The sequence below is a fragment of the Triticum urartu genome, chromosome 4 (genome assembly GCF_003073215.2).
Source record: "Triticum urartu cultivar G1812 chromosome 4, Tu2.1, whole genome shotgun sequence".
Classification (NCBI taxonomy): domain Eukaryota; kingdom Viridiplantae; phylum Streptophyta; class Magnoliopsida; order Poales; family Poaceae; genus Triticum; species Triticum urartu.
The window spans coordinates 511,141,795-511,212,778 of NC_053025.1; the positions used below are offsets into that span (position 1 = coordinate 511,141,795).

General features: G+C 44.8%; 5 protein-coding genes across 10 annotated transcripts; 1 reads left to right on the forward strand and 4 right to left on the reverse strand.

Annotated features, from left to right (window-relative positions):
- Positions 1-24,405: 24,405 nt before the first annotated feature.
- On the reverse strand, positions 24,406-41,425 carry LOC125552350 (rho GTPase-activating protein REN1-like). 6 transcript variants are annotated; one of them, XM_048715862.1, is made up of 26 exons: positions 41,284-41,420; positions 40,567-40,713; positions 38,311-38,388; positions 36,727-36,852; positions 36,464-36,500; positions 35,490-35,566; positions 33,611-33,678; positions 33,450-33,528; positions 33,051-33,195; positions 32,255-32,362; positions 32,012-32,089; positions 31,745-31,800; positions 31,585-31,654; positions 31,312-31,396; positions 30,876-31,119; positions 30,556-30,768; positions 29,407-29,571; positions 29,283-29,323; positions 27,737-27,797; positions 27,573-27,656; positions 26,290-26,406; positions 26,054-26,214; positions 25,822-25,912; positions 25,346-25,403; positions 25,096-25,178; positions 24,406-24,935 (listed from the first exon to the last, which is right to left on the reverse strand). In XM_048715862.1, the coding sequence occupies exons 3-26, from the start codon at positions 38,344-38,346 to the stop codon at positions 24,783-24,785; spliced, it is 2,436 nt and encodes an 811-aa protein (XP_048571819.1). In that variant the 5' UTR covers positions 38,347-38,388; positions 40,567-40,713; positions 41,284-41,420; the 3' UTR covers positions 24,406-24,782. The 6 variants fall into 6 exon arrangements, with proteins under 6 accessions (XP_048571819.1, XP_048571815.1, XP_048571816.1 ...); XM_048715858.1 differs by having other exon boundaries at positions 38,311-38,422; XM_048715859.1 differs by lacking the exon at positions 40,567-40,713 and having other exon boundaries at positions 38,311-38,422; positions 41,284-41,425.
- A 3,083-nt stretch (positions 41,426-44,508) lies between these two features.
- On the reverse strand, positions 44,509-47,826 carry LOC125552351. Its single transcript, XM_048715864.1, has 5 exons — positions 47,578-47,826; positions 47,003-47,076; positions 46,708-46,787; positions 45,189-45,340; positions 44,509-44,933 (listed from the first exon to the last, which is right to left on the reverse strand). The coding sequence occupies exons 1-5, from the start codon at positions 47,780-47,782 to the stop codon at positions 44,863-44,865; spliced, it is 582 nt and encodes a 193-aa protein (XP_048571821.1). The 5' UTR covers positions 47,783-47,826; the 3' UTR covers positions 44,509-44,862.
- A 162-nt stretch (positions 47,827-47,988) lies between these two features.
- LOC125552353 (LYR motif-containing protein 4) lies at positions 47,989-48,546 on the forward strand. The gene has a single exon (XM_048715866.1). It carries the CDS (start codon positions 48,071-48,073, stop codon positions 48,344-48,346), a length of 276 nt encoding a protein of 91 aa, XP_048571823.1. The 5' UTR covers positions 47,989-48,070; the 3' UTR covers positions 48,347-48,546.
- Positions 48,427-52,727, reverse strand: LOC125552352. Its single transcript, XM_048715865.1, has 4 exons — positions 52,367-52,727; positions 52,184-52,287; positions 51,925-52,090; positions 48,427-51,807 (listed from the first exon to the last, which is right to left on the reverse strand). Exons 1-4 carry the CDS (start codon positions 52,538-52,540, stop codon positions 51,403-51,405), a joined length of 849 nt encoding a protein of 282 aa, XP_048571822.1. The 5' UTR covers positions 52,541-52,727; the 3' UTR covers positions 48,427-51,402.
- Positions 52,728-54,573: 1,846 nt separating this feature from the next.
- On the reverse strand, positions 54,574-55,910 carry LOC125554021 (IST1 homolog). The gene is made up of 4 exons (XM_048717649.1): positions 55,590-55,910; positions 55,381-55,484; positions 55,092-55,257; positions 54,574-54,994 (listed from the first exon to the last, which is right to left on the reverse strand). The coding sequence occupies exons 1-4, from the start codon at positions 55,761-55,763 to the stop codon at positions 54,884-54,886; spliced, it is 555 nt and encodes a 184-aa protein (XP_048573606.1). The 5' UTR covers positions 55,764-55,910; the 3' UTR covers positions 54,574-54,883.
- Between the last annotated feature and the right edge of the window lie 15,074 nt (positions 55,911-70,984).

Sequence of the window (70,984 nt, forward strand, 5' to 3'; positions counted from 1 at the left end):
GTTTGGTAGCACATAAAGTGTTCCTCCGGCAAACGGGAGTTGCATAATCTCATAGTCATAGGAACATGTACAAGTCATGAAGAAAGCAATAGCAACATACTAAACGATCGGGTGCTAAGCTAATGGAATGGGTCATGTCAATCACATCATTCTCCTAATGCTGTGATCCCGTTAATCAAATGACAACACATGTCTATGGTTAGGAAACATAACCATCTTCGATTAACGAGCTAGTCAAGTAGAGGCATACTAGTGACGTTTAGTTTGTCTATGTATTCACACAAGTATTATGTTTCCGGTTAATACAATTCTAGCATGAATAATAAACATTTATCATGATATAAGGAAATAAAATAATAACTTTATTATTGCCTCTAGGGCATATTTCCTTCAATTAATGCTCGGATCCGCATTGTACAAAACTTTGTTGACCGACCATCGGCTTCAACCTCCTCGGCCAGTAGCCGAGGAGTGTTTGTCCTACTTTATAAAGCATTTATGAGGGCAAAGATTTACGACAAACAAGGCAAACTGGCCATATGGTTTTATAAACAAAGGTACGCCGAGAGATATGTTATATTACTGTTTAACATAAGAAATGTTTTCCAAAGAAAATAGTCCCACTATCGGTTCCTTTCTTTGGGTTGTCATGCTAAGCATGATCATGAAAGCTCAGCTCTAATGTAAGAGCAAAATATCGAGGATTTAGTTTGGGAGGCCAGTTAATAGCCCCCGGTAGTGTTTGGCGACAGTCAAGGTCAAGCCGTAAACACTTCGGCCATTGTAATGAATGGCCCTTCATTTAACACAGTCATCGGATCGCTGACCAGTTTACGCTTATTGTGACAGTCAGTTTTTGGCTTTCTCCACTGAGGTGCTTAACCATGTGAGCTGGAAGCACAATCGCAGTGGTTCTCCCTTTGCACACCTAGCCGAACAAAGCGGAACATAGGAAGCAAGTGCAGGAGTCGGGCAACCCAACTATTGACTGAAGACACAATTCGAAACCGATGCATATATAGCAATATCCGAGAATGTTTTTGCCGAATCTCTAAAGGTGTCTGGCGTTGCACTGCGAGACTTCTGCTGAAAACACACAAATAGTTTAAAAGTGCCATAAGCTTGGAAAACCAAAAAATGTCAGTAACAACTTGATGCCCGAACAAGATCAAGTGTTCGGTGCCAATCCGAAAATTGGCCTTAGAAAAAAAGTGCTTCTGTCGTGCTTTAACATGACACATCCTATCTCAAGACTTCAAGCGGGTCAGCCTACGGCTTCAACCTCCTATCCCGAGGGCGGAGTACTTCTCATTAGGTCAGTTTAGCAAACTAAACTCTAGCGGCTTTGAGAGAGAAATTAGGCTCCCCGGCTAGTGACCACACGCTCGTGTCGAAAAAAGGAGTGATAGATAATAATAGTAATAAAAACTTTGCAATGACTAAGAAGAAGAACACTTATTATTAAACGACTCATATAAATTTATGAGCCCCCAAGTGACTTGGGTAAAACAATTTTATGTATAATGATTGTATGTACCGAAGTATTAATATCATATCTTTGTTCACCCGAACTTTAAACGCGTCTTAACCGACCGTCGGCTTCTCCCTCTTCGGTCAAGGACCGAAAAGTGTTATGTACTCCACCTGTCGAGAATATCGACAGTGTTTATGATAACCAGGCAACCGGGCCATAAGGCTGTAACAGACAAAGCGCGTTCAGGGAACTTGTGCTATATTACAGACGAAGTGTAAGAAGCATCTTCGAAGAAAATAGTACCCCCACCGATACCTTTCTTCGGTGATCATTATTACTATGAGACTTGTGCAATAGATTTTTTGTACTCATGAGTTCCGTTGTGTGCCGACCATGATTGAAAACAATAAGAGCGCTAGCTTTCGGCTTCACCCAGTCTGAGGTCAGAGCTCGGAGGACCCGGTCATGACAATCGCAGAGGTGCTCCCTTTACTCCCTAGCCGAACAATCGGGAACGTAGGGGTAAGCACAGGAGCCAGGCAACCCAGCTTGCAAATCGCTTAAGTCAATATGGTGCATATTGTGACGTAATACACGAACAAGGAACGAAGCCGTACAAGTATAATCATATGCAAGAGGAAAAGCTTCATCAAGGGAGCCCCCAAGTAAACGGGGTATTTGAATTTGTGCGTCACAAACAAAGTTTGGACAAGGAAATTTTTTACAAGCAACTTTTTTCCAAAAAAAGTATAATGCTTGGTCGAACCAAACACAAGTTCAAAATTTAAAACTTTGAGCATGAAGGCAACTTAGCTGGTTAATGTGTTCGGTATTGATGACGCGGTCCGAGCTTGATGCGGGACAAGGTTCCATCCCCCAAGCCGGTTCCGAGCTGGCGGAGCAAAGGGCTCGGCACTCCGAAGTGGTGACACAGCACGGTCTGTGCAGGCCGGCAGAGTGATGCCGAAGTCCCCGGCATGGGGTAGTAAAGTGTTGACAAAGCCCCCCGTCCAGCCGAGGTGACGTGGTATGTCAGTACGCCGAGTTGACGATACTGCCCAACCCGGATCATTTTCCTATGCACAAAAAATAGTGCAAATTGGAGATAATAGTAATAATAATAATTAAAAAATCGTTGCATAATAAATAATTTATGCAAAGTGAGTAATAAAAGAAATGTGGCCTGGCGCCGAAGTCAATGTTGATGCAGGGCGTCAGCGTGATGCGGTAAAGGCGTGGCAAAGCCTGAATTCACGGGTCGGTCCGAGTTCCGGATGCGGCATTCGCCGGACCATGTATGGAAACTGACCGAACCACCATGCGACCGTTGTTAATGCGGCCACCATTTGATAGACCTGCGTACATATGATGGACAAAGCAGAGTAATAATTCCTTGGGAAAAATGAACCCAAACAAGCAAAAAATACTAGGATTAATAGCACCTAGTTTATTTGTTGTAGCAATCCGAAGAAAGGTGATTCCCAAAATTGGGACTCGATCCGCACACCCATTGCCTGATGGGCGATAAAGCGACGGCATGGTGATGCTGGCAAAGGTTGGCTCGCCGAGCCAAAGCCCTCGGTCCAGCTAACGTGACGGAGCTGGTCAGATATTGACGCCGAACTCTTCGGAGTAGGTTGATGAAGAGATGGTGAAGCCCTCGGTCCAGCCGAGATGTCGAAGCCTCGATGTCAGCCGATGAGTTGAAGTAGGTCGGCGTGATGGACACCGGCTTGAAGAAGCAATAGTGCGGCCCTGCCGATGCAGGTCGTGACGTGGTCGATGCCAGCTTGATGAAGTGACCGTGCGGCGATGCCGATATGCCCGCTCCGTGTAATCCGTGGGGCGGTGATGTTGGTGATGATTTATCCTTCGCGATGCCGGACTCTTGTTCGGCTTGCCGAGATGATGATCCGAAGAAGTTGAGCTTGACTCAACAAAGTGACGACGTGTCTAGCGCAGGTCGGCAGCCTTGGAGCAATATTGCCGGACTGGTTTGACACCAGCATGATGATGAAGATGACCTCAGAGGCTTAAAAATTTACGGGCATGTGTTTAAAAACAACGCACAATACCCTAGAAGAGAATTCCTCTAAAAAGTTTGTCCAATATCACGTTCGTACACAAAGATGAATTCGAGTCAGATCCGTATTCGCGCAGAGAACGGATACAAAAATTGATCCACTTATCGGAAGGTTCCCGGAGTTTAAACCGTCGGATCAAGCTGAAATTTGGAGGGGTGGTAGATATGGGAATTCTGTAGTAGATGAATGGTTGGGTCTTCCAAAGGACCTCCGATCTGGGTTCTGGAGACCACGCCCTAAACTCGTCCAGATTCCCGTCCAGATTTGACAGGGCTCCGGTATATCGTAGATTGTCGGAGATTCCTCCATCGGAACTCGACGAAATTTTGCATGGTTGTTGTAGACGTAATTCCGCACTATTCCACCGAAGCAATCGTCAAACCGACGCTCGAGGAGGTGGTGACGGTGAATACAAGTTCGCTGTCCATGAAAACAGCACGGCCGCCCGAGGGCAATGTTGACGTTGAGCCCTCGAGCTCCATGGACGACTCCTCTATGATCATGATAGAGATCGGAGTTGATGTTGAAGAAGGCCCCCGTCCGAACATGACGATCGGAGATGGAGCACGGTCCTCGGTCGAGCCAAGGTGACCAGTCGAGCCGGCGACGAAGATGCCGGCATCGCAGTTGACCTGCGGGCGAGCCATTGATCCTTTGCCGATCACACAGCGGAACTATCAATGAAAGCACCAATGTCGGTGTCAAAACCGGCGGATCTTGGGTAGGGGTCCTGAACTGTGCGTCTAGGATCAATGGTAACAGGAGGCAGGGGACACGATGTTTACCCAGGTTCGGGCCCTCTTGATGGAGGTAATACCCTACGTCCTGCTTGATTGATATTGATGATATGAGTATTACAAGAGTTGATCTACCACGAGATCGTAGAGGCTAAAACCCTAGAAGCTAGCCTATGGTATGATTGTTGTATATATCTCTATCGACTAGCCTGGCCTCGGTTTATATAATGCACCAGAGGCCTAGGATAACAAGAGTCCTAGCCGAATACGTCGGTGGGGAGGAGTCCTTGTCTTGATCACCAAGTCTTGTGGAATCTTCCATGTATGCGGCAACTGTACGAACTGGCCCATGAGTATACGGCCACGGGGGTCCTCGGCCCAATCTAACAGATCGGGAGACGACGTGGTGAGTACCCCCTAGTCTAGGACACCGTCACCCTCGGTTCCCCCTTCGAATCCATGTTCGTAGCCTAGCTTCCGTCGTTGTCGTAGCTCGTCGCTGCCATCCTTGTCGCCACCGTGCGCACAACTACCGCAACTCACACCTGAGCACCTCATCGTGCCCAGCATCACCGTAGGAACCCGTAGCGATCATCTGTTGGTCCTGTCGTGCCCTCCATCGCCATTCAACCATCGTGGCCAGTGCTCTGTTCCGCGTCCGCACGCGCACAATCACTCATGGCCCTGCTCGCATTACTCCTCGTACCGCGGCTCGTCGCGCGCGACCACGCACGCGCTCGTCTGCCCACATACGCCGCGCCTCGCCCGTCCGCCCCGCTCGCCCTTCTGCCCGATGCTGCTCTGCTTCGCTGCTCCCTCCCTGTCTCGCTCGCCGCGTCTCCTCGTGTCGCCACCTACCTGCTGCTAGAGCGCGCGCCCGCGCCGTTCCGTTGCCCCCCGCGCCACCGCGCCTCCCCCGCCGCCTACCGCTGCTTGCCTGCCGGCGTTCTCCGCCGCCGTCACCCCCAACCGCCCCGCCTCCATCGCCAAGCCGCCGCAGCCGCCCCTGCTTCGCCTCCGTCGCTCCGCGACCGGCTCCCCCGGGGCTCAGCCTCTGCCCCGTGGTGCCGCGCCCCGCACCTGGCCATGCTTGCAGCCGCCTGGCTCACCGCCGTCCTGCGCCCCGCTGGCGACCGCCCCCGCCCCGCGGCCATCCCCTGCGCCCAGGCGGGCTTCGCCCCGCATGCGTCCGCTACACCGCCGCCCGTTTTGGCCCCCTGGGCCACTAACCCAAGAGCCCCACGCCCCTTTTCTAAAAAAAATAAAATAAATGACTAATAATATAAAAAATAATTAATTAGTTAGTTAATTAATTAACTTAATTAAAATGGTTTAACTAAACTAATTACTTAGTTAGCCTAACTATTCTGTAATTAGTTAGATGTCTCAATGACATGAGGGCCCCACCACCTGTTGCCCAGTCAAACCTTGACTGGTCAACTGGGTCCCCCTTGGCCCACCTGTCATCCCCTGGGTACACTTCTGTGTACCCTGTGCTGGGTGTGCATAGAATTTTTCCAATTAATTTTGAATTAATAATAATTTTAGAATATTTCTAAAACTTTAGAAAATCATATAAAATAAACCGTAACTCGGATTAAAATAATTTATACATGAAAGTTGCTCAAAACGACGAGACGAACCCAGATACGCAGCCCGTTCGTCCTCCACGCATCCCTAGCATAGCGAACACGCAACTTTCCCCCTCCGGTTCGCCTGTCCGAAAACGCGAAACACCGGGGATATTTTCCCGGATGTTTCCCCCCTTCACCGGTACCACCTCATACCGCGTTAGGGCACCCCTAGCACTGATACTTGTCATGTCATGCATCGCTATGCATCTGTTTGCTTAATATTTATTGTTACTTCCCCCTCTACTCTCGCTAGACACCGAGACCGACGTCGCTGCTACCCAGTACGACTACGATGTTGACGACCCCTCTCTCTTGCCAGAGCAACCAGGCAAGCCCCCCCCCCCTTGATCACCAGATATCGCCTACTCTTCTCTATAATGCTTGCATTAGAGTAGTGTAGCATGTTACTGCTTTCCGTAAATCCTATTCTGATGCATAGCCTGACATTGTTGCTACAACTGTTGATACCTTACCTGCAATCCTAAATGCTTAGTATAGGATGCTAGTTTACCATCAGTGGCCCTACACTCTTGTCTGTCTGCCATTCTATACTATCGAGCCGTGATCACTCGGGAGGTGGTCATGGGTATATACTTATATACATAATATATGATACTTCTGGTGACTAAAGACAGGTCGGCTCGTAGGAGTACCCGCGAGTGATTCACGGATTGGGTCCGAAAGGACGTTTGTCCCGACGGCCCTCTCAGTGGATCTTTGTGGCGGAGCGACAGGGTAGGTTGAGACCACCTAGGAGAGAGGTGGGCCTGGCCCTGGTCGGCGTCCGTGGTTATTTCAAAATAACACGCTTAACGAGATCTTAGTATTTGATCTGAGTCTGGCTACTGGCCTATACACACTAACCAACTACGCGGGAACAGTTATGGGCACTCGACGTCGTGGTATCAGCCAAAGCCTTTGTGATGTCAGCGACTGAGCAGCGCGTGCCGGATTGGACTGGAACGCCTGCTAGGCTAGGTCTGCTTCCGGCCGCCCTCGCAACGTGCAGGTGTGCAATGGGCGATGGGCCCAAACCCCTGCGCCATAGGATTTAGACGGGCGTGCTGACCTCTCTATTATGCCTAGGTAGGGCTGCGACGTGTTGATCTTCTGAGGCCGGGCATGACCCAGAAAAGTGTGTCCGGACAAAGGGGATCGAGCGTGTTGGGAAATGTGGTGCACCCTTGCAGGGAAGTTAATCTATTCGAATAGCCGTGATCTTCGGTAACAGGACGACTTGGAGTTGTACCTTGACCTTATGACAACTAGAACCAAATACTTAATAAAACACACCCTTGCAAGTGCCAGATACAACGCGGTGATCGCTCTCTAACAGGGCGACGAGGAGAGGATCAACGGGTAAGATTATGCTACACGATGCTACTTGGTGAACTTACCATCTACTCTCTTCTTATGCTGCAAGATCGAGGTGGCCAGAAGCGTAGTCTTTGATATGACTAGCTATCCCCCTCTTATTCCGGCATTTTTCAGTTCAGTCCACATATGATACCCCTTTTCCCTTTGATACCAATGCATACATATGTAGTGTAGATCCTTGCTTGCGAGTACTTTGGATGAGTACTCACGGTTGCTTTGCTCCCCCTTTTCCCCCTTTCTATACTCGATTGCTGCGACCAGACGATGGAGTCCAGGAGCCAGACGACACTGTCGATGATGACTACTACTACTCAGGAGGTGCCTACTACTACGTGCAGCCCGCTGACGACGGCCAGGAGTAGTTTAGGAGGATCCCGGGCAGGAGGCATGTGCCTCTTTCGATCTGTATCCTGGTTTGTGCTAGCCTTCTTAAGGCAAACTTGTTTAACTTATGTCTGTGCTCAGATATTGTTGCTTCCGCTGACTCGACTATGATCGAGCTCTTGTATTCGAGCCCTCGAGGCCCCTAGCTTGTAATACGATGCTTGTATGCCTTATTTTATTTGTAGAGTTGTGTTGTGATATCTTCCCGTGAGTCTCTGATCTTGATTATACATGTTTGCGTGTATGATAATTGTACGGTCGAATCGGGGGCGTCACAAGTTGGTATCAGAGCCGACTGCCTGTAGGAATCCCCCTTCCACACTCCTTGGCCGAAGTCGAGTCTAGACATTACAAAACTTTTTACTAACATGGTTGTGTGCCTTACGGGCCCACGTCGCCATTTGGGTGGTATTAGGATCTTCTATTCCTTGACCTATATTCTGGGACTCTGACATCTCTTCTATTCGGGTTAAACAATTTTACTAACTCCAACTCTAGGTTCTCGTAAATACTTTCTCCCGGAGAGCCCCTCGGTCCAAACGATCGCTTGTTTCACCAGAAGATTCCGAAGACACCCTACGATGATCCCTTGAGACTATGTGCCATCGCTTTTACAATTCCCTACCACTGATGTATCCTTATGGATAACTACCTACATTTGTCGTTCATACATTCATCCCAAGTTGATCTTGTTAATACAAGATACACCGAAATTCTCTCTATTGTTCCAAGAATACTTTGTGCCTACTGCCTTGCAGTTCTTTGCCACCTGAATACCCCTACGGATAATTCTCGCTCTTATCGAGTATCTATTCAACTCCAATTGTTCATGTGTTTCACTAAGGCCTTCGACATAATATTCGATCTTCCGAATTCCTTAGCAGCTTATTGCTCTTGAAACTCTTGCTTGCTTGCATCATGGTTAACCCCATAAGTATAGTAATCTTATTGGCATCCTTTGTCACTATCATTTTGAGTCCACTGATTCAATAAGTGGCGAATGCTTGCAGTCCTCAATCAGATCTAAGAATTCATCCTTCCGACCCAGACGTCATTTTAAACATGAGCTCGATCTCGATCAATCAAATTGCCATCGATTGTACCCCTAAGCCTACTCAACTTATCCATCCTTGATCAGAGCGTTGCTTCTGATCCCTTGATTTGGAAATCATAATTCTTTTGCATTTGAGCTTTGAATTAGTCAGTTGTTTCTATAATCAGATCTTCTTGCATTCTTCTTCCTCTAGTTGAGTATCGATGCTCACATCAGATCCCTTGAGGACCATCGGTTCCTTTGTTGGATTTTATCCGATAGTGTCCTTCATATTGAATAACCTCGTGAGCCTTTCCATGGGTATATAATGCCTTTGGTAAATTGTATCCTCTGCTTTGTGAACCATGCTCTACTTTCAAGCTTGTATTATTTACTCCGAAGTTTGTGGTATATGTTCCTAAGATGCCCTGATGGGTTGAACCTACAACTTCCCTAATCCGTGTGAACCCGAAAGATTTCATGGGTCATACGTATCTGGTATTGCACCAGGTAAAAACTTTCAACAACTAATGTCATTTTCGAAATACGAGAGGTGAATGAAAGGTTATGCGTTGAACAAGTGGGAGTCGACCTTGAACTTAGTGTTCACGCCCATGGACCCGATGTGGAACTTATCATGGAAGCTTCTTAAAAAACTTTTAATTAGTTGGATAATTCTTCCGGTGTCTTTGAATTGGATCCCTTGCAACTATGGTTTCGGCCATGTTTATATTCCTTGATTCCTTTTCTCGGACAAGTTAAAGTACTTGTCTTTTGCAGATCAATACACTTGTCAACCCTCTATTTTGCTCTACCTCCGAGTATTACCCTCTAGTATCTTGCTAATATCATCGAACCATGTTGCTTATTATGAGCCTTCATCGAGTATTATTCCTCACCGATTCCAATGTTTCCTGGTTCCGAGTTGTTAGTCACTCGAGGACACCGATAACTAAATCGGGTCCGCACCACGATTAAACAACTCTTAGTAATCTCCTTTACTCACGAGTTTGTACTCGAGCATGTCAATCCTAGCCTGATCGGCTATCACCTTGTGCTAAATTTTAAACTGTGCCACCTGGTCCTTATTCCCAAAGCACAGCTTCCGATGATGAGCTAAGCTTACGTCAATCTTCCTTGTCACATCATCTCGCCATGCACAGCAAGCTTGATTTCGAGTTTGTGTCATACCCGTGGTTCCAATAACCTTGCGCTTCATCATTCCTTTGGCTTGATGTCATCGCCAATCGATTAAATCTTCATGAAATCTCTCGACACATGTGTCGTGATCATCATCAGCATTCTGAGGCCTTCCAAGATATCTACTGAATTCTTGATGAGAAATACCATCCTTTGCCCTCGATGATTTGTGTTATCATCGACCACTTTATTGCCTTCCGTTCAACACAAACTCGTCCGTGTTTTGTGTTATACTTTGAGTTCCTTGCTATCCAGCTTATGTTATGTTCTACTTGGAGTATTACCATCCCTTATGTCAAGAATGTTGGTAGAATTTCACCACCTCTTAAGAATTCTTGATACAGGTGATACTTCTTGCCATATCCGTTCATCCCTTGGTCCCCATGTTGTTTCTAACCGGAAACCCGACAATTGAACTATGATGCGCCACTTCAAAAGTTCTAGCAACCCTATTGCTTTGAAGTTAATGGTCGATATTTCATTCTTAGACCATTGGTTATCAAATCACCATTCTAACATTGATCATGCTACCTCTACCCATATTTCAGGCGCAACTTTCAACCAATGTTTAATTGTGTGTGTTTTCATCAAGCATACATCATTATATCATTTGATCTGACTAATGTTATCTCCTTGTTCAAAAAATTGTTGAAATCCATCTTGTCAAAAATCTCGATGAATTAACGTTGAGTCCTTCAGTCACCTCCCCATCCTCTCCTTGGTTTAATGATGAACTCTTGTTTCAGAACTCGCTTCCATAGTTCATTTCCCGATAATCATGCAATGCCATCTCATAAATTTGTGTTGCACCTTCTTCTCAAGCATCCAGAGTCTGAGGTATCCTGACACCAATCAGATCTGAATCTAGGTCAGATATGATGGTTGGAACATATTTCCAGGAGTTATAACTTCTTTACATGACCGGCTAAGGTGATGTCATGCCTAGCACACCTGACCGGAGGACCTATTGTTATAGTTTCCTTTTTCGCAAGGCTAGTTGTTCTTCCATGAGGAAATTGTAAGACCTATTCTACAAGTTGTTCCTGATGGATCCTTTGTGTATCCAAAGTCTGATCTTTACCCGGTGACCATGTCAATGCTATCTCGAAGCATGTCTCTGGTACTCCGATTATCAACAAGAACATTTGAAGCCCAATGCTAAACGTTTCTTACTCAATTATCCAAACACTGTTGTATGGGTAATGTCATGAAATTTCTCTCCCCTTTCCTGAAGGGTTTTCTACTTTATATCCTGCCAGGGATATCATGCCTTGCTTGTCCTTGGGAAGGGTATACCCCTGGTATATGTGTCAAACACATTTTCCTTTACATTGTTCTGTTTGATCTGATGATCACATTTTCCTTTCCGTTGATTTGTTTAACCTTCCTTGTAATCCATATGATCTAAGAAGTAATATTCTTCTGCTAATGTAAACACCTTGGTGTACTACCATGTCGGTAAGACCCTGTTGCATTTGTTGATGACATTCCGGTAACCACCGATGGGTGAGAACCTTGCCTACTGGTCCGCCTCATTCAAATGAGCAGGAAAATGGTTCTCTTCGTCCCTCGCCCTTGGTACTGATGCTGTTGCTGACATAACCGACAGACTATCCTCTGACATGCCTTGCCTAAATGATCGTGCAAGATGTCACCGACCTTCCTACTTTTAACCACATGGTGGGCCCATAACCCATAGTTCCACAGGATCCAAACCTGACTCTCCTGTACACCTTGTTTACAAAGTTATCCCTTACCCTTGGTTTCGTGTGTAATTCATGAGCCACCTTCCTAGTGATCTATTCCGGTATCAGATGCAATACTTAAACTTGATGCTTTGAACCCCTTTCACACTCTTTTTCAAGCATCGAACGATTGTCTATCCGCTTGGAACTCCTTATTGTACCTTCTTACCTTACTCTTGATTTGTACAACTCGAGAGATACTCATCTGTTCATTCACGGGAAAACCCCAGACGATTACCCCTTAAGCATTATGTCATGGCTGAGCTACCCCTTACCTATTCGTAAGCACGAAGGAACCCCCGAAGAAAGGATGACGACTTCACCATGATGACCTGAAGCAAAGAAATGAAGACGTCAATGTAATGGATCTACCTCTTCGAGGAGAGCAACCAAGGCCGAGAAGATCCGTTAGAATTTCGTAACCAGACCTTTCGCCCTTACTCCACATCTTAAATCTCGGGACGAGATTTCTTGTAGTGGAGGAGAATTGTGACGTCCCGATACTTAAGCTACAGTAACCCTCAACTAATGATGCCACGTTACCATGATTACTATCGTTAATCTCGTGTTGATTCAAATCCAATTCAAATTCAAATTTAAAATAAAGTCAAATTATTATTTCTTCAAAAGGTAAAACAAAATTGTTCGGTGGGTTGCAAATATTCACTAACAATTTTTCATGAAAGAATTAACATGTTTCAAAATATAAAATTTCCCCTGGATGTTAAACAGTGGACCAACAGCCATTTAACCAACCATTTCAATTTATAAAAATGTTTAGACGATTCCAATTGTTGTGAGACCTTTTGTACATCACCAAAATATGGCAATGGAATTACGTGCCAAGTTTCAGCCCTGGAAAAATTCATCTAGTACACAAACTAAATGTACAATAGCTAACAAAATACAAAAAAATAAAAGAAAATAGAAATAGGAAAATAGATTGTGCACTTAGGGGCCATATGCCACAGTGCAGCCCAGCCCACCAGTCGGGTCATCCCTTTCCTCTGTTCACCGCGCACCTCGTGGACGCAGGGTGCACATCCACGGCGCCGATTGCCACGGGGCAGCCATCCGGAGCCTCCCCCATGCCTACAAGGCTCCCCCTCGCTCCCCTGGATGCCCTAGCGCCCTCACTCCCCCCCCTCTCGCCTCAGATCCGCTGCTCGACGCACACCCGACGCCATCGTCGCCGTGGACTAGTTCCTCGTCGTGACCACCGTCGTCCTCGCCGGCTGAGATTGCGCCAAGAGCTCCGCCTGCTTCTTCTTCTTCGACTTTGACCACCAGCGCTAGCCGGGCTACGCTACATCATCGGATCTCCGTCCTCTTCTTCCTCGGACCCGCTAGCGTTCATCCTTGATTCCGGCGCCGTCGAGCCCTCCCCGAGCCCGCTAAGCACCTCTGCAAACTCACGGTGAGCCCCTTGTCAAAACACCTCGGTCCCCCCCCTTCGAATCCATGTCCGTAGCCTAGCTTCCGCCGTTGCCGTAGCTCGTCGCCGTCGTCCTTGTCGCCACCGCGCGCACAACTACAGCAACTCACACCTGAGCACCTCATCGTGCTCAGCATCACCGTAGGAACCCGTAGCGATCATCTGTTGGTCATGTCGTGCCCTCCATCGCCATTCCACCATCGTGGCCAGTGATCTGTTCCGCGTCCGCACGTGCACAATCACTCATGGCCCTGCTCGCGTTGCTCCTCGTACCGCGGCTCGTCGCGCGCGACCACGCACGCGCTCGTCCGCCCACATACGCCGCGCCTCGCCCGTCTGCCCCGCTCGCCCTTCTGCCTGATGCTGCTCTGCTTCGCTGCTCCCTCCCTGTCTCGCTCGCCGCGTCTCCTCGCGTCGCCGCCTCCCTGCTGCTAGAGCGCGCGCCCGCGCCGTTCCATTGCCCCCCGCGCCATCACGCCTCCCCCGCCGCCTACCGCTGCTCGCCTGCCGGCGTTCTCCGCCGCCGTCACCCCCAACCGCCATGCCTCCATCGCCGAGCCGCCGCAGCCGCCCCTGCTCCGCCTCCGCCGCTCCGCGACCGGCTCCCCTGGGGCTCGGCCTCTGCCCCGCGGTGCCGCGCCCCGCACCTGGCCATGCCCGCAGCCGCCTGGCTCGCCGTCGTCCTGCGCCCCACCGGCGACCGCCCTCGCCCCACGGCCATCCCCTGCGCCCGGGCGGACTTCGCCCTGCACGCGCCTGCTACACCGCCGCCCGTTTTGGCCCCCTGGGCCACTGACCCAGGGGCCCCACGCCCCCTTTTCTAAAAAATAAAATAAATGAATAATAATATAAAAAATAATTAATTAATTAGTTAATTAATTAACTTAATGAAAATGGTTTAACTAAACTAATTACTTAGTTAGCCTAACTAATCTATAATTAGTTATATGTCTCAATGACATGAGGGCCCCACCACCTGTTGACCAGTCAAACCTTGACTGGTCAACTGGGTCCCCCTTGGCCCACCTGTCATCCCCTGGGTACACTTCTGTGTACCCTGTGCTGGGTGCGCATAGCATTTTTCCAATTAATTTTGAATTAATAATAATTTCAGAATATTGCTAAAACTTTAGAAAATCATATAAAATAAACCGTAACTCGGATTAAAATGATTTATACATGAAAGTTGCTCAGAACGACGAGACGAACCCGGATACGCAGCCCGTTCGTCTGGCACGGATCCCTAGCATAGCGAACACGCAAATTTTCCCCTCTGGTTCGCCTGTCCGAAAATGCAAAACACCGGGGATATTTTCCCGGATGTTTCCCCCCTTCACCGGTACCACCTCATACCGCGTTAGGGCACCCCTAGCACCGATACTTGTCATGTCATGCATCGCTATGCATCTGTTTGATTAATATTTATTGTTTCTCCCCCCCTCTTCTCTCGCTAGACACCGAGAGCGATGCCGCTGCTACCCAGTACCACTACGGTGTTGACGACCCCTCTCTCTTGCCAGAGCAACCAGGCAAGCCCCCCCCCCTTGATCACCAGATATCGCCTACTCTTCTCTATACTACTTGCATTAGAGTAGTGTAGCATGTTACTGCTTTCCGTAAATCCTATTCTGATGCATAGCCTGACATTGTTGCTACAACTGTTGATACCTTACCTGCAATCATAAATGCTTAGTATAGGATGCTAGTTTACCATCAGTGGCCCTACATTCTTGTCCGTTTGCCATGCTATACTATCGGGTCGTGATCACTCGGGAGGTGGTCACGGGTATATACTTATATACATAATATATGATACTTGTGGTGACTAAGGACGGGTCGTCTCGTAGGAGTACCGGCGAGTGATTCACGGATTGGGTCCGAAAGGACGTTTGTCCCGACGGCCCTCTCAGTGGATCTTTGTGGCGGAGCGACAGGGTAGGTTGAGACCACCTAGGAGAGAGGTGGGCCTGGCCCTGGTCGGCGTCCGTGGTTATTTCAAAATAACACGCTTAACGAGATCTTGGTATTTGATCTGAGTCTGGCTACTGGCCTATACGCACTAACCAACTACGCGGGAACAGTTATGGGCACTCGACGTCGTGGTATCAGCCGAAGCCTTCGTGACGTCAGCGACTGAGCGGCGGGCGGTGGATTGGACTGGAATGCCTGCTAGGCTAGGTCTGCTTCCGGCCGCCCTCGCAACATGCAGGTGTGCAATGGGCGATGGGCCCAGACCCCTATGCCATAGGATTTAGACCGGCGTGCTGACCTCTCTGTTGTGCCTAGGTAGGGCTGCGACGTGTTGATCTTCCGAGGCCGGGCATGACCCAGAAAAGTGTGTCCGGACAAAGGGGATCGAGCGTGTTGGGAAATATGGTGCACCCCTGCAGGGAAGTTAATCTATTCGAATAGCCGTGATCTTCGGTAACAGGACGACTTGGAGTTGTACCTTGACCTTATGACAACTAGAACCGGATACTTAATAAAACACACCCTTTCAAGTGCCAGATACAACTCGGTGATCGCTCTCTAACAGGGCGACGAGGAGAGGATTGCCGGGTAGGATTATGCTACATGATGCTACTTGGTGAACTTACCATCTACTCTCTTCTTATGCTGCAAGATCGAGGTGGCCAGAAGCGTAGTCTTCGATAGGAATAGCTATCCCCCTCTTATTCCGGCATTTTGCAGTTCAGTCCACATATGATACCCCTTTTCCCTTTGATACCAATGCATACATATGTAGTGTAGATCCTTGCTTGCGAGTACTTTGGATGAGTACTCACGGTTGCTTTGCTCCCCCTTTTTCCCCTTTCTATACTCGATTGCTGCGACTAGACGATGGAGTCCAGGAGCCAGACGCCACTGTCGATGACGACTACTACTACTCGGGAGGTGCCTACTACAACATGCAGCCCGCTGACGACGACCAGGAGTAGTTTAGGAGGATCCCAGGCAGGAGGCCTGCGCCTCTTTCGATCTGTATCCCAGTTTGTGCTAGCCTTCTTAAGGCAAACTTGTTTAACTTATGTCTGTACTCAGATATTGTTGCTTCCGCTGACTCGTCTATGATCGAGCTCTTGTATTGGAGCCCTCGAGGCCCCTGGCTTGTAATACTAAACCTCAATTCCAAGAAATTATATCTTCTAGCAAGACATTCACCGAGCAAGCGGAAATCCTTTTGAAGGAAGCTATTCAGGAACAGCTGGAACGGATATCTTTGCTTCGGAACAAAACCCTGCAATCAAATAGATTGTCCCAAGGGCGCCAATACTTCAAGTTGCTGAGTTGAGAAAGAGATGGTTGAATCAAAAGAATTCGATGCTTGTATGACTTATTTTATTTGTAGAGTTGTGTTGTGATATCTTCCCGTGAGTCCCTGATCTTGATCGTACACGTTTGCGTGTATGATTAGTGTACGGTCGAATCGGGGGCGTCACAAAATATGCCCTAGAGGCAATAATAAAGTTGTTATTTATATTTCCTTATATCATGATAAATGTTTATTATTCATTCTAGAATTGTATTAACCGAAAACTTAGTACATGTGTGAATACATAGACAAACAGAGTGTCACTAGTTTGCCTCTACTTGACTAGCTCGTTGAATCAATGCTGGTTATGTTTCCTAACCATAGACATGAGTTTAGTTGTCATTTGATTAACGGGATCACATCATTAGAGAATGATGTGATTGACTTGACCCATCCGTTAGCTCAGCATGATGATCATTTAGTTTGTTGCTATTGCTTTCTACATAACTTATACAAGTTCCTATGACTATGAGATCATGCAACTCCCGAATACCGGAGGAACACTTTGTGTGCTGCCAAACGTCACAACGTAACTGGGTGATTATAAAGGTGCTCTGCAGGTGTCTCCGATGGTGTTTGTTGAGTTGGCATAGATCGAGATTGGGATTTGTCACTCCGATTGTCAGAGAGGTATCTCTGGGCCCTCTCGGTAATGTACATCACTATAAGCCTTGCAAGCAATGTAGCTAATGAGTTAGTTACGGGATGTAACGAGTAAAGAGACTTGCCGGTAACGAGATTGAACTAGGTATTGAGATACCGACAATCAAATCTCGGGCAAGTAAGGGAACAACGTATATTGTTATGCGGTTTGACTGATAAAGATCTTCATAGAATATGTAGGAACCAATATGAGCATCCAGGTGCTGCTATTGGTTATTGACCGGAGACATGTCTCGGTCATGTCTACATAGCTCTCTAACCCGTAGGGTCCGCACGTTGAACGTTCGGTGACGATCGGTATTATGAGTTTATGTGTTTTGATGTACCGAAGGTAGTTCGGAGTCCCAGATATGATCACAGACATGACGAGGAGTCTCGAAATGGTCGAGACATAAAGATCGATATATTGGACGGCTATATTCAGACACCGGAAGTGTTCCAGGTGATTTCAGAGAAAACCGGAGTGCCGGATGGGTTACCGGAACCCCTCGGGGAAGTATTGGGCCTTAGTGGGCCTTAGGGGAGAGAGAGGGAAGCAGCCCAGGAGGTGCCCCCCCAAGGGAGTTCGAATAGGACTAGGGGAAGGGGCGCGGCCCCTCTTTCCCTCTCCCTCTCCCTCTCTTTCCTTCCCCCTTCCTCCTTCCTAGTAGGACTAGGAAAGGATGAATCCTACTCCTACTAGGAGGAGGATTCCTCCTCTCCTTGGGCGCCACTAGGGTCGGCCGGCCTCCCCCTTGCTCCTTTATATATGGGGGCAGGGGGCACCCTAGGACACACAAGTTGATTGTTCCAAGCCATGTGCGGTGCCCCCTCCACCATAATCCACCCCGGTCATATCGTAGCGGTGCTTAGGCGAAGCCCTGTTCCGGTAGCAACATCATCACCGTCATCATGCCGTCGTGCTGACGAAGCTCTCCCTCGAAGCTCTACTGGATCATGAGTTCGTGGGACGTCACCGAGCCAAACGTGTGCAGATCGCGGAGGTGCCGTACCTTCGGTGCTAGGATCGGCCGATCGTGAAGACATACGACTACATCAACCGCATTATCATAACGCTTCCGCTTACGGTCTACGTACGTAGACAACACTCTTCCCTCTCGTTGCTATACATCACCATGATCTTGCGTGTGCATAGGATTTTTTTGAAATTACTACGTTCCCCAACATCTATCATGTATGCAATGTTGTGTACCAGACCTGATGTGTGCCTTGCTATAAGTTTAGCAGGGAGGTACCAAAGTAATCCAGGAGTGGATCACTGGACAGCGGTCAAGAACATCCTGAAATACCTGAAAAGGACTAAGGATATGTTTCTCGTTTATGGAGGTGACAAAGAGCTTGTCGTAAATGGTTACGTCGATGCAAGCTTTGACACTGATCCGGATGACTCAAAGTCGCAAACCGGATACGTATGTATATTGAATGGTGGAGCTGTAAGTTGGTGCAGTTCCAAGCACAGCATCGTGGCGGGATCTACATGTGAAGCGGAGTACATAGCTGCTTCGGAAGCAGCAAATGAAGGAGTCTGGATGAAGGAGTTCATATCCGATCTAGGTGTAATACCTAGTGCATCAGGTCCAATGAAAATCTTTTGTGACAATGCTGGTGCAATTGCCTTGGCAAAGGAATCCAGATTTCATAAGAGAACCAAACACATCAAGAGATGCTTCCACTCCATCCGCGATCAAGTCAAGGAGGGAGACATGGAGATTTGCAAAGTACATATGTACGGATCTGAATGTTGCAGACCCGTTGACTAAACCTCTTCCATGAGCAAAACATGATCAGCACCAAGACTCCATGGGTGTTAGAATCATTACTATGTAATCTAGATTATTGACTCTAGTGCAAGTGGGAGACCGAAGGAAATATGCCCTAGAGGCAATAATAAATTTGTTATTTATATTTCCTTATATCATGATAAATGTTTATTATTCATGCTAGAATTGTATTAAACGGAAACTTAGTACATGTGTGAATACATAGACAAAACAGAGTGTCCCTAGTATGCCTCTACTTGACTAGCTCATTAATCAAAGATGGTTAAGTTTCCTGACCATAGACATGTGTTGTCATTTAATGAATGGGATCACATCATTAGAGAATGATGTGATGGACAAGACCCATCCGTTATCTTAGCACAATGATCGTTAAGTTATATTGCTATTGCTTTATTCATGACTTATACATATTCCTCTGACTATGAGATTATGCAACTCCCGAATACCGGAGGAACACCTTGTGTGCTATCAAACTTCACAACGTAACTGGGTGATTATAAAGATGCTCTACAGGAGTATCCGAAGGTCTTTGTTAGGTTGGCATAGATCAAGCTTAGGATTTGTCACTCCGAGTATCGGAGAGGTATCTCTGTGCCCTCTCGGTAATGCACATCACTATAAGCCTTGCAAGCAATGTGACTAATGAGTTAGTTACGGGATGATGCATTACAGAATGAGTAAAGAGACTTGCCGGTAACGAGATTGAACTAGGTATGATCATACCAAAGATCGAGTCTTGGGCAAGTAACATACTGATGACAAAGGGAATGACGTATGTTGTTATGCGGTTTGACCGATAAAGATCTTCGTAGAATATGTAGGAACCAATATGAGCATCCAGGTTCTGCTATTGGTTATTGATCGGAGATGTGTCTCGGTCATGTCTACATAGTTCTCGAACCCATAGGGTCCGCATGCTTAATGTTCGATGACGATTTGTATTATGAGTTATGTGTTTTGGTGACCGATGTTTGTTCGGAGTCCCGGTTGAGATCACGGACATGACGAGCAGTCTCGAAATGATCAAGAGGTAAAGATTCACATATTGTAAGGTTATATACGGACACCGGAATGGTTCTGAAGAGGTTTGGGGATTTTTGGAGTACCGGGAGGTTACCGGAACCCCCCCCCCCCCGGGAAAGTTAATGGGCCTCATAGGCCATAGTGGAGAGAGGGAGGCAGGCCACAAGAGGTGGCGTGCGCCCCCTTACCCAATATGAATTGGACAAGGGGGCGGGGCGCGGCCCCCCTTTCCTTCTCCCTCTCCTCCTCTTTCCCCTCTCCCCTCTCCGTTGGAAGGAGGGGGGCCGAATCCTAGTAGGAGTGGAGTCCTAGTAGGACTCCCCCCCATGGCGCTACCCCCTAGGGTCAGCCACCTCTTCCTCCCCTCCTTTATATACGGGGGTGGGGGCACCCCAAAGGCACATCAATTGTTCTCTTAGCCATGTGCGGTGCCCCCCTCCACAGTTTACTCCTTCAGTCATAGCGTCGTAGTGCTTAGGCGAAGTCCTGCATGGATCACATCACCATCACCATCACCACGCCGCCGTGCTGATGGAACTCTCCCTCGACCCTCTGCTGGATCAAGAGTTCAAGGGACGTCATCAAGCTGAACGTGTGCTGAACTGCAGGTGCCATACGTTCGGTACTAAGATCGGTTGGATCGTGAAGACGTTCGACTGCATCAACCACATTAAACTAACGCTTCCGCTTTTGGTCTACGAGGGTACGTAGACACACTCTCCCCCTCTTGTTGCTATGCATATCCTAGATAGATCTTGTGTGATCGTAGGAATTTTTTTGAAATTGCACGCTACGTTGCCCAACAGTTTGTTGGGTTGGCATAGATCAAGATTAGGATTTGTCACTCCGAGTATCGGAGAGGTATCTCTGGGCCCTCTCGGTAATGCACATCACTATAAGTCTTGCAAGCAATGTGACTAATGAGTTAGTTATGAGATGATGCATTACGGAACGAGTAAAGAGACTTGCCGGTAATGAGATTGAACTAGGTATGATGATACCGACGATCGAATCTCGGGCAAGTAACATACCGATGACAAAGGGAATAACGTATGTTATTATTGTGGTTTAACCGATAAAGATCTTCGTAGAATATGTAGGAACCAATATGAGCATCCAGGGTCCGCTGTTGGTTATTGACCGGAGATGTGTCTCGGTCATGTCTACATAGTTCTCGAACCCGTAGGGTCCGCACGCTTAACGTTCGATAACGATTTGTATTATGAGTTATGTGTTTTGGTGATCGAAGTTTGTTCGGAGTCCCGGATGAGATCATGAACATGACGAGGAGTCTCGAAATGGCCGAGAGGTAAAGATTGATATATTGGATGATGATATTCGGACACCGGAATGGTTCGGGTATATTTCGGAGTACCGAGGGGTTACGGAACCCCCCGGGAAGTATTGGGCCTACATGGGCCTTAGGGGAGAGAGAGGGGAGCCCGCAAGGGGTGGCGTGCGCCCCCCTCCAAGGGAGTCCTAATTGGACAAGGAGGAGGGGGGCGGCCCTCGTTCCCTCTCCTTCCTTTTCCCCCTCCGATGAGAAAGGAAAAGGGGGGCGAATCCTACTAGGAGTGGAGTCCTAGTAGGACTCCCCCCGTGGCGCGCCCCCTTGGTGGCCGGCCTCCTCCTCCCCTCCTTTATATACAGGTGCAGGGGCACCCCAAAGCACAACAGTTGTTCTCTTAGCCGTGTGCGGTGCACCCCTCCACAGTTTACTCCTCCGCTCATATCGTCGTAGTGCTTAAGCGAAGCCCTGCGCGGATCACATCACCATCACCGTCATCACGCCATCGTGCTGACGAAACTCTCCTCGATCCTCTGCTAGATCAAGAGTTCGAGGGACGTCATCGAGCTGAACGTGTGCTGAACTCGGAGGTGCCGTACGTTCGGTACTAGATTGGTTGGATCATGAAGACGTTCGACTACATCAACCACGTTAACCTAACGCTTCCGCTTTCGGTCTAAGAGGGTACGTGGGCACACTCTCCCCCACTCGTTGCTATGCATCTCCTAGATAGATCTTGCGTGATCGTAGGGATTTTTTTTTAAATTGCATGCTACGTTCCCCAACAGTTATGTAGCAACATCTCTCCACTGGTATGTGATAAATAATTACTTTTGATCAAATCATGATGTTCGATTCGATAATTCATAGATGTGTATTAATCTCATGTTCATAATTCTTTTCATTAGTCAATCCAGATGAAAGAACAATAGAGTTATGTTAGAGGTGTCCATTAGGTGGAGTGGAGTGAATCCCTATTTGTAAAGTACACTCAGTGTCAAAGATAGAAAAAGCTTAGATGGATCTTGCTCTTTAAGGATAAATGATTGCTTGACTTGTTATATTGTACCACGAGAGATGAGAGGAAGGGCCAATTCTTTTGGGCGGCTTAAAAAAATAAGCTGCCTCTCCCCCAACTTAAAAAATAAGCCGTCCCCTAAATTTTCTGAGACTTTTAAATTAGTTTTCTCATAACTAGTTTAGAAACTCCAATGAATAAGAGAGGTGACCTATGGAAAAAACTGGGGAGAAGGCGACTTATTTTTTAAGCCGCCAAAAGAACTGGCCCGAATTGCTTTCAAACACATGGCATCTTGCTTATGCAATGCTCTATTTTAGTATTTAATATTTGAAGTGAGTTCACGAGTGTTTCAGGTGCACTGGGTGGAGTATTAGCTATTAAATATGGTATGTGTTGGCCTGGTAGAATTATGGATGTACAATGGATACATAACATGATCTAAATCTATGATGATATTTGTCATAAATGTTTGGTTGATCATTACACATGCATATGCTTGTACATGTGTCGTCGCTATTATGAGAGACACTATTAGTGAACATATGAACCCCGTTCCAACTCTCTACATTAAAAAAACTCCCCAAAAGTAATTTACATGCATTTTTGTTTTCAGTATTTAGTATTCCAAAAATATGAAACATTTTGAGCTACATGATGTTTAAAAAACTTGTTGCAACTATCAAGACTAGTAAGATTGACAACCTCACTACAATTATTCGGGGCACAAGCAATTTCGTAATATGTATTGCATGTTACTTGATAGAGTCTATGGGTGTTGCCTTTAGGGAATCATACCTTGGTCTCTCGGTTGAAGGAAAAGATTACCGCTTGCTGCAAACCTCTGTTTTTATTGTCCCAACAACTATTGCCTAGCGCTATCACGAGAGTAGCAAACATCAAGCCCTTTTTTTATGCTGTTGTCGAGGAGGTGACATTAAGTCTTCTAGGTTGTGCATTACAATTTTTATCTTCCTTTTATGTAGTTTGTTAGTTGCATTTTATTCACCTTAGTTTAATTTATTAAAAACCCTAAAACAACAAAACAATATTCCAATTGGTAGTTACTTTCTTTTATCTAGTTACTAATAGTTATAAATGAAAAATGTCATAAAAACGATATGACAAGGTAGTCGGGCGTGCGTCCATGCATCAATATCGTGCAAGAAAGTCCAAGCCACAACGAACCCAAAACATTTTCCTCATCTCCTTCCACAAGAGAGTCAAGCTAGGGTTTCTCTGCCTCTCACCGGCCTTGTCGCCGATCTTCCTCGTCTCATGTGGCCTTAGGGTCATGGAGGCGTGGTGGATCTGGCCCTGCCGGTGGGAGGGCTCGTGCTCCGTTTTAGGTGTTTTTAGATTGTTTAGGGTATGTGTCCTGTTCAGGAAGACGAGGCGACGACAGCTCCCTGAAGATGGAATAAGGTTCTCCCCACCTAGCCCCCGCTCTGGCGGTGTGTCTAGCGTCGTCGGAGGGCGTGTGGAGGTGTGTCTTTGACGGATCTCGCGGGATTCGGTTGGCATCAGTCTTTGATGGATCTGCTTGAATCCGGTCTTTGTTTATCTATATTCATGTGTCTTCAGGTTGGATCATTTCGATTTACACTTCACTTCATCAGCGACAGACTATTTTGGTGTGGTGGTCCTTGGGGCCCTTAGCACGACGTCTTATAAGCTGTCTACTACGACAAGGTTTGCACGACTTCAGTGAGGGAGGGGCAATGACGGCGGCGCCTTCGGCTCGCTCCAGTACTTGTAGTTGTCGCTAGGTGGTCTACGGACATAGATGTGATTTCTATTCTTCTTGTGTTCTTTGTATTGCCATGATGTTTGATGAATAGATTGGAAATTATTCTCGCAAAAAAAAGAACATGGAATATCTCACCCTACATCATCATGGCAGCAAAGATTCCACACCCCTGCTCTCGCTAACGTGCGTCACTCAACAAAATTCCAATTGATCCATCTTAGTACCTTCAAAGCTTTCAGAGATGCTCTACACATATCGATGACTATAGTCACAAAACAGTATGCTTTAGCCATGCAACTGCTGCAAAACAGTAAACGGAAGAGATGAAAATCCTGAAATATTGTCCATCCTTTCTGGGTTGTGGCACAGGAACCGCCATCGGTGTATGTGTATCTGAATCCATATCTTATACAGTACTCCCACAGAACTTGGTCATATACCGCAGCAAAAAGAAAAAAGAAAAACATACGGTCAAACTCTCTCAGGCTGCATTTGGAAGAGCACTTTGGCTGTGGTCTAGAATTTACGGAGATATGTTTCTTATACATGCCACAATTCAATACTTTCAAAATGTCATTATGGAAACACAATAAAACTGTGGGGTTAATTAATTATGGTACTCTAAAACTAGGCTGTTCGTGCGATCAGCGATTTTGGTGAACACTACCAGCGATGCTCCTCCAATGAAAATACATGTGCACGCATCTTGAACTGGGTCCAACTCTCACGGTAGGATTATCATATGCATCTCCACCTCATAGTCCCTGTGGCGCTGTCATATGTGCATCGCTCCACTACTTGATTTTCTAGCTTTAAGATGATGCAGTGTCAAATTCCCAGTCCTCATGTGGAGTCTTTATTTGGAGCTGCAGCCGTTGGTGGGCGAGCCAAATCTAAGTTTTGCATCTCACTTGCGAGCATTGCCCTTCTTTCTTTCAAGAAGTTGAGCCGGTTTGTCAGCTTAGCTAATGCAGTTGGTGGTCCACCCCCAGGTTCCTGAAAGAAATAACATGCATATATAGTTGCATAAATTCAGTAAAATGAAAAAGAGAGGCAGTAGTAGCACCCACAAACTTATATCAAACAAGGGCTTAAGAAACGAGGGTTTATGGAGGCAAAAAAACAGCATATATACGTCCCAAGGCATACAGATTACCTCTGTTCTATTACTTGAAAAGGCATTCGGTCCTTGAAGCCTGTGTAGACTATTTGAGTTTTGCCTCAACAATCTTTGAGCACCTGGGCAAAACAAATCATTTTGAACTACTAAGATTGTTGCTATTAACTTTTGCTTCCTTGGGCACAGTTACTCTAATGATATCAAGTATAATTACTGATATTACCAACTGGACCTGTATTGTATTGATAGTTAGTACTCAGTTGCAGCTTCTGGTGGGCTGGCTTACCTGTTGAAGAAGACGAATTCTGTGCGGCTTGCCTTCTCAATTGTTCAACAATATCCGCCTGAAATGAATCAATTCTTTTATTGAATAATGGAACTAAAATGGAAGAACTTAAAAGCACAACCAGGTTGTATTTCCATCTAGTCATCCTTAACTTCAATGAGCCTGGGCCCTTTGCCAGTTAATGTACTATTTGTAAAGTATTGAAATATGCAAGATAACAAGGGCATTCTTTTGGCATAATTGTTACTGACATTTTAGGTTCTTATTGTATATCAGGAAAATTCCAACTCACATGACTAGCTTGCTTATACAGTTTGAACAGCATATATTATGTTTACCATTCCAGTATAGTATCAGGAATAACATTGGACCATTCAGAGCAAGGTAACAGCAGAGTAGCAGTCCCGGTCCCAGACAGGACATTTCTAGCAAAGCGGAAGGAAAAGCATTAGACTTCTGTACTCGTATGGTCTTACCATGCCTGCATTGGGTAACATTCGAGATAAAGAATTGGCCCCAATAGCCGATGATGCTTCGGTTGATGAGCTGATTTCATTTTGTTTCTCTCTGGAGAAAAGTAGCCACTTCAGTACAAGTCTATTTCAAGTATATTCCTTTCCATGATTAAGAACTCTAAATAGACAGAACAAAATACTAAGAAAGGATCTATCAAGCCTTAGTACTCCAACTAAAAAAACAAAGCCTTACTCGGCAAGCTTGTCTTGGAGCCGTTTGTTGCATGATTCACATAGTGAGATGGAGCTTAGCTGGGCCTGGCTGCTGAGTTGTCCGCGTAGATCACAAGCCTTTTGCTTCAAATTCAAAACATCAGCTTCAGCAGCAGCAACTTCCTCAAGATTAGCCTTAGTCTGTTTTTAACAGAAGAAAAAATTTCAAAACGGTGAAAAGAATTTAAGATTTAACGAAATATAAACACCGAGTACCTTGCTGTCTACTGACGACGGGAGGGACACCTGCCCTCTTCGCATATTCATCAGGCCAGACTCCAATGAGGCCCTCAAACTTCTCTCCTTATGCAGCTGATCTCGCAAAGTTTCCACCTGTTGAATGCACAAGCTATTCATGTTGAATAGAAAATGCAAAACTTACTCTAAAAACGTACCAAAACAACTCCATGAGCTCAAGAGTACCATATAGTCGTGAGTTATAATTTGCTGTATCAAACAATCGCCTACCTTGAGGGCTCATAGACTGGTGGTCACCATTAACTGAAAGTCCCAGTAAGGTACCCATTGTATAATAAGTTGTATCATCCAATTTGTGATGAATAAATGAGAACGACAGTGGCATTTAAAGGTCTTAGTAGAATTATCCAGTTTGGGCCGCCATGGCTAGTGGAGTTCAGGTCATAATATATCATTGTTACGAGAAAGATAATTGTTTAGCATTACTTGACATTATTTCAATGGAGGGGAAAAAAGCTAAAATCATGTGTATTGTCACATCAACTGATGCCTCATCGTGGCTAATGGTTCAAATTGTAGCCTAAATCAAGTATGAAAATTACATGGCCACATGGGGCTGTCCGGGTAAGTGCTCTTAGCTTGTAGAGAGTTACTAAAACATCTTAAGATAGAACCAGTCAAACATAATACACAAAACAAAATGCAGCAGAAACTCGTATGTTTCGACAAAATCTCAAGGAGTTTTTTCTGATACCTAATAAAGTTTGACTGTCAATTAGAGCCAGAACTGGTAGCTTGGTTGCCTTTGCTATGATATAGGATAGTGTCTTAAAGCTAAAGAACATTTCTGAGATAGAGAAGTATGATTAGCAAGGCACAATCATGTTTTCTGTAACAGCTAATGAAGCATTTAAAAGGGGAAAAGGTGAAGGAACATGAGTTTGTAGTGCTGCATGTCAGATGCTTCAGCAGCAAGAATTAATGGCCCATCTGAAGAAATGACACAATCAAACCCTGAGTAAAGTGCAGAAAATCCATTTGTTGACTCCAAAATGTGAGTACCATCCCCAAACTTAATGTGGCTTTCGTGATGTGGTCACATTTCTTGGCTTAAGATATTTGGATAGTACTTGTGCTTATAATTGCTAGCGTAATATTCCTGTTGCACATAGTTTCTGATGCTTTTCCACATCTATTGCAAGTTTCCTTTCGTTGATGGTATCATAATCCCTTTATGAGAGAAGCAACCTAGGGGTTCTCTTTCTGGAAAGAAAATAAAAACCTTGAGTTTCAGCTCTTACTTCTTTTTCAAGTGCTAAACGGCATTCATGTAATGTTCCTTTCCGCTTTTCTAGACTTGTCTGGAGGTTTTTATTTTCTTTGACCTGAAAAATACAAACATCATTTCAGATGAAAGAATTTGATGTTACATAACTTTGTGTGGTCCTAGGGGAAAAGGATGCACCTCCTTTGAAACTTTAGATTGGAGATCGGCCTTGTTGTTCTCAAGCTTCTCAATAAGAGCCCTAATACAGAAGCTCAATTAGAATATCAATAGCTCAAAAATATCGACAGTGTAAATTATAAATATTATGGGAAAATAATACTCCAGAAAGTATGTGCATGCACGGGTGAGTGCATGTATTCCAGAAAGTACTTGTTCATCTCGGAAGAATCTAAAAAGGAATCATAGCAACATGTATAACTTGTGTGCCTACAAAAATGTGTGTTATGCAAAGAAGATGAAAGATGCAATTTTTCTTTTGGACTTTTGCGGCTACAACCTTTTGTTTTTGTTGTACTGTGCACGTTGATCATATTTTTGCACAATATTTACAGGTTTACATCTTGTAACATGTTGGCCCATCTACAATTTGGGGATCTTTTCTAGTGTGCAAGTATGCAATTCAAAACCATGTGCACTCTCTGACTCACCCATACAAACAAAAAATTCCACACCATTATGCAAACCTCAATCTCTATGGCAATTTTTAGAAGGTACAACTATTGCAGATGCAAATGATAAATGCTCCACCTATTATGCAATGACGTTCCAGGACTGACCATGGAAAATGTGCAAATACCTTTTGCAGTTTACAAATCGTCATATTTGTGTGTTAGCTTTTCAAGTGCACATATTACAGCATGTGTATATGCCTTTTGCAGTTCACAAATGCTCATATTTGCGCTTTCAAGTTCTCGCATTACAGCACGTTTGTTTGTCCTTGACTGTTTCACATATTTTTTTAAAGCAGGTACATGTTTTCAAAAAGAGTTGCTCAAAATCTGCACTTGACATGCTATATTTTGTTTACTTGATGACATGCACTAGTGCATTTTGAAAAGAAATGTGGAAAATCCAAGGATATACAACATGTGATATAATGTGTGCATTTTAAATATTCATGCACAAATATAACCATTTAAGAGCTACGTAAAGATACAAGACCTGGAGGATGAATATAACAATTATGAGCCTCTTTGATTTGAAGGGAAACAAAGAATTAGAACTCTTATGGATTTCGTCGTTGTAGCATCGTTTATTCGTAGGAATGAGGCAAAGGAAATCATAGGGAAATTTACTTTTGACGCCATTCCAAAGGAAAAACATAGGAAATTTAGCATCCAGTATGACCTCATGTTTTATTCCTACGCGTAGGATCAAGGTAAAGCACAGTGATGGGATCAATCAAGTTAGTGTTGGAACATCATTAGTAGGACTCCTGTATTTTTACAATTCAAACAAGTCATGTAAAACTTTTCCAGTGTTTTACAATCCTCTGTTCTACACATGCATTCCTATTGCGTTCCTGTATTTCTTTCCTATTCCCTTGTTATAATCCTATGAATAAAGAGTCCCATATGTATAGATGTTTTTACAGTTAATATATGGTCGTGTTTTGCATGAACGTTTGAAAACTTTTTTTACAGCTGCATTTTGGAATTATTTTATGTCTCCAATAAATGCACATTCAAATGAGCATTACAGGAGCATATAGCCGTCTACTTACTCATCATCACTGCAGCCCTCAACGTCCAGGTCCTTTCTTGCCTGTAAATACATTACTCGTCAAACTTTATGATTATCGTGGTAGCATTGAAATGCAGAACTATGCAGATAACAACTGAACTTACTGAAGTACGGCCCCATAATGTCTTTTTGTCCCTATTAGCTGAGCTGCTTGACTTCATAAATTTTGCTTTCGAAGATGATGAATGGGATTTTGCTATATGATCTGTGGATGCATGTGATCCTTTGTCCTCCCTTGACAAACCACGTTCTGTTTTTCCCACTTTCATCTGAGGTTGAACAACCTATCATTGTCAGTACATGCAGTGCCAGAGATATTGTTTTAAATAAATTGAGCAAGATGAATTGTAAGGGAGACAAAGAAGTTTACAAGTGCATTAAATCAGAGCATAAGGCCATAGTTTTGGCCAATCTGTGTGTTTAAAGCACATGAGTTAGTTATTTGAGGCTTCATGCAAGGGGGCCCTAAAGTGTAGTCTTTATTTTCCTTGAACACACCCAAATGCGTGTCATTTTGTATTAGAAGTAGTCTTCTTCAATATCATATCCCAGACCATTAAGCTACTGAGAGTGTGACCAAGGTTTTTTCATACAAGAATGAAATACAAGCTTCAAGAATATATTTGAAATATATAGCAATAAGCAGTCCCTGTTTTCTTCGAGAAAACACAAAAGCCTTGCATTTTAATGCATTGATAGAAAGAAGAGTTTTTACAAGCCCTCGGAAGGGCACTTTAAGTTCTAAGCTTTAAGCTATGTAAGAAATTCACACTAAGTTTTAAGCTATGTTGGAAACGCTGAATCAACTGTTGACTTCTTATCAGCATGCACCTGATGAAACTGTGGGCAAGTCAAATATGAAAGCATAATCTATTCATCTTTATGACTACTTGGTTCGACCAGCAAAATATTAGCCTTTAAACAGAATACTCATTTACCAGATTTAGAAAGAAACTTCAGTGACAAGTTGCACATTGAGAAGACACTATCGGATGAGCGAACATGTTCAATGTATGATTTCACCATAAAATTTGACTGGCAAAAGTGAAATTAATTTTGATAAGGAGATCAACTATCACATTTTTAAGGGAAGATCATCCATAGTTTCTTTCATTGAATATAAGCTGACTTATCTTCTCTCTCTCTCTTTTTTTGCAAGGAAACATGGTTTTTGCAGGAAATTCTGACACCAGCACTTGGAATGCTCCATCTATAATGTTTGAAATTTGTACTATTGCTGTCAGTTAGCATACCTTGTCACGTTTGGCATTGATTCTACTATTGCCATCACATTCACTGCCGCCAGAAGAGTGTTCGGTATTATCATCCAAGTCTTCTTCAATGTCATCATCACCAGAATCATAAGAACCATCCTCATCATGGTTGTCATTATCTGTAGAATATTCCTTGTCAACATCACCGTCGTCAGACTCAGTATAAGCGTCCGAAGAACCTTCTTCTATGTCCTATATAGGTTACTGTTGAATTAGTATTCATGACATAACTTCAAGGAGAACCTAATATAAAAAGAAAAGAAATAAATAAGAACATGACAAGGGAAGAAAGAGCATACATCAAATATCTGATCATATTCCTCAAGCATAATGATAACAATAGCTTGAGCATGGTTGGCTGCAGCGGCAGCTTGAAGCAGCTGGAATGAACCATCCCCAGCCATACTGAAGTCTTTATCAATTTCACATTCACCAAGAAGAAGAGGACGAAGAAGGAGTGGTGCCATACAAGCCGCCAAAGCGGAATTAGACATCCTGTTCACAGCTTTGTGTGATCCAACGATCATCATCATCTTAAGGATCCTAAAAGAAAACCGATGAGTCTGGTATTCATTGGTGGAATTTGATGTTGCTATTGCTGTGCAGGCTAAATTTAACTCATCATCAAACCATTAGATAATGTAAACGGATGAGGACATATTCTTACAGAATGACAATCCAAGACATAACACTTTTGGTGATAAAATTTGAAACAAAAGCATCCTAGGTAAATACCTCTGCAGTAATTGCCGATTTGGTTCCGGGAAAACTTCATATACAACTTTATTTAAAGCATCAAGTCTTTTTGTCTTGTCAGTTCCTGCACCATCACTTGTCTTTATCAGTTTATGGTTCCAAACAAATAAAAATGTTCCGAGGGCATACTGGTGCTGATTTTTTGGTACATACTTCATGAAAAATAGTTATTGGGATTATACATCAGTTTTTTTAGGCTGAGGAATGCATTATTGTTCTTCAATTATAAATAAAGTTCTGAGCCAGTCTTACGGTAAGCTGTAACCAGCGCGGTGCAACATGCTGCAGGAACTGGCGAAGCTGGCATCTCTCGAAGAATAGTCTGTAGTTTGGAGCAAAACAAATGTTACAAAAAATATAGAAACATAGTATATTCCTTGTGACATCAGAGTTAGCGTTGCCAAATAAACACCTTAATACAGTCACCAATAACATGCCCATCCTCATCTGGGGAGAACTCTTTCTTTCCTACAAAAAACAGTTAAAGTGAACTAGCAGACATAAAATTCTCAGAGGTTATGCAAAATAGTTGTATCTTCAAAAGAAAATCTTTGTGAAAGTGCAGGGCAAAGAAAAAAAAGTCTTCTAAAGATTCAATTAAACAATGGTAAAACTCCTGCGACACTAAATTGCCAAACATCTTAAATAAGAACAAAAAAGTTAGAACAGAGGAAATCACCCTTATCATAATCACGAAATCTGCGTTTGACTTCTTCAACATCAGCAGATTGACGGAGGATTCCTTCTCCCTTGCAACCTACAAACACAGTGTTTTTCTGCTCGTTACTGAACGGCAAGATTTTTAAATGTCTGTTTCCGCATGATTGCTTTCAATGCACACCAGGTAAATATGAGCATAAAACTAAACCTAACGAAGGGTCGGTCTGGATAGTGTACTGATATTACAGGGGAAAACACTTACCATAATCTTCAATGAACCTCAAGGCCTTCTCCAGGAAAGCTGGACTACCATCAGCCTCTATAAGTGCAAACTGTGCAGGTCTCCCAATAACAGATGATTTATCCTCCGCTGCAAACGAAACAACAGAATTTGTTTATTCAGTGCAACATAAGCACACACCGATGTGGGAAAGAATAATAAATTAGACATTATACATTTGACTCAACAAATAAATGGCAATAAATACTATGGCATCTGACACTGGCATACAAAATAAACCTACTTAGATCTGCATAATGCAGTTTTTTCTGTAACAGCAGAATCCAGCTGAATTAAATATTAATGAATAATAGAAGGAATAAGGATCTTCATGTAAGTAGTGATTGCCCATGCCCTGATCAAGTGCATGGAGGAACGAAGCAAGAAAATATATCCCTACGGGGTCATCATCTCTAGAGACATGACATCCAAACTGGAATTTATCCTACAAACTTCATTTTTTGAGTGCCCCGGAATTTCTCAACCATTAGCACGTTTAGGAAGTGATTAAGATTTTTTTTTCAAGTAGTGAACGATGAAGTTGAACACCAAACTGGAAGTCTGGAACATACTTTGCCAGATATATGAAATGAAACAAAAACAGGTGTGATCAAACAATAAGAATGAAGTCTGAAAAAATTGACATCAAGAAATTTCATAAATACAGCCACAATGTGACTTGTCTATTTTTATATAAATACCATTAGCCCAAAAATAAAACAAAAGCTTAGATGTTAGCCCAGCTTGTGCAGGTTGGGTGAAAGTTAACATAGCTTACACTGTTCAGTTGAAGCTTCAGAAGATTCTGTTCCATCAGCGTTAAATATTGGATTTTGCCCCACTGTACTCGCTACACTTGGTGCCTGCGCTAAAGCACTCTCTAATGCATTTCTCCACTCGTTGAGTTCTTCCGTAGTTTCTGCCTGCTTGGAGACAAATCACACCATTAAATTCCTAAACAGTGCCACACAGGTATGATAGTAGTATTGAATATTAATCAAACAATTGCCCCTCCCAAACACAACCAGGGTTGCCACGTTCCACTGCTCCAGTCCCACAGCCACCCCTGTTACCCCGCTATTTACTGATCCTCAAGAACAATACTAAGAAATGCCAATCGTCCCAATGGGAACACAAAGATCAGTACGACAGGAACTCTGAAAGATATGAAACCAACCTTCAGAGTAAAAGTACGCCCTTCGCGGCCATCAGGAAATAACACTGTTAAAAGTTTCCTGTCTTCTTTGACTACAACACTGAAACATTTATCAAAATTATATGTTTATTGGATAGCATTAAAGGAAATTCCCCTTTCAGCAAAATTTCAATTATGCATACCTTCCGGAGTTATTCAAGTCGATTCCACCAAGTGTAACAACTGGTTCATTTCCTCTGGGAGGTGCATTCTGAAAATAAAGCAGAACATAGGAGCAATTGGCATGTTTAGAGGCCTAATACTAATATTTATAGTTGCCCATAAATGTCACGAAGAATCCTAAAAGAACTATGTATGCTTCAGCAGTAGTACTTGTTCTGTAATCATGTTCACCCCCTAAAAAATGGTGACAGTAACAGTCAACAATATCCTTGCCTTTACTATTTGCTTTCTGTCACTTCCGGTATCCAATTAATAGTATGAAAAGAGAATTTATATCCCGCTTCACATTCAGGTTCACTCCTTAAATTGTGCAAGTATCACTATTTGTATTAGGATTATGACCTAGACCAGAGTAGGCACTAATTAGTTGGGATATCTGAGCAATAAGATGCCATTAGCTGATATAACTTGCCTTTCACCTTTCATGTATTTTACATGGTGTCGGCTAGCATACTATCATGTGTACTTTAATTATGCCCTTACTCAACCTTAACAAGCAGATCAGATAACAAGCTATACAGAATGATATCTAGACTTCTGATTCTTTCCTCGAAGCATTTTGCTAAAGACTTCAGGTTATATATAAAGTTTTCGTCAGCTGCACTCATGTACTCCATTAAAATGAATTTGCAGCAAAAATTACTACATTATACTCCCTCCATTCCACAATGTAGTGTGCCCGCGCTTCCTGAGATTTAAGTTTGACCACAAATTTAACCAACGAGACCAACTGCGGCGGGAGCAAAAATTATACCACTGAATTCGTATTTTCAATATAAATTTAGTGGTATAATTTTTGCTCCCACCGCAGTCGGTCTTGTTGGTTAAATTTATGGTCAAACTTAGATCTCGGGAAGCGCGGGCGCAATACATTGTGGAATGGAGGGAGTAGTTTATAGTACTAATACAACATCAGCACAGAAAAAGACTCGCGCGAACTTGCATGTGCTATTAATCAATATGTACCGAAAAAGGCTTTCGCCCCGCTTTATATATAAAGCACCAAACCACAATCAATATGTAGTACCACACCCATCAGTTCTACAACAAGAAATGGCAGATTGGTAGCTTCCCTAGGGCCGCACACATTTTCTAGTAGTATCGATTAACCGATGGTACAAACCGGAAGTTGCATATAACTGGTGTTGTAAACAACGAGATGTTATACTTGATGCTCTATTTTCAATCACTGTTGGAAACTTGGGATCATGATCTTGGAGCTACTGTGGAACAAGGCTGGCAACTCCAGGGGGGCAATAGCGTAGCGGACAGCTAGGAGAAGCGAGTGAGAGAATCTATTTCATTGCTTAATTAACATAACACCAATGGGTCCTCTACATATAAATATAACACAATTCCAATGTAAGGAACAAACCATATCGTATAACATAACACCAATGGGTCCTCTACATATAAATATAACACAATTGAGCAAACCATATCGTATCTCCAATTGGCTATGGCTCAGATTAAAAGAACCCATTTACTTATAGATAATATAGGGATATTGTCCTTAATTGGTTGCACTGGCTGGAGCTAGCGCCAGTTGCTGGCCTTCTTGGGCCATGCGGCACACATAGGGAATTCCCCACATAGCAATCATGGTAATAGAAATTTCATGGAAAATAAATAAGGTTCAAGCATTTGCTACAAGAATTAGATAACCCAATTGAGCAGTCAACTAGCAGATTTACAATCTAATGCCGTGCAGACCTTTAGTCTGCTTTGTTACAATAAAGTTTGTGTTAAGCTTGGAGAACAAAGCAAGTTAATCATAGGATCTTTACGAGTGAATAGCTGATGCAAAGAAACACAGCAAAGTACTGCAATGTATCTTACAGGGTCACTTCTGAAGAACACTAATGATGCCCTTGTAAGAATAAACCAGCGCTTTTTCCATGTTGTCCAACCAATCCCTGTTATGTATCATAAATAATTAAATATGAAGAATAGTATGGCTACAAATATTTAGAATTTAAATTAAAGCAAAGGTGATCAAATGTAAGAAAATGACAGTTTGGGTAGCAACAAAATTCCACATGCAAAATATGGAGTTATAAATAGAAACATTCTGATCCACTTAATTAAACTGCAACAGAATTTCCTTGACAATTTCAGTAAAAATAATCAACCATGTCTGTTGGCTTGACTTCGTTCTTCATTGGGCTTAAAGGTATCATGATTGTGAAGCAATTAGATTAGCCTACAGACCAGGCATTTTACAGAAGTACACTTTACTTTATGCCCAAACTTTTAAGCATATGACTTTATGGGGAAGCAAGCCCTATAATGCCCCCATGCCATCAGAGAAATAAACAGATAGTATGTTGTTAGATTTTTAGTATTCAGTACAAGAGCGACTAGGTTGAACCATAGCGAGTTCTAACTTAATGTGACTGATTATACTTTGCAATATATAGTTCAGCAAACTGGCTAATATTCTACCTGCTAGAATATGATACAGTAATACAAGTAACGTCTAATGGGCATCATGTTTATAAAAGCTCCATGACAAGTGATATGATTAACATTGTCATAATTGTGTGACTTCAGGCAACATGTTTTGCTGTTCTTCTGTGCTTCAATCATACTCCCTCCGTCGTTGAGACACTTATTTTGGGACGGAGGGAGTATTAATTTAGTATCCCATTGGAAGGACAAAAAATTCCTATTAATAGATATATGAACTGGAGGGCTTCTGACCGTAGTCCTTACCACAAACATCCTGTTTAGATGTAACATCTAGCAGGTAAAAGAGAGGGAGAAATATATATCTAGCCATGCTAAACCACAATTTAGCCATCCGAACATACCTTTAGATGAAAGCAGTAAATGTCCACTCTTAAGAACCTGCAAACAGATATACAAAATTGACACCATCATTCGGAGTTAATATAGCAGTTTAAAGACTCCCATTCTGATTATAAACATAGACTTATAGTAAATCTGAAGTTGCAGCTACGTGTAGCAGTTACATGGCTTATGTAAACATATATAGAGAGACATTCTACCAAAGCTTAAGGTCATTTGGAGAACAGTGTGACATAAACTTTGAGTGCAAGTTGATCCGACAAACCTGGCAGTTAGGACATGCAGTTTGTGGACTATCACCGGTTTCACCAGTCTGGGAGTTCAGGTCTCCCTCTCCACATCGGCATATCTTGAACTGACCTGTATTCTCCGAAGGCTGCGAAGATGATACCTATCAAAAGGATGAAACGAAGTGGAGTAAGTACTTAGCATAAAGCAACAAACAAGTGATAACAAGGCAGGCAGAACTTGAGATTAACTAAAACAAGCAAACTTTACATGCGCAGATTTATGTGCACATAGTATCAACTGAATCAACAACAGAGGATCTTAACAACAGAACATTTGTCTTTTGTTATTGATAAAGGTGCTATGGAAGACTATATATTCATATCGATGGTTACCATTCCTTCACAAAATTTAGAAATCTCCCTTAGTCTCTTTCTTATCTTTATCGCCTACTCTTGTACTAAAATACCACTTCGCCTTAAGTCATAAGTACTAAGTTTCATGCACCAACCAGCAGAATCAAAAGTCCAAACTGATGGAGAAGGTCGGGCGATCCACATATACTTCAACACCCCCTCTCACATGTGGTTTGAGAAGGCCTAAACGTGGACAAAAGGAGGGCAGGGCAAGCAAATTTTTGTATTCAAAAGCCGAGACTTGAACCCAAGACCTCTTGTGCCTAGTACCATATTAAGTTTCATGCACAAACTAGTAGAACCAAAAGCCCGAACTGATGGAGAAGTTTGGCCAATTCCCATATACTTGAACAAATATGCAGGCTAGCCAGGCACCATATTGTCCAAGTGACATAAAGGTAGTTATTTTATTTTATAAAGTAACAACACATATTTTTCTTTGAGGTAGTCAAAAGGTAGCCCCTGCATAAATTTCATTAAAAACACAAGATATGGTTTAACTTGATTTCTGGAATCCAGACAACCCATTTTGTCTATAAATGATAATATTTTATGCTTATCAGCTGTCTAGTGACTCTTAACAACAGAAGTACAGTGAGACTAAATCATAGAATCTACGCATTAGAAACACATATACAAAGAACTACAAAAACTAAAATAATTGTTCTATTGTCAGTAAAGGAGAAGCAAAGAAGCGGCACGGTGGAGCCACATCAACTCCTTGAAAGTCTACAATACCAGCACAAAAACGTTTGAAAATTTTAGTAAGTCTGCTTGTACAGCCCCACTCTGTAAATGTTTCTTGTTTTAATAGAATTTTACTGTTAGCGGCCCCCTATATATTGTCAGCCTGCTTACTTTATTCACAACCCAAATGTCATGAACCATAATTTCATTTCATTTGGCATGTCTTTCACTGGAATGCATATTGAAGATCTTTTTTTTTGTTAGTCAAGTACACCACTTGATAAACATAGCAGGCACTCACTCACCGATAAACCAAAGTGAGCTCTTTGTCTCACATTTTATTGCAAAACATTAATTATATTGGTCTAATATCTTCTGGAAGAAAATTAAAATCAACTGAAAAAGTGACTAAACAGTGGGGTCCAATGAATACTTTGCTGAAATGCTAGAGCGGATAAGGAACAGGGAGAAGATATGAAAAATAATAATGCTATACTTGAATCATATGACAATCTTACTGGCTGGTAAGGAATCCTGAACTCTGAAGCTGACATTGTCTTCTCAAAATAGCTGACTTATGAACAACTCAGGATGATCTGTCCCACCAACAAGTTGATGTTTCTTAAGCGGCTGATGCAATGTACAGTGTTACTCATAATAAATCCATGAGACTTGTTAATGATAATTACAAAATAAATAGCACGATATAGCACCATAATTTGGAAGGAATCACTAATTTGTCGAGTTTTTGGATAAAGACGTCTCTCTATCAGAGCTACAGTTAAATGTATTCTGATTGTATTCATCCTATATACCTTTTTTTAAGATATAAACTCATCCTATATAACCTAAATAGTTCGTTCCCACTATCTCTAATATCTTAACATGCACACATGCCAGCTCATCAAAGGCCCACCACAACATGTATGGGGAAAAAATTCCATTATTGGTTGATCCCATGCACACATCCCACCTCACCACACATGTCACCTCATCGAAGGTCCACTCAACATGCATGAGAAAAAAAATTCATTGTATTATGCTACTTATATTCAATATATGTTTCGACTACACAGTAATCAAATACAATATATGATATGTGTTTTAGTTTTAGTTCATATGTTCTTAATTCAGCTACTCATGTTTCACAAAATTAAATCACTCAAAATATGTTGCAATTGGTTCCCGCAGTAACGTGCGGGGTATTATCTAGTTAACTTAACTTTGTGCATGCCGATTACATTGTATCCCCGCCGCCGCCCCCTCCTTCTCCTTCCTCCTCCCTCGCTGCCGCCCGGGGGCACGACCAGGCAAAGCCCTGCCGTCGCCGGCGGGGACGGGGCCCTGTGTCTTCCTGCTCGGGTGGTGCTGGCGCGGGCCGGCGTCCCGGGCCGGAACGTGGCGCTGCAGCCGGGCTCCACAGCGGTGTGACGGGCAAATGCGGCGCCCGGGCGCCCCTGCCTCCCCGCGGCAGGTGGCCAGGTGGGTGGCGCACCTGGGGTGCCAGAGACGGCGGCGGCGTGGTCCGGCGCGGGCTGCGGTCGGCCCAGGCTGGTGGTGGCCACCTTTGCCGTGGCCACGGCGGATGGTGGTGGCGCAGTGGCAGTGGGTGGTGGCGGTGCGGGCTGAGGTTGGGGACGGCGGCCGCGGTGGCTCGGCCAAATCTGACCTCGCGGTGCCGTGGACGGCTGCCTTGGCCGAGGACCTCTCGGTTGGTCGGGGTGGCGGCGTAGTGGCGGTGGTTCGACCCCCTCCTCTTGATTCCTGGGGCGTTCGACTCTACGGTTGGCAGCGCACCTGACAGGTGGAGCACGGCGGCTCAGCGCTTCTCGCCTTTGGCTGGCCTCGGTGACATGGGCGCTCCGGGGGATTGGCAGGGGTGCCTCCGGGTCTTGCTGTTGCCAGGGGTGGCGACGGTGACCTGGACCCGGTTCGAGAAATGGCGTGGTGGCTGCAGCGTGGCCGGGTGGCCTCCCCCTGCACTGCTCCGACCGGCGGGGTTCCGGACTTACCAAAAGGGCCTGCTTTTCCGGCCTCAGCGTCAGTGGTCCATGTTGATGGGAGTGGTGTGGTCTTCGCTGCCGGGACGTCGGCTTTGGTGGTGGCAGCGCGGGGCTAGTGGGCGGAGCTCGTGCTCAGGTGCTGCCTGATTGCCATGGTCGTGTGGACGGCGTGGCGGCTGGGGTGTGGCGATCGGTGGCCGTGGTGCGGCATTCGTACTACCAAGGGCAATAAGTGTGGACCGGGGTGAAAATATTTTCTGTCTTCGGGCACGCCGGCGGCAGCGATGTTCGTTTCCTTCTTGAAGGCGTCGCCGCAGTTCTCATTGCCCGTCATGTTACTCCAGGGGAAACACTGATCCTCTGTTTGGGCGATGGCGGCACTCTGGTGTCGTATCCTTTCTGAAGGCATCGCTTTGGAGCTCACGGGTCGTCGTATGCAGCTTTGTCTCTTCGCGATGGCGTGTTTATGATTGAGGACCCCGGTAGCTCTTGTAGTGGTAGGGGTGGTGTTGCTGCGCTCATCGCAGATGTATCCGCCTTGAGTGTGTGCGTGTGTTGGGGTGGCGTGAGTTTGTATCGAGCTGCTGATGGTTGATGCTTAATATATAAAACGGGGCAAAAGCCTTTTTCGGTAATACTAGTTCAATCTATGTACAAGTCATAAAGTCATAATAATCGTCAGCTAAGCCAAGAGAAAATGTGATAGATATTCCGAAATACGGTGTGTGCCCAGGACCCTGAAGGCAGTGGTTGGCAAGAATATGGATGTACCACTAGAAACTGAAGCACGGGAACTTTTAATTTCTCTTCAAGAGTTGGAGTTTGGTTTCCGCATCCACCTTAAGTATCAGCTTGAGATATCTAAGCCATTGGCATCAAACTTCTATACATTGTATGCTATTACTGCCGGCAGGTATCCTGCAAGCAGATGCAAGATTATTCAGACAAAGATGCACATGCGCCGATGGCAGGAGCTAGTACATGCCAATGAGTTATGGCCGAAAGCAGAATACATGCGGGAAAAAGGCATGCAAGGCGGCCAATTGATAGGACTGAAACCTGAAACCAAACCTCCCCCATGCACCGGGACCAGACAAACGAATGTGCATTGTCGAAACAAAAACAAGAAAGGAGGCAGAATCAGGCCGGTTTTATTGGCGAGCATCGTACGCACATCAAATGTCTGGATTCAATTAGACGAGAGAGCAATTCGGATGAAGAAATCGATTTGAACATTTGCATTTTTCACAAGTCAGACATCTGAAACCACGGGAGGGAGGGAGGCAATCGTGCTAGCACGGCGCAGCCGCGAAAGCAAGCGGGGAGCGGATCTAGAGGGGCCGCGAATCGGGGCAATGCGGCTCCTCTGTCTAGCTAGAAAAATGGGGGCAACGCAACAGGGGGAAAAACTGAGCATTCGCCCAGACAGAAAAATGCACCGATGAAGGAGGAGCGTCGACGGAGGCGGCAAGGCAATGCGGGGCTCACCTGCGGCCGGGACGCGATCGGGAGATCAATCTCACAGCGGCGGGCACGCCATCGATCCCACCTCCTCCTCCTCCTCCCCCCTTATCTCTCTCCCCCTTCTCCCTCCCTCTCTCCCCCTCCCGTTCTATTTTTCTCCCGTCTCCTCCCTCTCGCCCGCACTTTCTCCGGGGACTTGTTTTGGAACGGGAGCGCCCAACGAAATAGACGCGTCACTGCAGGGTGGGGCCTTATCCCGCCGGGCCCACATGCCAGGGCATCGCCCCGGTCCCATCCCTTTCCGCCGTTCCTTTCCCCGAGCGAGGCGCGGGCGCGCGGACGGGGTCAAGCGATCCCGGCCGTCCCGGGGACACGTGGCGCAGGATGGCGGTACACCGAGAGGGAGAGGATGCTTCTGCTCTGCGCGCCGAGGGCAGGCGGAGTGGTGGGAAGCATGTCGTTAACGGGAGGACAGGCTCTGCCGCGGGGCCCACCAGCAGCAGTATCTAGTAGTAGTACTAGAGTAGTAGGGCCTTGTGCTTGGAAATTTTGTTTTCTTGTTCCTCTTGTCCTTTGGGCATGGAGCCCACCCGACCCGGATGCCACGCCCTTTGCGCCCGTGCTCACGTGTCCTCTGCGCTTGTCATCGATCACCAATGATCAATCTACTAGGATTCTCGAGTGATTCATTTCAGAGCGAAAGCGAAAGAGCATCATGGTCAGTTGGGGAACGAATGAGCTACCCCAGCCTCCGTTCCAAAATAACTATCTCTCCAACTTTAGCAGTACAACTTTGTTTTAAGATGGAGAGAATTAGAGCAACTCCAACGGGCCGACTCAAACGGACGGCGATTTCATCTGATTTTTGTCCGTTTGGGTTGGCAGCCCGCCCGACGTCCGCCTTGTTTTACATATGGGTCGGCAGCGTGCCTAATGCGCCGACCCATATGTGCATGCGTGGCCGGCTGGCCGGTCAATTTTACATTGCATTCAACATATTGTGAAATGAAAATTTAACAAGCAAAATAGTTTAGCCGTCCAAATAAATAGTATAGTTTGACAGGCCAAATAAAAATAGAAATGTTTCACATAGTTTTACAAACGAATAAAAGAAGATACATCTATTGGTTGCCAACATGAGTCCACATATACTCAACCAAATCATTTTGTAGTTGCACGTGAGTTTCCCAATCACGCATGTCTTCATGAAACTGAGTGAACTGTTCAAATGTTGCCGCTACTCCATGCTCAGGCACAACATTCTCACCCTGAAACTGAAAACCTTGATCGTACAGACGTTCCGGCGCTCATCTTCTACGATCATATTGTGCATGATCACACAAGCAGTCATCACCTTCCATAGTTTCTGCGTGCTCCAAGTATTAGCAGGATACCGAACGATGCCCCATCGAGATTGCAATACATCAAAGGCACGCTCGACATCCTTTCTAGCACTCTCTTGCTTTTGGGCAAATCTTTTCCTTTTCTCTCCGGCAGGGTTGGGTATTGTCTTTACAATAGTGGTCCACTGAGGATAGATACCGTCACCCAAATAATACTCTTTGTCGTAGTTGTGGCCGTTGACAGTAAAGTTCACAGGTGGGCTGTTGCCTTCGGCAACCCTAGCAAACACCGGCGAGCGCTGAAGCACGTTGATATCGTTGTGTGATCCAGCCATGCCAAAGAAAGAGTGCCAGATCCAGAGATCTTGAGACGCCAGGGCCTCTAGTATGACAGTGCAAGCCCTGACATGTCCCTTATACTGCCCTTGTCAAGCAGAAGGGCAGTTCTTCCACTCCCAGTGCATGCAGTCTATGCTGCCAAGCATCCCCGGGAAGCCCCTGCTAGCATTCATCGCCAACAAACGGGTTGTATCTTCAGCTGTCGGCTCTCTCAACTACTCAGGGCCAAACACAACAATCAAAGCCTTTCAGAACTTATACAGGGACTCTAGGCATGTAGACTCGCTCATACGGACGTACTCGTCAATGAGATCACCGAGCACTCCGTATGCAAGCATTCGGATGGCGGCAGTGCATTTCTGATAAGAGGAGAAACCAATCTTGCCGATGGCATCCTCTTTGCACTCGAAGTAGTCATCATAGCCGACCACTCCCTCTCTAATACGGTTGAAAACATGCCTACTCATACGGAACCGGCGGCGGAATTTGTGATGTTTGAACAACGGGTTTGTTGTTTCAAAGTAGTCCTTCCAGAGAAGGAAATGTCCGCTCTCCCGATTACGATTCAACGCCGGAAGGTGGCCCGGAATGGAGCCACAGAACAACCCCCGCTGGTTATTGCGGTGGTAATGGACCAACACGGCAGCCAATATCTCCTCCTCGTCGTCGGACGACGAATCGTCGGAGTCGCAAATGAAATTGTGGAAAAAGAACTCGTCGGCGGAGTCCATTTTCGTACCTTGGCAATCTGTCGAACAGTTTGCGGGCGTCAAAGAAGGAGACGGACGGCGAGGGGAAACGCAGCGCCCACAGACCAGCTAGCTGCCCTGTCGGAGTCCGACGAGTGTGATGGCGTCGGACGAGCGTGCCGGTCGTATGTGGCGGGGGCGGCGAGGCGTCTTCTTGGTCGCGGGGCGGCTGGGCGGTGGGGGAAGCGGCGGCGGGAACCAGTTTGCTCCCCGACGACGGCGGACGACTGGGTCACGGGCGGTGTTGCTGGGCGGATGTGATGGCGGCGGCAGCTGAAAGAGTTGCCGGCAAAATGGACGGCGGCGTCGGTGACGGAGGAGGCGGGGGCGAGGGTTACTTGTTGGCCGGGAGGAAGGAAGGCCAATGTGCCACAGATCAACGGGCCCGGGGACAGGAGTAGGCGAGCGCACGCGCGTCCGCGCCGACGCAAATCAGGCTAAAAATGGACCAAGAATGGGTCGCCCGCGGACGAAAAACGGACGCGCGTCCGTTTGGATCAACGCGTTAGGCCGCCTTTTCTGTCCGCGCCGATCCAAACAGACGGGTGCGGACGAAATGGATCCTTCCATTGAAGTTGCTCTAGTGCCGTCTGGTGGCCGTGGATATCGGTGCCGATACATAGTAGTACCTGGCAACGATACTCTATAGGATCTAATGCGATGGCAGAGATACTGATCGTGGAGTCCTAGATAACTCCTGCTATCTCCATAGGAGCCATGTGCGAGAGAACCCGGACGGACCCCCTTCACGGTCGCACAGTACTCCAAGACCCTTTTGATCTCGCCAAAAAAAAGTACTCACAAGACCCACGACCACGTACAGTCAGTCACCCGTGAGGAAACAGGAAATGCAAGATATCTGCCCGTACATGCGTGACAAACAGCACGGGCGGGGACGAAGGCTTGCGCCGCCAATGGCCCACCCAACACCAAACCTAGGTCCAAGGGAGTACAATCGCCTCAGCAGGATCATGCCAGAGGCAGCAACAGCAACACACATTCCGTTTAGGTATACACTTGCTACACAGCGCTCCGTTTCAAGTGCACAAGTGCTGATTTGTTGCATAGAACTCATGCTGTGGGTAACAGCGACACACAGTCCTGCTTTGTCGACGGCATCGACGAGGCAGAGAAACCGTCGCAGCTAACACATTGACAACGTGTTTCTGCTCTCAGCTGTCGCCGCTTGGTTCATCGTCCTCGTCTAGGTTGATGCCGGAGATACTCATCTTCCCCGTGTTTACTGCAGTGCAAAGCCAGAACCAATGAGCTAATAGCTTCTCTCTCATCTCTCAAAAGATAAATGAATGAGCTAATAGGACAGACATCAGGAATCCACACACACAGTTGTTTATAGTGCAGACTTGTTAGCAAATGGGCCAGCCTATTGTTGTTCAGTAACTCAGTATCCATGCTTACTAATGCCATCCACTATGGATAGATTCGTGATCAAGGCTTCTTGTTTATTCACGCAGAAATTTTAGTACTCCATGCTTACCAACTGCGTCCAGTCCGCAAAGATTTGGCATATACTTGCTAATATGTTCTTCTGCGGCTTTATCAGCCTTCAGCGTCTCGCATTCGAAAGAGACCAAGACTTTCTTATTCCTATGTTTCTTTTGAACCAGTCCAACAACGTCATCTTCCCATCTGCAAGGGATAGTGTTTGCATAAGGAGAACAGCACAAAACAACATTATAAACAGTAACTAATACTACTTCACAGCATCAGCAGCACTATCCTTCACCCACTAGTGAAAATAATCTTTTATCAAGCAACACAGCAAATACTAAACAATCCAGAATCAAATTCCAACCATATGTGTTATGTTACGTATGTACATATAGTTCATAACCCATGCAGCACGAATTTAAGAAGAGGATCCACATAATCTCTCAAGTAGCTAGTTTTATCCTTTAAACTTGGAAGCGTCCAGCAATTAGGTAGTTTATCCTTTAAACTATGATGAGTCCATATCGGTAAGATTGAGAGTTCAAGTCTAGATCTGACTTGTGGATCAAGTCATCCTAAATAATAGGACTGTAATGTACTCTCGGACGTAAGCAAGAAAATAGACCAATAGTTCATCTACTTTGCCTCCCGTCCCGGGGCGACAGCCCCTCCTGTACCTCTCCTCAAAACCCAAGTTCATAACAATACACTTGAGAGTTGAACATGAAATCACTAAGGCTACTTTGTTCAAAGAAAAGAACATTGAACACCTCATAAGTTGGCCTTCACAGAAAAAAAGGGGAGGGACTTGAATTTGTATACAGTAAATAGAGACTAAAGCATTAACTCAATAAACGACTAAAGAGTTTAGTTTGTGTCTATTCATACAGGTAACGCTTGATTTATGGCTGCTTAGTGGCATGATGAAGACGTAAACTTGTCGCCATGCCGGTCATGACTCATGATACATTTGACAATACCAAACCATCTAGATTACACCAAAATTTATTTTGGATACCCAAATTTTTGGTCGAGCAAACCTAGGCTCAAACCAAACACATCCTGAAGGCCAGAACATTTATAGATCATGGCAAAGAGATACTACAGAGGTATGCGCAGCTCCATGCCAGTGAGGCAAGGCAATTTTCACAGTATCACAAAATAAGACAATGATAAATTAAATTGTGTTTTGGCCTTAATTAATCACTTGCAAATAGAGATACCCAAAATAGCGTACAAGGACCAATAATCCAATATACCCTGTTTCATCGGATTATTCCCATTCATTTAATAAATGCACTTCTTGAAAACATAATCCATTACAACAACTTCAGATAGTACAGTGCTTTCAAAAACACAGTTATGGTACAGTGTTTTGATATAGCCTGAGAAAGGATATGACGTACATGCCATCTATATTCACATTTCATATATATCAACAGCACTTCCAGCTAAAATTGATGGGCATGAGCATCAACAGATCATGCCACACTGTTTTTGCAAACAGTAAATTCAACAACATTAAATTTTGTTCTGACGAAATCCACCCATGAGAGAAGACTTACCCATGCAAATGGTCAATGTTTTGTAATCGAGCAGCATCATGTCCCCTGCATTCCACCACAACCACCTTCTCTGTCTTCCTCTGTCACATGAGCATAGGTTAACCTCTACCACACAGACTGCAAATTATATAAGAATAAGAGATAACTGAGTTTTTAGGATATCTGTAGGTAACTTCTGATAGATCCAAGATAAGCCGAGATAGTATCATTTTAGAAAGGAAGGTAAGCTAAGATAGGAAGATAATCTGTCGGTAGAATACATGCTTGGTGGAGAAGAACATAACAGATGTCTGACCTTAAAATTAATGATGGATAGCTTTATAAGGCGGTAATCATCTCCTCGGCTACATTCCCTCTCGCATGGTATCGCTTACATGATAGAAAAGAAAAAGGACACGGCAATATAAGCTAAAGATATCTTCTCTTATCTGTAATAAAGACAAAAGAGTAAAGACAAAGATGTCCACAATTGCAAAAGACAATGGACGGCGAATAGAAGCACATAAATTCATCTTTGGACAATCAAGAACATACCATATCAACTATGCATCATTCTTCAGATAGCACAAGATCAAAAATACCGACTCCCTAATGTAACAGGCTATGGCATATTACACAGCACTGGAATACTGTTATGCTAGCAATCTAGCAGAACTCACAATTCAGTTGGAAATAAAGATAAACTTCTAGACAGATAAACCCTAATAATATATTGCTATCACTTGTGCTGAACAAAGGGGGGTTTTGGTGGCAACACAAACGATTCAAGCCGAGATGCAGTTGGAGCCCAGCCACACAATGCCCGCGTCTAGAAATTAGGGGTCAATAGATAAACAAGTAGTACAAGGGTGAATGAAGAGAGATGTGTACGGGTGCCCTGGAGGCCGTAGCAGGCGGAGTCCGGGAGGCGGATGAAGTGGCCGGAGATGGCGCCAGAGGGCAGCAGCGCGATGGATGCGACGCCCTCCATCTTCTCGCCGGTATCTCCCTCCTCGACCTGCGGCCCGGCATCCTCCGCCTCCGCCGGCGGCGGCTGACGGTCGCCATTCGCCTGCGAGTCCGACAGAGAGCCCATCGTTCACACCGCGCCCAAGAGCCAGTACGCCGACTAGGAGCGAAAGCGGAAAGTAGTGGCTTTTATGCACATAACCCCCGCCAACCGTAATTTTCTTCGGCTCAGATCCCTGAGGCCTTGCTGGGCTAAGGGGTATCGTTCACAATAAGCTTCAGAGAAAGGGTGTATTTGCTAATTTACCATAGCAAACATCGACTTGTGCTACGCGGCTCTCCCAAAATCCCCAAAGCCCTCGTCCCCCGAAGCCAGATTTCTTCTCCAGCCTTCATCGCACGAGAGGCGGCATCCATGGCGGCGGCGGGCCCAGCCAAGACGGAGGTGCTGTCCCTCTTCCGCGCCTTCCTCCGCACGGCGAGGCAGTTCTCCGACTACAACATCCGCGAGTACACGCGGCGCCGCGCGGCGGACGCCTTCCGCGAGAACCGCGCCCTCGCCGACGCGCCGGCCGCGGCGGCGGCCTTCGCGGACGGGAAGCAGCAGCTGGAGGTGGCCAAGAGGCAGGTGCTGGTCTACTCTCTGTACGCGCCCAAGGCCAAGAGCGTTGTGGAGATGAAGATTCAGTGAGCGACACCAGAGAGAGGTTTCACGCACTCCTTTTTCCCCTTTAGGGTCTGTGCTCTTTTATGTACTGTTAGTAGGGTTATGGCGATCTGACGCTGATAGAAATTCTGCCGTTACTATGTTTGCTGGATAATTGCCATGATACGGTGGTTGCTATTGTTCAATAAGTTCGCAAATTAATGATCATGATACTTTGTGTTTCACATGCCAATTGCACATGTAGAACTACCTGATTGTGGCTTTAGAATTATCGTATAGCCTTGCCTTGGTGTTCTTGCAGCGGCGCTAGCTTTGGCTATTACTACATCCCACTAGCATTTGTGCGCTACTCCATACTTGTCGTGCTGACCATGATCAAATGTGTGGAAGAATTATTAAGGGTGTATTGAAGTCAATCGTGTTACCCATCAACTGTTTGATGAAATGTTAAAATCATGCATCCTCGGTTACAAAGCCAAAACCAGATCAGGTTTTGCTCGACATAAGTTGTTGTGAGAAATGAAATTGACTGGCTATGCACCGAGTAGTGTTTACCAGAATGCCCTGATCCGTACAAGAAAAGGATACCAATGCAAGACACGAGTCATAATGTATACAACTTATTACTTACTAGTTCAATAACACAGACTGCATATGGCAAATAGCCAGTAATAAAACTACAAAAGAAAAATCATGGATCTATTCTTGGCTAGCTGATGACAAGCAAGCAGTGGCGAATCTAGCAGGACATTGGAGGGTAGGCTTAAAACATAGATTTCCTAAGTCTAATTAGCGAATGCATTGCAATTGTTGCATGTAAAGCACCAGAATATATTTGTCAAGTGGTATGTTTAGCTTAAATAGGATTCTGGAGGGTAGGCTTAAGCCTATTGAAACCTCCCTAGTGGAATCGCCACTGCAAGCAAGGTACTATAAAATTTAGTATCGAAAGCAGAGGCCTTCTCAATACTGTCACAATATGGTGAAGCATTGCCACACTGAGACTAAATATGAATCTTACTAAGAATGCGGAGAGCACACATTGAAGCATTCTGTATTGATTTAATGGTTGCTTCTTGCTTGCCGGTCAGGATGCCGGCTTGGGAAGCTGGCATAAGTAGCTGTGTTGGCCCTGCAGGACCAGCACCTTGCTGAGGTTAGTGGTTTCAGTGTCTAAACCATCTGTTATTCTTTTATGTACTCTGCACAAACCATCAACAGCTGGAGGAACCAGTTCATCTGGCTCATCTTTGCTGGAATCATTACCTTTAAACAGGAAAAAGGTGTCTGATACAGGAAACTTGAGTAGTAGCAATATGCATGAGCACTGAGGAGACAATACGGCATTGCAAGTATAGAACATATATTTACATCCTACATTAGTTTGGTGAAATGACCGCAATGCTTACAACTACTACTACTACTGCCCCAAGGCCAATAATTGTCGAAATGCCGCATGCTGGTAAACAAACAGAAAGGCATCCATATGGTACACCTACCACACCGGATTTGGCCTAGGCAAGAACAACTTATGTTCAGCTGGGCAGTTTTCAGAATATCAGTACTTTCCTATTTTAGCACAATTTATCCCAGATGCGTTAATTAGGGCATGTTTGGCTCATTCCTGTGCTGCACTCTGGAATGTGATACTCTTTCTGGTAATCTTTATGTTACATCTCAAGTAAATAAAATAAAACTGACGATTAAGGTCAGCATAATGCCAAACTATGTGCTTATTGTGATTGCATTACTTCAGAGTTGTAAATAATACCATTATATCTGATATAAGCTATAGAACTCTAAAATATAAATATTACAGAATGTGTTATATATGGGATCTGTACTTGCTGTTGAAGGGCGTGCAGTTGTATATTTGATTTCAAAGACATCATCATTTTCTAAAGAACCATCTAGGGTTTGATGAAAAGGTCAGGATTATGCCTTTTCGCACTATTTTAGCCCTGTTAAAACTTTGCTAAACTGGTTTCCTTTTGGCCCAAAAATCAAACGAGTCATGGAATAATCAACTTCTTGACAGGCATCTTCATCCAATACTCAAAAGACTTAAAATTGTATTTGCATCAAAGGGATTTGACTTGAGGCCTTAGACTGCAGTGAGAGCTTGGAAATATTAGTTTCCTACGGTTATCGTCACCATTGTGTTTTCCACAAATGTCATTCCACAGATAGTTTGCTCTTTTTTTAGTTTAATAAAAGGTTCTATACTTCTGTGAATAGTGGTATGAATATCAATCTATCGTATGTTGCCCTGTTGTTGTATACAATTGCGTATGCCGACAAATTGTGTATGCACATCAGCTACCGAACTGACCAAATATCAGTATTCACGCTGGTAACTGATCAGCTCTTTTGTAGCAAGAAAATTCAAAATCACCCACAAGAAAATCCAAATGCGGGCCTTGCAGGGCTTTTTCTTGCCATGATCTTTGCAGCGCACCTTCACTGGCTTCTTTCCCCTTCTATATCTTCGCCCCTGTGCATTTTTGTTGGGCCAAGTTTTTTTTTACCAATGTTGGGCCAAGTTTGACCATCTTTGGTTTTTGTACTGATCTCGTCGAGTAAATATATTTGTTGGTTTGCTAGCAATTATACCTGGCCCACATAATGTTTACAAAATTGTCTAAGAAAATATAATGTTACAAAAATACTTGAACAACATGACACAACATATGTTACAAAAATACTTGAACAACATGACATTAAAGATATGTTGGTATGGTGGTTACTATAAAGCAACATCATCAAATCAAGGTGATGAACGGCGGTGGCCAAGCAGCAGATAGGTGACCATGAGGTCAATGACTGTTAAGCAATGTGGTTACATTGTAGCATTGGCCACTAGGGGTTGGTCCATGAGAATTGACATTTCTTATAGATGATACTCCAGTTGACTGGACTAGTTGGATATCTACATATTGTAGTTGATAGTTTGAAATTACACGTGTGTGTATTCATGTCTATTCACAATTTGGTGGGTGCACATGTACAAATGGCATTGCCCTGCTGCCCATATCGTTACATTTCTAGCCAGATGCAGAGGAAGGTCGTCATTTCAGTTCTCATGCACACCCAAGGCGCCACCACCTTCGGTTACGCCGGCCTGTAACCTCCTCATCATCTGATCCATCAGAGTTGGTAACGATATGCACATTCTCGTCACTCTCCAGCCCGGGTGTATTTGTTCCATGTGAGCGAGGATGGTCATTGTCCGACTCTGAACTTTCATCCATGTCGTCCTGGCATGGCATTTCGCCGAGGAGCTCCTGACTGTCTGGAACATTATTGTTGCCTTCCTTGGTTGCTTCTTGGAGCTCAAAGAAGTCCACCAAAATATCGTTGCCATCCTCCGTTGCTTCCGGGAGCTCGGAGAAGTCCACCAAGATGTTGTTCTCCGTGGCGATCTCTTTGGTCACTTTCTTCTTCAGCTCCATGCCTGCTGTGCTTCCGGACAGCTTCCATACCAACTGCAATGGCAACATAGACAACGCCTGTGAACTCCTGCCCGCAGTTTCTCCGTCCATTTTACACTGCGGATCAATGACACCCGCTAGAAAATGATCAAATGTACTAAGAGTTCTTACGATGGGGTCGACGATGCCGGTGCCCTCCTTGGCCGCGACAGCAAAGTCGCCGCCGAACTTGTCTGCGAGGATGGTACGGGCAAACAGCAGCTCCTGCAGGTCGCCGCACCACCCGGCGGCGAACATGATGCTGGCCGCCGCTTCCCTCAGCTCCTCGCCGCACTCCCTGCAGCCCAAACAGAATAGCAATGTTTGTTGTCCAACGAACATAGAGAACCAAAGATGAGAACAGGCGTGATGAGGCAGGCAGGCAACATACTGTGGCTTGTCTAACTGCTCAGCCTGCTCGATGAGGCGCTTGCAGTAGAGCTCTATGATGCCGAACGCCTCCAGCATGTTGTCCTCCTGGATAACCTGCTCCGCCTGCGCGCAGAAACACCAGCATCAGTAAGCCTGCATCCAAGGGCAGCACCACGTCTTGCTTCGTGTCGTTGGTATGCACGCGGTGGAGGGCGCGGTCGAGGTGGCCGAGGACGAGGAGCTGGCTGACATCGCTGCAGGCGATGGACTTGCGAGCAAGGCGCGGCCGGCGGGCGACGGCGATGCGGGAGACGGCGAGCCCGAGGAGGGACTTGAGCTTCGCCGTCTGCTTGGAGGTCTTCTGGAGGAATCCCATGGCCGGACGATGCTTTGCACGTTGGCCCGGCGGTGGGTGCTGGCTTTGCTATTCTGTTATGTTATATTCGGTGGATTGCTAATTGCCTAGAGCAAACGGCGTTTGGATGCTGATCTTGGTTGCGTTGCTGATCCTTTGCGTGGAGAGGAGAGGAGGGAGATGATCAGATGGGTTGCTTGTGGACTCATGCTGAAGTCCGCCTTGGAGGGACAAGAATTTGTAGGCTCTTGTGTTTTCAATCCTTGTAAGATTTAACATGCCATGACATCCAATTTATATGTCCTTCGCTGATGCTACAAATGTTTTTAAAATATTGCGGGCAAATGGGACCCTCGCTGGTTACCCTTACGAGAGTGTATTTTGCACACGCAAGAGTGAGTAGTACTTGAGTTTTGTATGGTTAACACTACTAGTAAGCTCACCAACAACTCTCCAGAGCTCTACAGCAACAACACATTCAAAAAAAAAAGTGACAAGAGGACTCATGTTCAGAGCAGAATAAGCAAGTCAAATCTCTAACATTTTGTCTCTTATGAAGATTATCTGTGGTTAGCAGCTTATTTTTAGCTAGTAACCAAATAAATACTTGAATTCTGGTAGGTATTTTCAATCTCCAGACAGTAGGAACATTGCCAGGGAGTACCCCAAAAGGATTTAACAGTGTACATCCCTTTCGTCTCATACCTCCATATTAAGGTGCCAGGTCTGTCACTCAAATTAATAGTACTTGAGTTTGCCTCTTCGCGCGCCTTAAAATTCTTTAAAATCATAATATGGGCATCATGTTATATATAACACGGGCACGCACGAAACAGTTCGAAGCAAGTACAGGATCAAGCATACCCTGCACAAAGAACCAAAATGTCCGACTTGCTTTTTAAACAAATATAACCCCCAACACTTGTCCTTTTTTGCACACATGACAATTTTGATCATATTTATGCATGAACATTTTTGGCCGCACTAGTTTTAACAAACACACATCACATTATGCATTTGACGTTTTATACCTTTTTAGCACTGTTTTTCATTTAATTGAGAGGAGTAAAAGAATGCATGATCAAGGTAAATGTAACTAATATCACAATGAGAATAAAAAAATAAACTAAAGCTATTAGAAGGTGGGTAAGGAGAGGGGCCAAAGATACTTGCAAGCTATCTACTACCTCTGTCCGGGTTTAAAAGGCCCCCGGATGGACGAAGCTAGTCCATTTTTACAAGGCCGACTAGACTCAAGTTGCTTGCTCAAAGGAGAATAAAGCGAGATTAGTTAATGCATGGATGCATGCCCGCCAGCGCATGTCCTATGACTGTCTTTTTACTGGCCATGCATGCGCCGCCGCTGGTGACGGCAGTGGAGCTTGAGATATTTTCTTTTAATACTAATGTTAACTGCAACCATGCGGCCAATGCATGCAGCCACTTAAATATTATGTGAAACCCGTTGTAGTTACCTTGGTATGAGAGTTCTTATCCAGGGGACTTTTAAACTCGGACTGAGGTACTAGATAGGAAGAAGCATCATAGATTTCATCGATTCAACCCGCATGGAGAGGGCCTTCAACTTCTATCATCATCTAATCAAACACCCCTCACAAAAGAGGAGGAGGGGTGTCCAGGGGCCTGCTCCCCACCCCCATCCCCACAATGATCGACAATTTTAGTAGCAGCGATGAGTAATTACCAACGAGATTAGATCAATATATGTACTCGGCCTCTCCTATACTCAAATCCTGGCTCCGCCACTGGGGGTGTCGTATGTGAACATGTTGATCCAAGATGTTTTTAACTTACAAGATTCATCCTTCCAACCGAGCGCGACAACTAAAATAGTAGATGCCAAAGAACTTTCAAATTTCATAATCGAAGTGTAAGAGTGAAATACAGTTGCGCCTCCTAGCCTATGTGTGTTCAAGTCTCGGCTCGGATGTTTGTGTCTCACATTCTCCTCTTAATTAATAAAACCGCAGGAGCTTCTGGTCTAGTTTTAAAGAGTAAAATACAGATGTCTTCCCTTCTCTTGTACAGTGAGCCATAGTTCTTCATGACCATCCTCCAATACTAATTTTGAACCTACACATAGCAGTTGCATTTGGGGCCAGATGCAGAGGAATGACTTTGTCTCATCGTGCACACTGAAAGCTATATATCACCATCTTCGGCTTCAGCGGCCTATCATCTGATCCGTCTGAGTAGAAAATGCTCGAGGCATTGTCGTTGTCACTCTAGTCCAAAGGCATTCATCCTGTCAAAAGCGACGACGACCATCGTCAGGCTCTGGACTTGCACCCATGAGTCCAAACACGACAATCTCCTGAACGTGCAGAACAACGCCGCCATTGCTTATGGGGACTTGGACAAATCCACCGAGATATTGTTCTCGGCGGCGATCTCTTTGGTCACCTTCTTCTTCAGGCTAATGCTTGCCGTGTCTCCAGACAACTTCCACACCAGCTGCAATGGCAACACAAATCATGCATGTGACTGCTACCTTTCCTCTACAACTCCAAATCAATGGGCGCCTAGAAATGAAGACTATAACTACTTTTACCATCGGGTCAACGACCGCGGTGCCCACCTTGGCGTCGGCAGTGAAATCGTCGCCGAACTTGTCGGCGAGGATCTTGCGGGCAGACTGCAGCTCCGGCAGGTCACTGCAGCGCTTGGCAGCAAATATGATGCCGGCAGCCGCTTCCTTTACCTCCTCGGCGCATTCCCTGTACGCTAAACATATTAGTTTTCTTGCCCAAAACATTTGACATTGAAGTGGATGATCTAAAGACATTAACAAAAAGGAGAAGAAACTAAGAGATCAGATCAGGTGTGATCAAGAGACGTACTTGGGCTTGTCTAGCTGAGCGGCTTTCTTGACGAGGCACTTGCAGTAGAGCTCTATGATGCCGAGCGCCTCCAACATGTTGTCCTCCTTTATGACCTGTTCTACCTGCGCAGAGAAAGAAGCTAGCATCAGTAAAAAGGAAAATGTAAGATCGCTAGAAGAATAACATGTGCAGATGCTTTGGAGGCCATAGCATAGCTAGGCACGCACTCGCTGGAGAGCGCGGTCGGTTTGGCCGAGGGAGAGGAGCTGGCAGACGTCGCCGGAAGCAATGGACTTGCGAGCAAGGCGAGGCTTGCGGGCGATGGCTACACGTGAGACGGTGAGCTCGAGAAGGGACTTGAGCTTGCCGGTCTGTTTGGAGAACTTCCTGAGGAATCCCATGTCTGGTGATCTGCTCTTCCCGGAGTTCCTTGAGGTGTTGAAGTTTTTGACGGGACCAACGATGCGCCTACCGGCGGTCGGCGGCGGTATCGTTGGTCCTTGTATGGGTGGTAGGGGGAGGAGGAGCTGAGTTCTTGGGAGGAAAAAAGGTTTTCTAGGGCATTGTTTCTCTGTTTTTGGAAGTCTAATTTTAGTGCACAGGCTGTTAGTTCAGTTATATAAAACGAACTTCTTTCATATTTGGAACATGAGGGCTGGACGTGCACATAATAGGGAGCAAAACGTGTAAAGAAAGTTTTCTTAATCAAAAATGTGGAAAATAATTCCTATTAGACAGAAGGACATCCCCTGCTTGATCCTTTCGGATTGAGGGTTTTCAAATGAATTTTGTAAGAATTCATTAGAAAACTTTCACTCTTTTTGTTGAGTGTCGTGATTGTATTAAAAACATAAGATAGGATAAACTAGCAAGTATTTTAACTTGTCTTGTATTTCAAATAGATCATATATATGGACTTTGATAATGTCCGATCGTTTTGATCCTAGGAATAGATCCGAACAATTTCTCCAATCGCTAATTCTGCCATGAGTTGGCTTCCTCGATCATGCGTGTGGCTGCATGCAGCCCGCACCCAACGCTAGATAGTTTTGCATGCATGTTAGGATTAGAAGCTCCTAATTAAATGCAGAAAAAACAAAATCAATGATGTCAACAGATTCTTTAAAAAACAAAAAATTCAACATGTTTTGTATCTCAAACTGTCTTTCGAATTGAAAAACTGTTTCACATAAAGGATTCGTCGCGAGGAGACCTTCGAAACTAGATCCCATATTAATATGCTTTGACGACTTTTTTTTCAGGTAAAAAGTTACCACATCTAGCTACGTAAATTATCACACCTACAATACATAACTTATCATGTTGTTTACAATGAGGTTACCGTGGGTATGTTTCAACTACTTTTTTTTTGCCTAAGTCGAACGATACCATATGATTTGTAAGTAAATTAACAGGTCTGCAATACCACCTTCTATCGTAGATGTTGTCTATGCGCCGCAAGGCGAGGTCTACATGCCGACGTGGCATGGCCCGCTTATAAATGGAACTTTACAGATTGTGTCGGGTCAGTCTCATTTAGGCGTGTGTTGGACCGTGGTGTTTGTACATGAGTTATCAGTTGTGTTGTGCATATATAACCATGTTATCTACACAGAAGTTATCAGATGTATGTATTTTGATACCTATTTTACCAACTCAAAAAGTGATCATGGTTTGTATGTGAGTTACCATCTCTATTGTGTGCATATTATCATGCTACTTACACACAAGTTGTCATGATATATTTTCCAACAACCTTTTCCCGTCCAAAAAAATCATGTGGTGATTCTATGTGAGTTATCAGCTCTATTATGTGTATATTACCATGGCAGGTACACACAAGTTATCGGGGTATAATTTTCAACAATTTTTTTCCCCGGTCAAAAAGCTAATGTGGTGTCCGTATTGAGTTATCGCCCTCTAATGCCTATGTTACCATGACCGGGACATAGAAGTGATCAGATCATGTTTTTCAACAATTTTCATCCCACCTATATTACCATGATATTTACTCAGAAATTACCGGATGTTTGTTTTCAATTTTTCCTCTTGTCAAAAAGTTATCATACTGTTTGTACATGAGTTATCAACTATACAGTAGGTAACTTACCATGCTATTTACACATAGGCTAACAGGAGTGTGTTTTCAACAACGTTTTTTCCCGAGTCAAAAGTTATCATGGTGTTTAACAGTGAGTTACCATCATTGGTTTCATATATTACCATGCTAATAAGACACAAGTTACCGGGGTGTATTTTCAACAACAAAAAATCCCAAGCCAAAGTTACCACAAGTGTTTGTACGTGAGTTATCAGGCATACGATGTGTATATTATCATGTTATTTACATAAAAGTTACCGGGATGTGTTTTCAGTAAAATTTTCCTGGCTTAAAGGTTGTCTCGGTGTTTGTGAATGAGATATCAGTTGTGCGGTGCGTGTATTACCATGATATTTACATGGAAACCACCAGCGATATGTTTTCAACAACAAAATTAGCAAGACCTCCTCTCCTATATTTAGAAACAGTGGGTATACAACCGAAGCAACATGGGTCTCCTCCGTCGGTAAGAAACAAATGAAAGAAAAACATGAAAATAATGTGCTCGTGCTCGATCATGTGCATTGCTAGCTGAACCAAAAATAGCTAATCTTGCCCATGTATGATGTAGCTGAGCCTTGCCTTGCTAGGCATCAACATAGTTCAGAATAATAAAAGCTAGGCATCAACGGTAAAGATATTCAGACGCATTAGTAGGTAAATTGTTTTATTTTCATTGTATGTTCTTGTTCATTATAGAAAAGTTAAATAGCAGTATGTTCAGTACGTTTGGATGAAAGAAGCCACATAAGATAGTTGGTTAATGGGGCATGCCTAATCCCGTCAGCCAGGGATCGAGTCCAACCAAATGCATGCGGCTTCATTTTTCTCGCACGCACCCATTGACGCAGCTGGTCAGTGTAAATTGCGATCACTATCCCATCCAGGTCAGCGTAAATTGCGGCGTGGTGGCGTGAGTACCCAGCCACGAGATCGCAATGGTTTCCTCGTTCGGATCTATTCCTTGATACTGAACGTTCGGAAAATACAAATATCCTATATATATATAGGCTCAAGCAATATATCAATTATTTCACCAATCTCTGTTTAACCCCTTTTAGGATGGTATCAGTCTAACCGATCTAACCCTAGCCGCCACCCGCCGCTTCCGCCCCACACGCCGCTCCCGGACCGGTCGGCTGTCATGACCGCCGCCGGGGGCCACGTCGCCCGTACCTAGGATTCGTCCGCCGGCCGTGTTGATTGGCTTCATTTTTCTCGCACGCACCCATTGGCGCAGCTGGTCAGTGTAAATTGCGATCGCTATCCCATCCAGGTCAGCGTAAATTGCGGCGTGGTGGCGTGAGTACCCAGCCACGAGATCGCAATGGTTTCCTCGTTCGGATCTATTCCTTGATACTGAACGTTCGGAAAATACAAATATCCTATATATATATAGGCTCAAGCAATATATCAATTATTTCACCAATCTCTGTTTAACCCCTTTTAGGATGGTATCAGTCTAACCGATCTAACCCTAGCCGCCACCCGCCGCTTCCGCCCCACGCGCCGCTCCCGGACCGGTCGGCTGTCATGACCGCCGCCGGGGGCCACGTCGCCCGTACCTAGGATTCGTCCGCCGGCCGTGTTGATCGGCTGTCCAAGAGAGTCTTTTCCCTTGCTCCGGATTTCTCTTTCCCGCCGGTCATCTTGATCAGCGGTTTATCTTTGGTTTTTCGATCTAAGATCATTTTGTATCGCCCGCCCCTGCCGTCGACACCCGCGCGCCTCTACTCTGACACCGACGCGACCACCCGGCCTCCTCCCCAATCCGGTGGCCTCGCGCCATACCACGGCCCTTCATAGCCACTGTTTGCGCGCTGGCCCACTCGTCGATCTACGTCGGCCGTCACCGCCCTGCTCCGACCGGGCCTCCTGCACCGTCCCGACCCAGCGGCCTTGCGCCATGCGGCGGCCCATCACAGTCGTCATTCGTGCGCCGGCTTGCCCGTCGCTCTACGCCACGCCTGTACGGCCACCCTGTCGTCCTTCGTCGCCGGCTTCATCTCGGACTCCGCCACCATCCCGCCTCCACCGAGTGGCGTCCCCAACATCACGCGCGATCGAATTGATGACCCGCCCGTCACCGCAATCTGCCTCATCGACACCGTTCGACCGACCAGGCCCGTAGGTTGCACGCGCCTCCGCAGGTCCCGTGAAGATTGTCCCGAGTACAACGCACCCTCCGCTGATCAAGCCACAGGTTGTCGTCGTGTCATCCCTTTGGACCGCTGCGTCGCCGTCCTGAGGTCTTCGCGCCGGCTGCCCCGACCCGCGCGCCACTCCCTTCGACGCCCCTTCGGGTTGTCGCGTCGCGGCCCGCGATCCACGCCGTCGCCCCGAGATCCTTCCACCGGCTATCCCCCGTAGCCGCCGCCACCTTTGCGTCATCCCTTAGGGCTGACGCGCCGCAGCACGCGGTCAACGTCGTCTCGCGTTGGGCCATCACCCCCGACTCGTGGTTCTCTCCGCGGTTGCCCCGACCCACAAGCCGCCGCTACACCGCCTATTCGGGTTGTAGCACCGCAGAACACGGTCACCGCCGCCGCCCGGGGCCGTCCCCGCGACATCACCGACCTGCGCACCACCCCTTCGGGCTGTAGCGATGCGACACGCGGTCCACGCCACCCGGAGGCCTTCCCGCCCTCGCCCCAACCTACCGCCGCCGCTACGTCGCCCCTTCGGGCCGTAGCACCATGTCCCGCAGTCCACTCCGCCGCCACCGCGCATCGACTTCCCGTGGTATGCGCCGCATCGCCTCCCTCGGCGCAGGAACGGCACCGTCCAAGCCGGTCTTTGTCACGCTATCGGGTTCCTCGCCTACTTCGAGCATCGCCATCGCGCTCCTAACCAAGTCGTCGCCGCTGCCGTTGCCGCCCGTCCACCCCCTTCTTCTTCGTCCAGCACCTGACCATAACCAGCATCGCCATCATCTACCCCGATCACTTCGTCTACTCCGACCACCATTGCTGACATCGGCCCCCTTGCCGAGTTGCGCCACAACCATTGTCGAGTCTCCTTCTCTGCTGCCCCCCCGACTCCTCGACATGGCGTACAGCTCGAGCACGTCCCTCGTCTATGCATGCCCGGTGCTGGCAACACCGATGCGCGCCTTCATCCACAACGTGTCCCCGGGCTTGGCAAGCCTGGTGCGGCACTTCGTCAACTTCGTCTTCGTCCATCTACGCATGCCCGGTGCTGGCAACACTGATGTGTGCCTTTGTCCATGATGTGTCCCCGGGCTTGGCAAACCCACTGCGACGCGTCGTCAACAACATCTTCTTCCCGACGCATCACTACTTCGACACCACTGCGGCTATGACTAACTATGTGCCTCCTTGCGCCCGCGGCTCCAGGGTGACTTCCTCGACACCAGCTGAGGGAGTCCAGGATTATGGGGTCCTCAGGTGTCCGGGCTACGTGACATGGGCCGGACTAGTGGGCCGTGAAGATACAAGATAGAAGACTTTTCCCTGTGTCCGGATGGGACTCTCCTTTGCGTGGAAGGCAAGCTTGGTGTGCGGATATGAATATTCCTTTCTTTGTAAACCGACTCTGTACAACCCTAGCCCCCTCCGGTGTCTATATAAACCGGAGGGTTTAGTCCGTAGAGACAATCATAATCATACAGGCTAGACAATTAGGGTTTAGCCATTACGATCTCGTGGTAGATCAACTCTTGTAACCCCTATATTCATCAAAGTCAATCAAGCAGGACGTAGGGTGTTACCTCCATCAAGAGGGCCCGAACCTGGGTAAACATCGTGTCCCCTGTCTCCTGTTACCATCGATCCTTAGACGCACAGTTCGGGACCCCTACCCGAGATCTGCCGGTTTTGACACCGACATTGGTGCTTTCATTAAGAGTTCCACTGTGCCATCGTCGAAAAGCTCGATGGCTCCATCAATCATCTATGACAACGCTGCCGCGAAGGAGATCTTTCCCTCCGGCCAGATCTTTGTATTCGGCGGCTTCGCACTGCGGGCCAACTCAGTTGGCCATCTGGAGCAGATCGACAGCTACGCCCCTGGTCACTAGATTGGTTTTGGAAATCTAAACAATGTCGCTGATATCCGAGGAGACTTGATCTTCCAAGGGTTCACGGCCTCAACCACCGCTCCGGCCTTAGATCCGGAGCACATCATCAGGTCCGAAGACAGGAGTCTAGAGCCCGTCGGACTCTCTGCGGCCTTAGAGCTCAACACCGGAAAACCAGAGAGAATAGCGTCTCCGGCAATCATTGCAAGGCCAGACTCTTCTCCGAATACTACTTCCGAACCCTGGAGGCCCGCGTCATGCGAGATCGACCCAGAAACCTCCTACCCTGTCCAAACCCTGCTCTTAAACGAGGCTTTGGACCTAATGTGATCCCTCGTCATCACAGAGGAACTGCTTCTGGATCATGCCCAGCCCGGACTAGGGGCTGGAAATAGGGAATTTTACTTCCCACCCACCACCCACCACCCACTTCATAGCCACTGTCGAGGTGATACGTCTCCGTCGTATCTACTTTTCCAAACACTTTTGCCCTTGTTTTGGACTCTAATTTGCATGATTTGAATGGAACTAACCCGGACTGGCGCTGCTTTCAGCAGAATTGCCATGGTGTTATTTATGTGCAGAAACAAAAGTTCTCGGAATGACCTGAAACTCCACGGAGCGTCTTTTTGGAAATAATAAAAAATACTGGCAAAAGATCAAGACCAGGGGGCCCACACCCTAGCCACGAGGGTGGGGGCGCGCCCCCCTACCTCGTGGCCCCCTTGGAGCTCCTCCGACCTCAACCCCAACTCTATATATTCACTTTCAGGGAGAAAAAATAAAGGAGAAGGATTCATTGCGCTTTACGATACAGAACCACCGCCAAGCCCTAAAACCTCTCAGGAGGGCTGATCTGGAGTCCGTTCGGGGCTCCGGAGAGGGGAATCCGTCGCCATCGTCATCATCAACCATCCTCCATCACCAATTTCATGATGCTCACCGCCGTACGTGAGTAATTCCATCGTAGGCTTGCTGGACGGTGATGGGTTGGATGAGATTTATCATGTAATCAAGTTAGTTTTGTTAGGGTTTGATCCCTAGTATCCACTATGTTCTGAGATTGATGTTGCTATGACTTTGCTATGCTTAATGCTTGTCACTAGGGCCCGAGTGCCATGATTTCAGATTTGAACCTATTATGTTTTCATCAATATATGAGAGTTCTTGATCCTATCTTGCAAGTCTATAGTCACCTACTATGTGTTATGATCCGGCAACCCCGAAGTGACAATAATCGGGACCACTCCCGGTGATGACCGTAGTTTGAGGAGTTCATGTATTCACTGTGTGTTAATGCTTTGGTCCGGTACTCTATTAAAAGGAGGCCTTAATATCCCTTAGTTTCCGCTAGGACCCCGCTGCCATGGGAGGATAGGATAAAAGATGCCATGCAAGTTCTTTTCCATAAGCACGTATGACTATATTCGGAATACATGTCTACATTACATTGATGAATTGGAGGTAGTTCTGTGTCACCCTAGGTTATGACTGTTACATGATGAACCGCATCCGGCATAATTCTCTATCACCAATCCATTGCCTACGAGCTTTCCAGATATTGTTCTTCGCTTATTTACTTTTCCGTTGCTATTGTTACAATCACTACAAAATACCAAAAACATTAATTTTGTTATCATTACCTTTTGCTACTGTTACCACTACTATCATATTACCTTGCTACTAAGTACTACTTTGCTGCAGATATTAAGTTTCCAGGTGTGGTTGAATTGACAACTCAGCTGCTAATACTTGAGAATATTCTTTGGCTCCCCTTGTGTCGAATCAATAAATTTGGGTTGAATACTCTACCCTCGAAAACTGTTGCGATCCCCTATACCTGTGGGTTATCAAGACTATTTTCTGGCGCCGTTGCCGGGGAGCATAGCTCTATTCTTTGAGTCACTTGGGATTTATATCTGCTTATCATTATGAAGAACTTGAGAGATCCAAAAACCAAGATTTATCCCTCAACTACGAGGGGAGGTAAGGAACTGCCATCTAGCTCTGCACTTGATTCACCTTCTCTTTTGAGTAAGCTCGTGACACCTAAACCTGCTTCTGCTATTCATTCTGATATGTCACATGTTATTGATGATGCCACTTCTGCTATGCATGAAACTTATGATGAAACTACTTCTATGCTTGATACTACTGTGCCACTTGGTGAATTTATTGATGAACAACTTGCTAGGGTTAGAGAGAATAAAATTATTGAAACTGACAATATTGATGAAAGTGATGATGAAGACTCTCCCCCTAATAAATATGAATTGCCTGTTGTTCCTGAGGGTTATGTTCTGGATGAAGAATCTGCTAGAGCTATTCTTGCTTGCAATTATAGATATGATCTAAAGAGGTTATTAGCTAAATGGAAGCAGCAATCCCTTAATGCTAGAATGAAACCTGACCCTGCTTTTGCTACTTCACCTATCTGTGTTACTGATAAGGATTATGGATTCTCTGTGGATCCTGATATAATTACTTTGGTTGAATTTGATCCTTTTTATGGCTATGAATCTGAAACTGTTATGGCACATCTTACTAAATTTAATGATATAGCCACCCTGTTCACTAATGATGAGAGAACTCGTTACTTTTATATCCTTAAAATATTTTCGTTCTCATTAAAGGGTGATGCTAAGATATGGTTTAATTCTCTTGATTCTGGTTGTGTGCGTAGTCCCCAGGATATGATTTATTACTTCTCTGCTAAATATTTCCCTGCTCATAAGAAACAAGCTGCTTTAAGGGATATATATAATTTTGTGCAAATTGAAGAAGAGAGTCTCCCACAAGCTTGGGGGAGGCTTCTCCAATTACTTAATGCTTTGCCTGATCACCCTCTTAAGAAAAATGAAATACTTGATATCTTTTATAATGGACTAACCGATGCTTCCAGAGATTACCTGGATAGTTGTGCTGGTTCTGTTTTCAGGGAAAGAACACCGGATGAAGCTGAAATTCTATTGAATAATATGTTGGGAAATAAAAATAATTGGACACTTCCTGAGTCAGCTCCTGAGCCTATTCCTAAACCAACTCCGAAGAAGAGGGGTATTCTATTTCTCAGTCCTGAAGATATGCAAGAGGCAAAGAAATCTATGAAAGAAAAAGGTATTAAAGCTGAAGATGTTAAGAATTTACCCCCTATCGAAGAAATACATGCTCTTAATTTACCGCCTATCGAAGAAATGCATAATTTTAATCCATCTCCTATTGAAGAAACACATGGTCTTGATAACCCGACACAGGTAGTAAAGGTAAATTCTCTCTATAGATATGATAAAGCTGAAATCCCATTTACTAAGTTTGCTAGCCCATGCTTAGATGAGTTTGATAAATTTATGGTTAAGCAAGAAGACTTCAATGCTTATTTGGGTAGAGAATTAAAACGTAGTGCTGATATGCTTGAACACTTGGGTGATTATATGGCTAATGTCAAAGGTGAACTTAAACTTATTAGTAAACATGCTTCTATGGTTACCACTCAAGTAGAACAAGTAGTTAAAGCTCAAAATGATTTGCTCAATGAATTGAATAGTAAGAATAATGATTTTGCTGTTAGAGTGGCTACTAGAACTGGTAAAATGACTCAGGAACCTTTGTATCCTGAAGGCCACCCTAAGAGAATTGAGCAAGATTCTCAAAGAAATAATATAGATGTACCTAGTCCTTCTAAGAGGAAGAAAAAGAAAAATGACAGGACTTTGCATGCTTCTAGTGAACCTATTGCTGAAACACTTGAGAATCCAAATGATATTTCTATTTCTGATGCTGAAACACAATCTGGTAATGAACCTGAAACTAGTGATAATGTTAATGATAATGTTCATGTTGATGCTCAACCTAGCAATAATAATGATATAGAAATTGAACCTGTGGTTGATCTTGATAACCCACAATCAAAGAATCAACGTTATGATAAGAGATACTTTGTTGCTAGGAAACATGGTAAAGAAAGAGAACCATGGGTTCAGAAACCCATGCCTTTTCCTCCCAAACCATCCAAGAAAAGGATGATGAAGATTTTGAGTGCTTTGCTGAAATGATTAGACCTATCTTTTTGCGTATGCGATTGACTAATATGCTCAAAATGAATCCTTATGCTAAGTATATGAAAGATATTGTTACAAATAAAAGAAAGATACCGGAAGCTGAAATTTCCACCATGCTTGCTAATTACACTTTTAAAGGTGGAATACCAAAGAAACTTGGAGGTCCAGGAGTACCCACTATACCATGCTCCATTAAAAGAAACTATGTTAAAACTGCTTTATGTGATCTTGGAGCCGGTGTTAGTGTTATGCCTCTCTCTTTAATATCGTAGACTTGATTTGAATAAGTTGACACCTATTGAAATATCTTTGCAAATGGCTGATAAATCAACTGCTATACGTGTCGGTATTTGTGAGGATGTGCCTGTTGTGGTTGCAAACGTTACTATTTTAACGGACTTTGTTATTCTTGATATTCCCGAGGACGATAGTATGTCTATTATTATTGGAAGACCCTTTTTGAATACTGCAGGGGCTGTTATTGATTGCAACAAAGGCAATGTCACTTTTCATGTTAATGGTAATGAGCATACGGTACACTTTCCGAGGAAACAACCTCAAGTTCATAGTATCAATTCTATTGGAAAAATTCCATCAATTATTTTTGGAGGTTTTGAATTTCCTCTCCCTACTGTCAAGAAGAAATATGATATTCTTATTGTTGGGGATGTGCATATCCCCATTGAGGTAACCTAGTGTTATTCGAAAATTCTCCGGTTTCATGTTATTCAGAATGAGTTTGTTAACAAGACTTGATCAACCTTGTTATTGGATTCCTTTTGATGATCATGAGATGGATGAATTTAGAAAACACAACTCTCTGTACCCTCTTTCTACTTTCTGTTATTTATATTAAATAAAGCAAAAATAGTAATTTCTGTCTGTTTTTTGATTATCCGTGCAATATAAAAATACCCCGAAAATAAAAGTTTTCCAAATGCCCTGAAATTTAAATATGATTTTTTCTGAAATATTTGAGAATATTTGGCACTGAGAACACAACAGGGGGGCATCCACCTGACCACGAGGGTGGAGGGCACGCCCTACCCCCCTGGGCACGCCCCCTACCTCGTGGGCCCACGGTGGCCCTCCTCCACTTATTCTTGCACCCACACACTCCTTCTTCCTCCCACAAACACCATTATCCAGTTCAAACCCGAGTCCAAGCTCATTTTGCTGCCATTTTCGATCTCCTTGCTCAAAGCACCTCTCACAAAACTGCTTGGGGGGATTGTTCCTTGGTATGTGACTCCTCCATTGGTCCAATTAGTTTTTGTTCTAGTGCTTTATTCATTGCAAATTGTGTTGCTTAGGTGACCCTGTTCTTGAGATTGCATGTCAAATTTATATGGTTTCAAATAGTTCTAATGCATGATATGGGCTCTAGGCACTTGTAGGAGTAGTTGCTATCAATTTAGTTGAGTTTGGTTCACTTTTGTTTTGAAGTTACTAAAAATTTCAGAAATTTTTCAGAGGAAGAAATATGTTTAGGAAAATGTACCAAGGTGGTCCTTCAAGGAAGCAAGGACACAGGCTTGCAATGCATGATGGTGACGACGAGCCACCAAGGGACGCTCCAGTGCGGCCTTGTGAATAGCCTTCAGAGGACTTCATGGATCGAGCAGGAATTAAGGAAGAATTTAACGCATATTTGCGTAACGCTGATCTTGTGAGCTTCGAGGAAGAAAAGTGTCCTCAGTACCACTATCTCACTAGCTCCTTTGTGAGGAGGTTTGAATTTTCATCTTCACGCAATTCTCAAACTGTCATGTTTGATCTTTATGAAAATTCTTACACTATGGACTTAGAGGACTTTACCACTACTTGCAAACTTCCACAATGGGGTAGTACTAGTGAACCTCGCAAATCTGAATTTAGAGATTTTCTTAATAGTATAACTGTGGGGGAATCTAGAGATATAGCACAAGCTACCATAGGGAGCATTCATTTTCCTGCTATACATTATTTTGCTCTCTTCATAGGTAGATGCATTAACGGTAAAGATGAAGCATGTCACATGCGTGTCCCTGACCTCAGTATTCTTAGGAGTGCTGTGTTAGGAGATAAATCTTATTATTTGGGAGCCATTGTTGCACGTAGGTTGCATCTTAATAGATTTAATGGATATTTCTTTGGTGGAATTTATGCAACCCGCATAGCTAATTTTCTTGGTATAACCATACGTGAGGATGATATTTTGCCTCCTGGTTATTTGGATTATGAGGCTATGGTTCGTCATCAGTTTGTTGAGAGGAACGATCAGTTCCTCTAGTATCGACTAATCTTTGACAGACGACGCACCTATCACGTCGCTCTCCCTGCTTCTACTTTCTTTGACTTTCAGGCAAAAGGGAGATATTCTATAACCAGAGAGGAGGCGGAAGAGTATAAGAGGAGAGCTAAGATAGCTCGCCTCCAAGCTGCAGCCCACGATGCAATGACTGCTGCATCACAGTACGACCCCAGTTACAATTTTGGATATCCGCCAGGCCATCCATGGCATTAGACCAACTTAGGCCAAAAGCCTAAGCTTGGGGGAGTACGTATTTCTCACTGACATTACATTCATGTTCACACACTCATTGCTAGATGTCAGTGCTCATACTTTTTCATTGTAATATCCATGCTAGTTTATTTCCTTTTTATGCTTTCTTCTCGTGTGCTTAATAAACCTTATGAAAAACCAAAAAAATAGTTGTAGCTTTTAGCTAGATTTAATTTCTATGCTTGTAGTAGTAATTAAAAAGAAAACCCAAAAAGATTTCCTGTTCTTCTTTTGCTTGTTGGGAGTTTTCCCGTGTAAATAGCTTTATTTCTTTTCTTTTCTTTTCTTTGAGGGTCGATAGGAGAAGACCATGATTAAATTGTTGAAGTGTCTCTTATATGCATTATTATTGATCTGACAAAAGAGCCCATATTGCCTTGTCTTCTCCTATTTATTGAATTCTTGCAGATTCCAGCTTAGTCCAATGCACGTGCACTATTATTATTATTCACATCATTCGGTCGTGCAAGTGAAAGGCAATCATGACGATATATGATGGACTGACTGAGATGAGAAAAGCTGGTATGGACTCGACCTCTCTTGTTTTTGTAAATATGATTAGTTCATCGTTCCTGATTCAGCCTATTATGAATAAACATGTTTGCAATGACAATTAGAGATTATAGTTGCTTATGCCATGATTAATTAGCTAGGAGCTTATAATGGTTTACCTTGCGTGCCAACATGCTATTAAAATGGTTGTGATGTGGTATGATAGGGTGGTATCCTCTTTTGAACGATTCGAGTGGCTTGACTTGGCACATGTTCACGCATGTAGTTGAAACAAAATCAACATAGCCTCTACAATATTTATGTTCATGGTGCATTATATCCTACTCATGCTTGCATTCTGTGTTGATTAATTTTAATGCATGTTCATGACTGTTGTCGCTCTCTAGCTGGTCGCTTCCCAGTATTTTGCTAGCCTTCACTTGTACTCAGCAGGAATACTGCTTGTGCATCCAATCCCATAAAGTCCAAAGTTATTACATATGAGTCCACCATACCTACCTATATACGGTATCTACATGCCGTTCCAAGTAAACTTGTATGTGCCAAACTCTAAACCTTCAAATAAATATCCAGTTTTGTATGCTCGAATAGCTCATGTATCAACTAGGGCTATCTGTATCTTCCATGTTAGGCGAGTTATTCTCAAGAGGAGTGGACTCCGCTCCTCACTCACGAGAAAATGGCTGGTCACCGGGATGCCCAGTCCCATGCTTTGTGCAAACTAAATCAAAATAATTGCAAACAAAACTCCCCTTGGGACTCTTGTTAGTTGGAGGCACTCGTTGTTTCGAGCAAGCCATGGATTGATGCTTGTTGGTGGAGCGGGAGTATAAACTTTACCATTCTGTTTGGGAACCGCCTATAATGTGTGTAGCATGGAAGATATCGCCATCTCTTGGTTGTTATGTTGACAATGAAAGTATACCGCTCAAAATATTATTCACCTCTATTTCAAAACCGATCTCTGGCACCTCTGCAAATCCCTGCTTCCCTCTGCGAAGGGCCTATCTATTTACTTTTATGTTGAGTCATCATCCTCTTATTAAAAAAACACCAGTTGGAGAGCACCGCTGCCATTTGCATTCATTACTGTTAGTTTACATTGAGTGTGACTTGACTGGATCTCTTTTACCATGAATTACAATGTCTAGTCAGTCCTTGATCTTTAAAGGTGCTCTGCATTTATGTTTTGCGGTCTCAGAAAGGGCTAGCGAGATACCATCCTGTTATATCATATTATGATTGTTTTGAGAAAGTGTTGTCATCTGAGATTTATTATTATTGCTCGCTAGTTGATTATGCCATTGATATGAGTAAACATGAGACCTAAGCGTTATTTTGAATATGGTTAGTTCATAATCTTTGCTGAAAACTTGAATGCTGGCTTTACATATTTACAACAACAAGAGCAAACAGAGTTTGTAAAAGCTTTTCTTTATCACTTTCAGTTTGTCAACTGAATTGCTTGAGGACAAGCAAAGGTTTAAGCTTGGGGGAGTTGATATGTCTCCGTCGTATATACTTTTCCAAACACTTTTGCCCTTGTTTTGGACTCTAACTTGCATGATTTGAATGGAACTAACCCAGACTGACGCTGTTTTCAGCAGAATTGCCATGGTGTTATTTATGTGCAGAAACAGAAGTTCTCGGAATGACCTGAAACTCCATCGAGCGTATTTTTGGAAATAATAAAAAATACTGGCAAAATATCAAGACCAGGGGGCCCACACCCTAGCCACGAGGGTGGGGGCGCGCCTGCCCCCCTGGGCGCGCCCCCTACCTCCTGGGCCCCCTAGAGCTCCTCCGACCTCAACCCCAACTCTATATATTCACTTTCGGGGAGAAAAAAATAAAGGAGAAGGATTCATCGCGTTTTACGATACAGAGCCGCCGCCAAGCCCTAAAACCTCTCGAGAGGGCTGATCTGGAGTCCGTTCGGGGCTCCAGAGAGGGGAATCCGTCGCCATCGTCATCATCAACCATCCTCCATCACCACTTTCATGATGCTCACCGCCGTGCGTGAGTAATTCCATCGTAGGCTTGCTGGACGGTGATGGGTTGGATGAGATTTATCATGTAATCGAGTTAGTTTTGTTAGGGCTTGATCCCTAGTATCCACTATGTTTTGAGATTGATGTTGCTATGACTTTTATATGCTTAATGCTTGTCACTAGGGCCCGAGTGCCATGATTTCAGATATGAACCTATTATGTTTTCATCAATATATGCGAGTTCTTGATCCTATCTTGCAAGTCTATAGTCACCTACTATGTGTTATGATCCGGCAACTCCGAAGTGACAATAATCGGGACCACTCCCGGTGATGACCATAGTTTGAGGACTTCATGTATTTACTGTGTGTTAAT

Coding starts and splice junctions, on each gene's coding strand:
- LOC125552350 (XM_048715859.1), bottom strand. CDS start 38,346: ATGTCAGCTTCAGAGTTCAGGATTCCTTACCAGCCA. Junction 29,572..30,555: donor TCAATGCCAAACGTGACAAG/GTATGCTAACTG, acceptor GTTCAACCTCAG/ATGAAAGTGGGAAAAACAGA. Junction 26,407..27,572: donor GTTTAGCACTTGAAAAAGAA/GTAAGAGCTGAA, acceptor TGCATTCAACAG/GTGGAAACTTTGCGAGATCA.
- LOC125552351 (XM_048715864.1), bottom strand. CDS start 47,782: ATGGGCTCTCTGTCGGACTCGCAGGCGAATGGCGACCGTCAGCCGCCG. Junction 47,077..47,577: donor CTACGGCCTCCAGGGCACCC/GTACACATCTCT, acceptor CTATCATGTAAG/CGATACCATGCGAGAGGGAA. Junction 44,934..45,188: donor TTGCGGACTGGACGCAGTTG/GTAAGCATGGAG, acceptor TTTGCACTGCAG/TAAACACGGGGAAGATGAGT.
- LOC125552353 (XM_048715866.1), top strand. CDS start 48,071: ATGGCGGCGGCGGGCCCAGCCAAGACGGAGGTGCTGTCCCTCTTCCGC.
- LOC125552352 (XM_048715865.1), bottom strand. CDS start 52,540: ATGGGATTCCTCCAGAAGACCTCCAAGCAGACGGCGAAGCTCAAGTCC. Junction 52,288..52,366: donor TCGACCGCGCCCTCCACCGC/GTGCATACCAAC, acceptor TTCTGCGCGCAG/GCGGAGCAGGTTATCCAGGA. Junction 52,091..52,183: donor GAGCAGTTAGACAAGCCACA/GTATGTTGCCTG, acceptor TTTGGGCTGCAG/GGAGTGCGGCGAGGAGCTGA.
- LOC125554021 (XM_048717649.1), bottom strand. CDS start 55,763: ATGGGATTCCTCAGGAAGTTCTCCAAACAGACCGGCAAGCTCAAGTCC. Junction 55,258..55,380: donor GCTCAGCTAGACAAGCCCAA/GTACGTCTCTTG, acceptor TTTAGCGTACAG/GGAATGCGCCGAGGAGGTAA. Junction 54,995..55,091: donor CCGCGGTCGTTGACCCGATG/GTAAAAGTAGTT, acceptor TTGCCATTGCAG/CTGGTGTGGAAGTTGTCTGG.